Source organism: Macaca mulatta, chromosome 4, assembly GCF_049350105.2.
Source record: "Macaca mulatta isolate MMU2019108-1 chromosome 4, T2T-MMU8v2.0, whole genome shotgun sequence".
NCBI lineage: Eukaryota > Metazoa > Chordata > Mammalia > Primates > Cercopithecidae > Macaca > Macaca mulatta.
Genome location: NC_133409.1, coordinates 17,401,011 through 17,473,099, shown reverse-complemented (window position 1 = coordinate 17,473,099; position 72,089 = coordinate 17,401,011). Strand labels below are relative to the sequence as shown.

The window sequence follows — 72,089 nt, the reverse complement described above, 5'->3', positions numbered from 1 at the left end:
CAAAGAGATGTCTGTAACCCCATGTTTATCACAACCCTATTCACAATAGCCATGCTATGAAATCAACTTAGGTGTTCAACGAGAGATGAATGGACAAAGAAAATGTTGTGTATAGGCACAATGGAATACTATTCAGCCATAAAAAATTAATAAATACTGTCATTCACAGAAATTTGGATGGAACTAGGTGACATTACGTTAAGTGAAATTGACCACAATAGGAAAGTTAAACACTGCATGTTCTCACTCATATGTAGATACTGAAAACAGTTGTAAAAAGTAGAACAGAGGATAATAGGTAGAGACTGAAAACAGTAGAGAAAATGGGGGAATGGGGAGAGATTTGTTAAAGGATACAAAATTACAACTAAATAGGAGAAATAAGTGCTAGTGTTCTATACCACTGTAGGATGACTATAGTTATTGAATGTTCCCAACAAAAAGATAAATATGCTAATTACCCCATCTGATAACTATACATTTTATGTATCAAAACAGCACTATGTACCACATAAATACATACAATTATTGAATATCAATTTTAAAAAATTAAATTAAGCTTTAGAAAAGTACTTGGTGATACCACTTCATACTAAAAAGGCTCTTTTTAAAAAAGCAATGGGAAATAACAAGTGCTAGTAAAGATATGGAGAAATTAGAACACTCATACATTGCTAATGGTAATGTAGAATGGTACTGTTACGTTGAAAAGCAGTTCAGCAGTTCCTCAATAAATAAAACATAAAACTACCATATGACCTTGCAATTCTTCACCTACGTATATACCTGAAAGAACTCAAAACAGGTGTTCAAATAGGAACTTTTACATAAATGTTTATAGCAGCATTATTCACAGGAACCAAAAGGTGGAAATAATCCAAACATTCACAAAACAATAAATGGACAAACAAAATGTGGTATATCCACACAATGGAATATTATTTAGCTGTAAAAAGGAAATGAAGTACTGACACATGCTCCATGGATGAACATTGTACACATTATGTGAGGTGAAAGAAGCCAGACACAAAAGTTCATGTCATACGATTCCATTTATATAAAATGTTCAAAATAGGCAAATCCACAGAGAAGGAAAAGGCTAGTGATTGCCAGTGGCTTGGGGAAGGGAAAAATGAGAAGTCATTGATTAATGGGTATGGAGTTTCCATTTGTGGTGAAGAAAATGCTCTAAAACTAGATAGTGGTAATGGTTGTACAACAATTGTGAATGCGTTAAATGTCAATGAATTACACACTTTAAAAAGGCTACAAAGGTGAGTTTTACTTTATATAAATGTTACCACAATTTTTAAAAAAGCATTTGTAGTCAAAACAAAACAAACCAAAAGAAACATTCTGCTCAACAGGAATCATGGTAATTGTCTTGCCCAAAGTATCTTCCTTTAATATGGCAGAAATATTGGTATGAAAGACAGAGGAGTTGTAATCAGCAGGCGCAGGAGATTTAAAAAACAGCAAAAGCAGATGTGAAGCGGAGGAACCATAGAGGAGCCAAATTACAAGTAAGCAGAAACTTTGAGTCAACAAAAAGTACACCATAGAATAAAGCTGTGAGTAGAGGATGATAGTTAAGCAGAAGTCACAAAATCAGAGGGAACCCAGCAGAGAATTGAAGACCCAAGCAGGCCCCATAAAGCCTGGTTCCACAGAGAAGCCTTGACTCTTGAATGACTCTTCCTTCTGTTGTAGTCTCTAAATTGTGTCTGTAAGCATGGCCCCTGTACCTTTGGAATGACCTAGCTCTTTCATAGACTTTGTGAAACCCCATCTCCATTACTGCCACATCAGTAACTTCATAATAAATCCCCATTATCTGAGATACCATCAGGGTCTTATAACCAAATATCCTGAGTATGCACTACCTCTGTTTTTCAATGACTTTCACTTTGCCATCAACAATTAATTAGCAACTGCAATTGTAGGACAATTTTCCATTTTGTGGCATTTGGAAGCACAAAAATGAAGGGAAAGGTTTATAAGAGAAGGGAAATAATGGTAAAGAGCATGACTGATGAGGCTTCAGGGTTTGTGGTTGCAGGGGTCTCGTGGGTTTTGCAGTATATTTATGTGATTATGTTGTATCGAAATCCCATTAGGTGACTTTCTTTTCACAGTCAATTAATCCCTAGAAGTTGGTGCAAGTTGCCCCAAACAGTGAGAGAGCGGTCCAGGTTTTAAGTGGGTCCCGTGTTCCCAAATTAGAGTTCTGACAATCAATGAGGCCGCAAGAATCATCCTGATTTCTTTCAGACCAGCAGATTTGCTTGGAATCCCAGCTTACATAAATCAGTGATTGTTTTCTCAATCTATTTCCATTGGCCTTATGAGTAAAAGTCTTCACAGATTTACTCTTCACAGAGTCTAGCAGTAAATTGCTTGACAGTTCTAGTTTTCTGTGTGGTGAAATTAAATATTTTATTAAAATGTTTTTGCATAGATTCATATGTAAACTATGCAAGTCTCTTTCTCTGCTTCTTTGTTCTTTGTTTTTTTCTTCCCTCTTCTCTTTCTTTCTTTCCTTGGATTGGGTAGAGTAGGGTGGGTTGCAGGTGGTGAAAGGAGCAGACAGTCAAACGAGTCTTATTAATTAGTGTTTGTAAAAATCCCCTGTTCACTTGGCAGAGGGTGAGCTGTAGATCTCTTCATTCTCATTACAGACAGTACTCGAAACACATTCATCACAGTCGAAAGGAAGTGAAGAGACCCAGAAGGGAAGCAAGATACCGAGATGCTGCCAAGTATCCCAGAGTCCACGATGGAGTGGAGATGAAACAATAGACCCAGGTCATTCCTCCGCTGGAGGTTCTGAGGCAACCAGTAGTGCTCTGTAGATGAACATTCATGACAACTTGCCTTTCAACTGGAGGTGTGTGACAACCAGAAAAAAACCATCGAGCTAAAGCTTTTTTCTCCTAGAAGAGCAACTGACTCACAGCAGCATGTTGTTATGTGGACTTCGAGTCTGTGGACTAGTGGACCTTCACCTCCTTCAGGGTGTGGGGCTTTCCAGAGCTTCCAGTCCTCCAGTGAGAACCCTAACTCACATTCCTGCATTTGATGACTTTGAGTTAAATCAAGAAAAGCTTGGAAATTTGGACATAGTTGTTTACAAGTCACTCATATTATCTATGAAAGTCTAAAAATGTTGTAGTCCCTGAATTTAGTAGAACAACGTCTGTAGCGAGAGCAGAATCTTTCAGGGAAAGCTTACTCCTCATAATCTTCACTCCACATATTTCCCTGATATTGGACAACTAACTTTTTAAAAAGGTTTTTCTTGGGCTCCTTCAAAGCCATGACAAGTACCAAGGTATATCAAAGTTCAACATCTTTTCCATATCTTCCATAATCCCAGTCACCCTTTCTATCAGACACAAAGTGGGGACCTAGGAAATGCCTTAAAGCATCCTATCATCTACACCTATTTGGGGCACATGTCTGATAATACTCCTAAAGCTTAATTCTGAAAACCACCATCTCTCTACTAAACCATCAAGAACATCCCACACACAACACAGGGCAATGATATATCTTCATGTATTTCCTGAATCTAGGTTAATTAATCTACACTCAGCTTCATTTGGCCTAGTTTCTTCCACACCTTTACAACCCTGGTATTCACAGGGACTCTGAGAAACAGTTATAAATAATTCTTAGACTGTCAAATGATTTATCTCTTTACCAGCTCTGGAATGCTCCCTCTACAGTCTGGTGTACTGTAACTTTATTTGAAGTCTACCAGCTTTAACAGAGCTCGTATCCCACTCATGAAGGCAAAATATATGACTCCTAGCTCATAGCAACCCTTTTAATCTTTCTTTCTGTTCCCTGGGCACTGTGACGCTGCTAAAGTTAAAACTGCAATGGAAACAGAAAATACATCCTCATACATTTTTGTCCTCACACTCACCTTCTGTCTCATCCCTGAATGTTTCAAATTTCAATGATTTTAATGTGAGTTGAAATGAATAAGGCTCTAATGACTCTATCATCTACATTTATGTTAGACAAATATGCAATCGAATCTACATAAATATGCATGCATTTTTAATGCATTACCCTAAAGAGAATATCACAAAAGAGGAATTTTAAAATAATGTACCTAAATTCACAGCTATCTATCACACTTTACACATAGGTGAAATTACCTGAAATCACCATGCACGTATATTTGGAGTCAGAGAGTTTCTGAAATTTTGAAACAGAGAAAATTATAACAGTAGGGAATACTTCTGACTAGTCTCTATTAATGTTTTTGAAAACTTGCACTTACCAAAATGTTTTCTTGCTTTTCAAAATCAAGCATTAATTCTTAGGAGACTTTTAACTATTAATAAGACGTGTTTTAAACTTTGAATACTCAGAGTGCTAATCTACTTACTGACTATCATTACCAGCAATAAATCAGGTCTATGGTATCTGCACTGATACTCAAAGTAAATAATTCAATTTCCTCATCTTCAAATTGCAGAGAAGGATAACAGTATTAAATTATAAGTCTTGAATTGTTTGCACTGGCTTGAACAAGCTCAAATGCAAATTGTAATTCTTACATGTATTTTTAAACAAACAGAACATAAAAATCACTGTATGACAGCAAACCAACTGAAGAAATTCAAATTCAACTTGTGTCAATTCTTTTGCAAGGTATCAATAACTAGCTCTGACAAACTGTATGTGCTGAGGCAAGATGCAAACCTTCCCTTCCAATTTATGTAATTTTATTAAATCATTCATGTGCATACACCAATCATATTGTCAGAAATCACTTTAGTGACTGACTTAATGGCTATGCATCATGTTTCAAGGTGATTCTAATTCCAGGTTGGACATTTCACTACCATCAATATCCAAAATATTTACTACTGTCAATTATGTTAAAAGTATTTTTCATTCTAGCATCCTTAACTCTGTTGCTTATAGTTCTGGTTGTCAATACCGCAAGAAAGTTTTCCTGTCGAATGAATTGAAGTCAGCAAGTGCTCTCAAATTTCCTCTTTTATTTTTTTTTATTTTATTTATTTATTTATTTATTTATTTATTTTTATTATACTTTAAGTTCTAGGGTACATGTGCATAACGTGCAGGTTTGTTACATATGTATACTTGTGCCATGTTGGTGTGCTGCACCCATCAACTCGTCAGCACCCATCAACTCGTCATTTACATCAGGTATAACTCCCAATGCAGTCCCTCCCCCCTCCCCCCTCCCCATGATAGGCCCCGGTGTGTGATGTTCCCCTTCCCGAGTCCAAGTGATCTCATTGTTCAGTTCCCACCTATGAGTGAGAACATGCGGTGTTTGGTTTTCTGTTCTTGCGATAGTTTGCTGAGAATGATGGTTTCCAGCTGCATCCATGTCCCTATAAAGGACACAAACTCATCCTTTTTTTATGGCTGCATAGTATTCCATGGTGTGTATGTGCCACATTTTCTTAATCCAGTCTGTCACTGATGGACATTTGGGTTGATTCCAAGTCTTTGCTATTGTGAATATCATTAAAAAGTCAGGAAACAACAGGTGCTGGAGAGGATGTGGAGAAATAGGAACACTTTTACACTGTTGGTGGGACTGTAAACTAGTTCAACCATTATGGAAAACAGTATGGCGATTCCTCAAGGATCTAGAACTAGAAGTACCATATGACCCAGCCATCCCATTACTGGGTATATACCCAAAGGATTACGAATCACGCTGCTATAAAGACACATGCACACGTATGTTTACTGCGGCACTATTCAAAATTTCCTTTTTTAAAGTGAACTATCAGTTTTGTTGCTATAAGCTGGTATTTTCAGAGTGAAAAAGAGTGAAGGGTTTGAAATGACAAAATGTTTTCCTTTGCCTCTCATAGCTACACTTTAAGTTGATGTGTATAAGGAGCATAGCATTACCTGTAGTTTGAACTTAGAGAAAAAAAATGCTCTAAAACTTTTTTGAGGACATGCCACTGTCACCACAACTTCCCTCTCTAAGTGGTTCCCTTGGGAGATAACAGAGTCTTACCTGACCCCACTGCATGGCCTCGGTTGATTGGCTCAGGAATAAACACCTCATTCAAGCTGTGCCAAGTGAAGCTCTTCCCAGGGATATATTTGGACTGAAACTGGAAAAGTAAAACTGTCTTTTGTTTTGGTGGAAGATATAATATTGAAAACTCATGAACTCTTGGTGGTTCATATCCAGCCCTCTGTCGTGCAAACTAGAAATGATGACGGTGATATACAGAATAGCAGAGATGACACAGGTTATGTCCTGCTGTCATTGAAGTTCCTGGTCATGACTGCTTATGAGAACCAGATGCTTCTCAGCTTTACTGTTGAATTGTTCTATGGATTCTGACAGATAATTTTTAGTTTGATTATGGTTAGTTAGAACCAAAGAATCCAGACCGATATTTAAAATTATTATCTAGAAATTATTTTCTAGGTTTCTACAAGGATAGAACCTACAAATTTTGATGTGGCTGAATCCAAGTAAAATGTAAATGAGTAAATTTTTGAAGGCTGAGGTTTGGAATTCAAGAATTCCATATGAACATTTTTAGTACTATGTACACTTTTTGAAGGTGGTAAAGTGGTTGGTTAAACTACTGCCTGTCAGCTCTTGGGTTCAGATCAAGTAATCATGGAGACTTGAGTCTTAGGGAGCTTGATAGTAAAATGCTACCATGACGATCACAGGATGTTGGCCACTTCCTTCAGCATTCACAAAAATAAAGTATGGGAGAGACAAGTTGATTCATTGAAAACTGATGGAGAACAAAAAGACAGGTGGGATAGCTTTGTTATAAGACAATATTGACTCCATAACATGAAATTTCTGGAGATCAGATAATAATACAATTTGATGAATTGCAGCAAACTCTGTCTCACCCTGAAGTGTTTAGCTGACAGGCAGAATATTGGCTCCTAGAAATTGGAATAGGTGTATTCCAGAGGATCTAGAGTTATCAGTAATCACTGATTCCTTGCCTTTCCCAGAAAAAGGTGATAAAGCTTCCCATTAAAAAAATGTACTTGAGTTCTAGTTAAACATGACAAATTAAACCTAGGTACCTACTTCTTTGAGCCCCACTTAAGTGATTACTAAGAGAAATAAAAATATATAAACCCAAAGGCAAAAAGAATGAGATAGAAGACAAGTGAAAGGAAATATATTAATAAAATTTTCAAAGGTAGAAAGTGAAAAAAGCAGTAGTAACTAACTTTCTAAACAGAGTTGAGAAATGTTTAACTTAAGTGCTTGTAGATGTAAGATACTAACAGGAAATAAGCTAACATATCCCACTCACAAAAGGCTCAGGGTTGAAGATACCAGATAAATGTTAATGTAAAGTTAAACACATTTCAATTGATGGATTTATTGACAATATTTAAATAGAGTAGCTGGAAGTCCTGTGTCCCCTTCGTCCCCTTCTCAAAGAGAATAAGTAAACACCCCTTCAACAATTTCCCAAAAGAAAATAAAATATTTTTTTCTTTGAGGAAACCTAACCAGAGAGGGTCCAGACTAAAGGATGCACAACTATGGCAAAGTATAAGACCAAACTGGGGATTAATGAAAATGTACATACTGAACTATTGGATGCCAAGGCCTTTCATTGTTCCCAGAATTCTTCTCTGGAGAAACTGAACAGTTCTGGATGGAAGATATCTATGTACTGGTTTTCAGCATCCTGCCAAAAAAAAAGGGGAAGGTTTATCACGTTCACATCCTACAGTGAACTCCATCAGAAAAACATTCTGGTGCTTGATGCACACATTTATAATTTACAATCAACTTTTTAGTGACTCTTAATTATGAACAACCAGGGATCACCAGACATTTGAGAAAATCTTCTAGTGTCAAGATGCGCACCATATTAAACATAAGGGATGCAAAGGAAGGAGACAAACCAGAATCTTTTTTTATCCTGTAACTAATAACCTCAGAGAGATAAAGAAAGCAACAAATGCTTATGGAGCTCTTGCTACAGGTCAAGCAGTGTTCTAAGTGCTTTAAGTGTATTCACTCATTGAATAATCACAACAATCTATGATGAAAGCCTTATCCTATTTTACAGATGAGAAAATTTAGTAATTTGTCCTAGTTTGCACAGCCAGTAAATGACAGAGCTGGGATTTGAATTTAGGTGGTCTGGCTGCAGTTCTACCTCTTAACCACACACTACCATGCAATAACATAAGAAACTACTGTGTGTCAATAAAACAAGTTTCACCAATCAGAATAAGGCAGAGCTCTTGTAAATAGAAATAAGGTAAGCATTCTTTAAAATATAGTATAACAATCAAAAGATGATTTCAAGGAATCTCCCAGGAAGCTGAATAAAAATACAAATGGAAAATTTTAAAAGATAACAAAATGAAAGTCTCGGTATAAGAAGCACAGAACATCCTAAAAACCTGCAGAAAGCAAACAGAAGCCCATGTACTAAAGAATGGAAATTCAAATAGCACCACTTTTCTTTTTTTTTAATTAATGTATTTATTTTGTAAGTTTCAGGGTACATGTGCAGGTTTGTACAGGTTTGTTACACAGGTAAATGTGTGCCATGGTGGTTTGCTGCACCTGTCAACCCATCACCTAGGTACGAAGCCAAGCATGCATCAACTCTTTTCCCTAATGCTCTCCTCCCACTGCCCTTCCCGAACTGGCCCCAGTAAGTGTTGTTCCCCTCCCTGTGTCCATGTGTTCTCATTGTTCAGCTCCCACTTATAAGTGAGAACATGCAGTGTTTGATTTGCTGTTCCTGCATTAGTTTGCTGAGGATAATGGCTTCCAGCTTCATCCATGTCCCTGCAAAGGACACAATCTCGTTCTCTTTTATGGCTGCATAGTATTCTATGGTGTATGTGTACCACATTTTCTTTATCCAGTCTATCATTGACTGGCATTTGGGTTGATTCCATCTCTTTGCTATTGTGAACAGTGTTGCAATGAACATCCACGTGCATGTATCTTTATAATAGAATGATTTATATTCCTTTGGGTATATACCCAGTAATGGGATTGCTCAGTCAAATGGTATTTCCAGTTTTAAATCTTTGAGGAATCACCACGCTGTCTTTCACAATTTACATTCCCACCAACAGCGTGAAAGCATTCCTATTTCTCCGCAACCTCACCAGCATCTGTTGTTTCTTGGCTTTTTAATAATCGCCATTCTAAGTGCTGTGAGATGGTATCTCATTGTGGTTTTGATTTGCATTTCTCCCGTGATCAGTGATGTTGAGCTATTTTTCATATGTTTGTTGGCCACATGTATGTCTTTTTTTTTTTTTTTTTTTGAGAAGTGTCTGTTCATATCCTTTGCCCACTTTTTAATGGGTTTTTTTATTCATGTAAATTTGCTTAAGTTCCTTGTAGATTCTGGATATTAGACTTTTGTCAGATGAATAGATTGCAAAAATTTTCTCCCATTCTGTAGGTCCTCTGTTTGCTCTGATGATAGTTTCATTTGCTAAGCAAAAGCTCTTTAGTTTAATTAGATCCCATTTGTCAATTTTTGCTTTTGTTGCAATTGCTTTTGGCAATTTCATCATAAAGCTTTTGCCCATGCCTATGTCCTGAATGGTATTGCCTAGATTTTCTTCTAGGGTTTTATAGTTTTGGGTTTTACATTCAAGTCTTTAACCCATCTTGAGTTAATTTTTGTGTAAGGTGTAAGAAAGGGATCCAGTTTCAATTTTCTGCATATGGCTAGCCAATTCTCCCAGCACTATTTATTAAACAGGGAATCCTTTCCCCATTGCTTGTTTTTGTCAGGTTTGTCAAAGATCACATAGTGGTACATGTGCGGATTTATTTCTAAGTTCTCTATTAGGTTCCTTCGGTCTATGTGCCTGTTTTTGTAGCAGTGCCATGCTCTTTTGGTTACTGTGGTCTTGTAGTATAGTTTGAAGTCGGGTAGTGTGATGCCTCCAGCTTTATTCCTTTTGCTTAAGATTGTCTTGGCTATACAGGCTCTTTTTTGGTTCTATATGAATTTTAAAATAGTTTTTTTTCTAATTCTGTGAAGAATGCCAATGGTAGCTTAAAGGGAATAGCATTGAATCTATAAATTGCTTTGGACAATATGGCCATTTTCATGATATTGATTCTTCCTATCCATAAGCATGGAATGTTTTTCCATCTGCTTGTGTCCTCTCTGATTTCCTTGAGTCATGGTTCGTAATTCTCCTTAAAGAGGTCCTTCACTTCCCTTGTTAGCTGTATTCCTAGGTATTTTATTCTATTTGTAGCAATCATGAATGGGAGTTCATTCATGATTTGGCTCTCTACTTTTCTATTGTTGGTGTATAGGAATGCTTATGATTTTTGCACATTGATTTTGTATCCTGAGGCTTTGCTAAAGTGGTTTATCAGCTTAAGAAGCTTTTGGACTGAGACAATGGGGTTTTCTAGATATAGGATTATGTCATCTGCAAACAAAGCTGATTTGACTTCCTCTCTTCCTATTTGAATACCCTGGATTTCTTTCTCTTGCCTGATTGCCCTGGCCAGAACTTCCAACACTGTATTGAAGAAGAGAGTGAGAGAGGGAATCCTTGTCTTGTGCCAGTTTTCAAGGGGAATGCCTCCAGCTTTTGCCTATTCAGTAAGGTACTGGCTGTGGGTTTGTCATAAATGGTTCTTATTATTTTGATGTATGTTCCTTCAGTACCTAGTTTATTGAGAGTTTTTAACATGAATGGGTGTTGAATTTTATGGAAGGCCTTTTCTGTGTCTATTGAGATAACATCTGGTTTTTGTCTTTGGTTCTGTTATGTGATGAATTGCGTTTATTGATTTGTGTATGTTGAACCAGCCTTGCATCCCAGGGATGAAGTCAACTTGAACATGGTGAATAAGCTTTTTGATGTGCTGCTGGATTCGGTTTGCCAGTATTTTTATTGAGGATTTTCGCATTGATGTTCATCAGGGATACAGGCCTGAAGTTTTCTTTTTTTGTTGTGTCTCTGCCATGTTTTGGTATCAAGATGATAATTTCACCACTTTTCATGAGCAACACTGAATGCTAGAGCACAGAGCAGTAATACCATTCAACTTCCAAGTGAAAATTATTTTTAACCTAGCATTCTGACTCATCAGTGAAAAAGTTTGTATATTCATAATAATGCAAAAATATCAACCAAAATTTGAGTTATGATTGTATTGGTTGGCAGAAGAAGATAAAAAGGATGTCTTGTAAGAGTCAATGCCTCAGCCGCAATAAAAAATGTTATAAGTAAAGGCTAAATCAGGCAAATAAATCACGAAGGAGCCCCATAAGTAACTTTCGTAAATAAACAAATGTAAATCCCAGAAGAAAAGGCTAAAAGTTGAAAGTAGTTACCTCTGGAAGTGGAATTAAAGATGGAGAGAGAGAGGGAGGGGAAAGTCTTCTTAATATGAGCTTTTTGGTAATTCTTTGATTTGAAAACTGTGTGCTGACATTACTTTGATGAAAAAACAACTCGATAAAAACAAAAAATAAATTTTGTGAGTTGCATTCAACTAGGACTCTGAGTGACAACATTCTAAGGCATTCTATTCTCCCCACGCCAGCCTGTGGTTTTCTTTCCGTGTTCTGTGAATGGCACAGCCCACAAGCTTAGTGTTAAGAAAGGGAAACTCTAAGTGCGGAATACAGACTCAGAGGCTTGGCTGAACATGATTATTAGATAACTGAATCCCCCAAAATCAAGTTGACAAGGGATTCACTGGGCTATTAAACTGCACTGCCAAAGGGGGAATACAATAACAAATAAGTCTGTGATTGTTCAACAAGTCAGGCCATGCCCAGGTTTAAGTAGCCTCACCAGTGAGAAGGAAAAGTTTAAGCAACACGGAAGACTCAGCAAAAGAATTGTCCTTCCTCTCAGAGTGATGCATAGCATACTAGAAAATGAATGTGTTCTGGTAAGTGGACCCCAGGGAGGCTGCAGGATTGTGAAATTCAAAGATGTCCATGAGATTCTTAGGTCCTGCCATGTATCTCAGTAGTCTTCAAATTATTTTACATCTGTAGAATTTTGAAAAATTATGTACCTCTCACATACTAGCATTTAATATTTTTCATCAGAAATGTAAATTGTTGCAAATAACATAATCCCTGACATATTATAAATACTGATACCAAAATAAAGACATTGTTGTCTAATGTTTTCATCATAAATTTAAACAATTAGAAGTAATTTAATTGTTGGCATATTTCAAGTACTGACATTTTGATATCTTAAAATAAAACTGTTATATTACTCTTTTAAATGTATCCAATGGACTGAAAAAGCCATCAGGATTTTATATCTATCATCAGCCATTTAAAAAATACATGAACATGTCTATCTCTAACAGTCAAAATTTTTACATTCACTTTCTCCTTTATCTCATATTTGCAATCTACTTCCTCACATACTTTTTACTACTGTAATATAATTTATGCTTTAATACATGTATAGGTTTTTTTGGTCACACATTATATTTCTCTGTAGCCAAATTTCATATGTAGGTTAAAACATTAAAACATATTTTAATTTTATGATTGTAAGTTTCCAAGCATTAAAATAAATCTTAATGATATTTGTTATTAATAAAGCACACTTGGTTAAAATAATCCAATTGCACAATTCTGATAAACAATTATTAAACATAAAAATAAATTCAATACGTTTATGTACTTAGGTGATAGAATAAAACAGATCATTTAAATGTACAACCAGGACTAATAACCAATGTTTGCAGAAGAGCCTAAGGAGTCAACTTTTAGGTGTTACAAATGGCCCATCCAGCTGCAGCCATGCTTCTCAAAGTTTAATCACAAATGAAAATGCAGAATCTTACTTGACCCAGTAGTAGAGCCTGAGGTTCTATGTTCCTGGCAAGCTGCCAGGTGATTGATGCTGACATTGCTGGTCTAGGGATCATACTTTCAGTAACGAGAAGCAGTAGCAGTGAAGTAGTAGTTCTTAACCTAATCTGCACTTTGGAATCTCCTGGGAATCTTTAACGTGTCCCACCCACTTCCAGACATTCTGACATCTGATTGCACAGTCTGGACTGTGGCCTGGGCACAAGGGCAGATCATCGTGTAGTGTAGGAATTCACCACTGGGGTGAAGGAGCTAGTGCTAAATGCAGTGTGAATGTTTCCTCTTGGGCCTCCCTTTGACTGAGTCTCTTGCCCTGGAAGGCGTGCTACTCTAAAGAGAAATAGTGTAAATCTCCAGGAGCTATCTGAACAAATTGACTGTTGCAGGCAAGGCTGGTTCCATGGCTTTATAATCAGTGCAATTGTATAGGAAGTCATGTGCAGAAGAACCCTGCGCTTGGTATCATGCTCTGACTGTCACCATCTTTGGATTCTTAATGATACTATCTTTGAACTTTTTTGTAAGTGAAGTCTGAAAAGACGATGAAGCATAAGCAGAGGACTGCACACCGTTTGCATTTAGGGCATGCCTTGTTGCCCTATTTGCATATACATTCAAGAGTCCCATGAGTGTAAATTTCAGTGGACCAGCAATGCATGGGAGTCCAGCAACAAAGTGCAGGATGAATGTGTTATATCCACGACTGAGTAAACGGAACATTGATAGCCATATTTTCCATTCAACCCAGAACTCAGAAAGGAGGCAATGATGTTCTAGAACATTCATGACTAAGAAACTATCATATTTTTTCTTACTTGTATCACTTTCCTGTATTATTCAAGGACTTGCACTGAAAGTGATGACATAGAAGGAAAGGAAAAGAAAGAGAAAGACAGGGTAACCCATATTGCACACATATCAAGAAGTAAAATAAAAACATTTGAGTTATTTTAAGCAGGTTTTCCACTATTCTGGGAAGAACAAAATACATATGCATGTACAAAATTCAAATTATGTGATTTCCGCATACAAGCTAAATGCTTTTGTATTTGCATTTAAAATGGGCATTGTACATTGTAAAGATGAATGGTAAAATTTATGCTAATAATTTATTTCATTTAGGACATTAAATAGCAAATCCACCATGAGAAGATGAAAGAGAGGGCCCATGGAATACAGAAAAAAAGCTTTATATTTTAGAACCTTAAAAGCACTTTTTTTTTCCTGTTTTTCATTTAAGGGGACCAAAATTTTCGTTTTGCATTGGGTACCAGAAATTATACAGCCAACTCAGGTAGTAGATTAAAGACAGCATTGCTCCTGGTGACCAAGACTCAGTAGAGTTCCCATCTCCCACTCTCTCTTGTGCATCAGGGCCTGGTCTTCTCCCGTCAGTATTCCACATGCTAAGACTCTTAGAGCAGAGGTGGGAATTACTTATCCTTGGCTTATTGACTCCTCCAAGAAGTACCAGTCTAATTATCAAACATTGGATTGCTTTATCTCACTTAAGGAAACACAGATTAAATTCCAGTTTAGTGACAGAATTTAAAGTATTTTGGTGGCTCGATTATGTTAATCAGTTTTAAATTATCTCTACTTACTTAAAGCAGAAAATTCTAAACCAAAATATACTCAAAATCTGAATCCCAACAAATTCATTTTGACTCTTATTTTAGCTTTTCTTAAAAATGTGTATTTTGAAACTTTCCGATGCTGTTCTTTCTTTTATAATCCATGCTTTATATCTTTCCAATATATACATCAAGGGAATTTAATTAGAATTGCCACAGTTAAGTGTTTTCTCAAAATAATCTTGAACTAGACAATTTAAATAATGCTGTGGATTAAAATTATGTCAACAATTTACATTTCTTAATGAGACGTTTGTAATTTCCATTCTTAGGAAAGTACACTATACTGGCCTGTTAATATCTTGCAGAGTGCTTCCCCTTCATTCACCAGTCAGAGACCCTGCCTTGTTCCTAAATAGTCAAAAAAGTCATCTCTATGTGGCGCCTAATTCCTATTAGAAAATTAAACAGAGCTGGACACAGTGGCTCATGCCTGCAGTCCCAGTTACTTGAGAAGCTAAGGCAGGAGGATCACTTAAGCCCAGTGTGTGGAGGCTGCAGTGAGCTGTGATCGTGCCCCTGCACTCCAGCCTGGGCACAGAATGTATAAAAATAAAATAAAATACATAGGTAAAATTAAACAAAATAAAGCTTGTGGTAGGCCCTACATGATGGTAAACTAGAATTACACATTAAATCTCCATTCTGCTAATAGACAAGATCTGCCACACTAGAGAAGAATCCCTCTCTTCAGAAGCCCCACTAGCAACCAACATTTTACTCTCTACGAGCTTGAATTTTTAGGATCCACATATAAATGAAATTGTACAGTATTAGTCTTTCTGTATCTGGCTTATTTCACTTAGCAGAACATCCCCCAGGTTCATCCATGTTGCTGTATGGGGGATGTGGGGAAACGTTGGTCAAAAGGCACGAACTTTCAGGTATAATAGATAAGTTCTGCAAATGTGATGGTTAGCGTGGTGACTGATTAATATTGTGTTATTTACTTGAAATTTGCTAAAGGAGCAGATCTTCAGTGTCCTAACCACAAACACACCCCCAAAAAAGAGTATGCATGGTGATGAATGTGTTGATTCATTCAAACTATTCATTGAATAGTTTGATTGTGGAAATCATTACACAGTGTATAGCAGATAGGTATATCAAAGCATCACATTGCACATTCTGAGTATTTTTTTTTTTAATTTCTCAACTACGTCTCAATAAAGCTGGTGGAGAAAGAAAAAAAAAGCCTTCTAAAGAACAAAATGCCTTCTGAGTCCAAGGAGTGAAGTAACTCTGGTGTTGATTAAAAACTGTAATAGAGAATTCTTACAATTTGAGCAAAGCCTTCTTCTGGAGGTTGGCACCTTGAACCATTTCAGTTTTACTCCAGATATCTGCCAAGCCGCCTTTGTCTCTCCGCCATGAGATAGTCTGGGACTGTCTTGCTTTTCCTGACTCTAGAGCTAATAATGGCTTTGTACTAGAGAGCCCACTCTGCTTTTAGTAAAAGCCCATGCAAAGAATTGTGATCTGGGTGCTACCTGCAGGTGATCTCATTCCAGCCAAGCACTGGCAACAGATGCTTTTCCATCCTGCAGGTGGCCTTTTCACTCTCTTCATACGGAAGTAGACAAGACTGTCAGCAGAGTAGAAAAAGTTGCTTTTGTTACTGAATAAGAATTTTTCAAAATCACAAGTTCATGCAAATGTTTTCCATTTAGCACTGTTTGTCACTGTCCCCTCTCTTCCTTTTCTAATTAGATTCCTCAGAAAAAGTATTATCTCTGCCCAACTTTCATTGTCTAGGTTTTTTTATATGATGATTTATATTTTCTTCAAATTGCTTCAAATGTTTTCTGCACATTTCTTTAAGGTGTTATAGCAAATAATGAATGTTAATTTATTTGAGTCAATATGCATAAATATTGAAGCTTTCTGGATTCACTATCTCTAATCTACTCAATATATATATAATAGATTCGAGAAACTATTTCCAAAGTTATTTATCACCCAAGGTTTCATTTATTTGATATGATCTGATCATGTGAAAGCATTAAAAAGAAATATTCATAGTATGTGATACGGAGACTCCATAAATTTAACTACTTTATTTATTACTTATAGAATAATTTGGGATACAATCCATTCCATGTAACAATAGTACCGTTATTCAAATTAAAAAGCATTACATATTTTTTTAATTGTGCTGCCAGGTTTAATTCATTGGATATCCATATGGAAAACAAAACATATATCATTCTCAAACCACTAAAACACAGTTCTAAGTAGATTGCAAATATAATTGTAACTATTAAAGCAATAAAAGTTTTTGAAGAAAATGTTGGAGGATGTTTTCATGGCAGACAAGGAGTTCCAAACAGAGCTATAATAAAGAAAAGATTATAAATTGGACTGGACCAAAACAGAACTCTGTTCATCAAAAGACATTATTGAGAATGAAAAGGCAACCCACATAATGTAATATATTTGCAATATATTTACCCAATATAGAATTTGCATCCAAAATATACCAAGAATTGCAAACTAATAAGAAAAAGAAAACTTGATGGAACATGGAGAAAATGACTTAAGCACTTAAGGTGCACAATGTGATTAGGCATCATGACTATGCAAATTAAAAGCAAAATGCAAAGAAATAAACATCCAGTGTTGGCAAGAATGTAGAACAACCTAAACTCTCATATACTGATGGTGGGAGTGAAAATTGATGCAAACATGTTGGAAAACTATCTGGCAGTATTTACTAATGCTGAACATATGCCTATCTTATGACCCTATATACGCAAAAGATGTGTATACATATGTTCACCAAAAGATACAAAATGAACGTTCATAGGAGCACTTTTTATAATAGCCAAAATCTGGAATATACCCAAATGTCCGTCAAGAATGAAAAATAAATTGTGGTACATTCAGATAATAGAATACTATGTAGTTCTACTCCCCATTGATACTGTTCAGAAAGAGTATACACAACTATATACAATAACGTCCATAAACCTCATAAGCATAATCCCAAGTGAAGGAAGCCAGACACAAAAGAGCAAATACTGATTTCGTTTACTTCAGGCTCTTGATTGTTTTTTGATCTGGCTTTTTACATGGGTGTGCTCATTTTGGATAAAAGAAAAAAGCCAAAAACGTAATTTTTACACTTTGCTGAATGTGTGTTAGACTCAATTTAAACAACTAAAAATACTTAGCAGAATATTACGACACCTTGCTGTGTTAGATAACATCATCTCTATCTCTAAGAAGTTAGTGTGTGTGTTTATGTGTGTATTTGAGTAAAAAGCTGCCTTTGTGGCCGGGTGCGGTGGCTCCTGCCTATAACCCCACCACTTTGGAAGGCCCAGACGGGTGGCTCATGAGGTCAGGAGATTGAGACCATCCTCGCTAACACAGTGAAACCCTGTCTCTACTAAAAATACAAAAAATTAGCCGGACATGGTGGCGAACGCCTGTGGTCCCCGTTACTCGGGAGGCCGAGGCAGGAGAATGGCGTGAACCTAGGAGGCGGAGCTTGCAGTGAGCCGAGATCGCGCCACTGCACTCCAGCCTGGGTCACAGAGCGAGACTCCGTCTCAACCGCAACAACAACAAAAAAAGAGTTGCCTTTGTGGCTCCACAACAGAGCCATTATCCTCAATTAATATTGCTAGTTCAGGTGAATCAAATGTTTAAAGTACTTTCATCTGTTTTCCTTATAGCTGCAGGGTTGAGAGGCTAATTGCTTTGGAAGGATAAGTTATTTTATTTTTTAACTGTGCTTTACTTATTCTTGAATTCAAATTGAGTTAATTTACAACTAAGAATTGAATGCCATTTTAGGATATGAGTTTGCAAAATCAAATTTTCTTAAGTTTATAAGATTTTCAAATTTGAGAAATTTAACCCTGGCCTTAGATTTTTCACATCTGGGAGTTTTAACTATGAGTTAGCTAGTCCTGTCCATAGGAGCTGAATAATTTCACCATTGATCATTTTCTGTCAAGGTCTTCATACCACTGACCGCCTCCATTCTATACACATGCCTAAACCTCCTCCCAAAATAAATAAAACTAAGTCACAAACCCTGATCATCACTACAGTTTCTGGAATTTTCTGAAAGCAAAGAGAGACATTTGACTCTGACGAAAGTGAGGGCCCCTGAGGAAATAAGGCGCATTGATGGTCCCAGGACCAACACTTGGTCATGATTCCCAAAGCCTGAGCAGTCCTGGTTAAGTTATCTAAACTCTATGAGTTATATCACTTGTATAACCATTTCCTCATTGGTGTACTGGTGATAATAATTCTCACTTTGCAACAGAACTATGAGAAGTTAAACTAAGTTGACAAACCATCTGGCCTTGAATAAATGCTGCACAATTAGTGCCTGTTATTTATCCATGTATCCATCTGGAGGTTTCTCAAGGCAGCAACTATGTATTGTTCATTTTATCCTCAATGACTGGCTAAATCCCTAGCAATTGTTAAGTGCTCAATAAATAGTTAAAATGAGTATGTTAATAAGTTAAAGAATTCTTTTAAAATATGTTATTGATGGCTTTCAAATATTCCATTTTACCTATGACCTGATTGGTTCTGAAAAGCTAGGTGGACCTGTCCTGTTTTCCTGGAATTCTCTGCCAGAGCACACAGACCAAAACCAAGATACCCACATTCTGAGTTCAGAGAGTCATCTGCTGTGAGGCCTGTTTGCCATCCTATGAGGCTTTTGGAGAAGTGAGAAGTGAAACCAGCTGGACTTCCTTGGTAGAGTGGGGACTTGGAGAACTTTTCTTACAAGAGGTTTGTAAAACGCACCAATCAGCACTCTGTAGCTAGTTGGAGGTTTGTAAAATGCACCAATCAGTGCTCTGTAAAAACACACCAATCAGTGCTCTGTAGCTAGCTAGAGGTTTGTAAAATGGACCAATCAGCATTCTGCAAAATGGACCAATCAGCAGGACATGGGTGGGAACAATTAAGGGAATAAAAGCTAGCCATCCCAGCCAGCAGCAGCAACCCACTCAGGTCCCCTTCCACGCTGTGGAAGCTTTGTTCTTCTGCTCTTCACAATAAATCTGGTTGCTGCTCACTCTTTGGATCCGTGCCACCTTTAAGAGCTGTAACACTCACTGCAAAGGTCCACAGCTTCATTCTTGAAGTCAGTGAGACCACGAACCCACCGGAAGGAACCAACTCTGGACACAGAAGGACCATTTCAGCAGAATCTATATTAATATAAAACTACCAGAGGACTAGAGAAGGGATGCAAGTTTGCCACAGGTTGGGAGAATAAAGATGCATAATTTGTGGAGTAGCAAACCATCCATTCCTCCTCAATGGGGGAACCAGCCCCCAATGTTTCATCGTAGGTTCTTTTCTATTTTCCCTAAGTGTTGGCCGGTCTGAGAAATAAAGGGAAAGAGTACAAAAGAGAGAAATTTTAAAGCTGGGTGTCCAGGGAAGACATCACATGTCGGCAGGTTCCGTGATGCCCCCTGAGCTGCAAAACCAGCAAGTTTTTATTAGCGATTTTCCAAGGGGAGGTAGTGTACGAATAGGGTGTGGGTCACAGAGATCACATGGTTCAAAGGCAATAAAATGTCACAAGGCAGAAAATCAGAGTGAGATCACAAGGTCAGGGCGAAACTAGAATTGCTAATGAAGGTCCATGTCCCACTGGGCATACATTTTCATTGATAAACATGTTAGCAGGAAACAGGGTTCAAAAGCAGAGAACTGGTCTGACTAGAATTTGCCAGACTGGCATTTCCTAATCCTAGCAAGCCTGGGGGCGCTGCAGGAGACTAGGGCGTGTTTCCTCCCTTATCTGCAACTGCATAATGCAGACACTTCTAGAGCGGCCATTTTAGAGGCCTCCTCCTGGGAATGCATACTTTTCCCAGGGCTGGTAATTATTAATATTCCTTACTGGGGAAAGAATTCAGTGATATTTCTCTTACTAATATTTTCTTAGAAATGAAAAAAATATTTCTCTTATTTTCAGCAATAAGAGAAATACGGCTCTGTCATGCCTGGCTCCCAGGCAGTCAGACCCAATGGTTATCTCCCTTGTTCCCTGAACATCGCTAGTATCCTGTTCTTTTTTCAAGGTGCCCAGATTTCATATTGTTAAAAACACATGCTTTACGAACAATTTGTGCAATTAACACAATCATCACAGTGTCCTGAGGTGACATACATCCTCAGCTTACAAAGATGACGGGATTAAGAGATTAAAGTAAAGACAGGCGTAGGTAATTATAAGAGTATTGATTGGGGAAGTGATAAATATCCATGAAATCTTCACAATTTATGTTTAGAGATTGCAGTAAAAACAGATGTAAGAAATTATAAAAGTATTAATTTGGGGAACTAATAAATGTCCATGAAATCTTCACAATTTATGTTCTGCCATGGCTTCAGCAGGTCCCTCTGTTCGGGGTCCCTGACTTCCCGCAACACCTCCTCTTCTATCTTTTGGGATAGGGCCATTCTATCAAAACCCCTGCCCAATTCCTGTGATACTGGAGGCACCTAAGCCACTGTGCTCAAGATTTTCAATTATCTTTCGTGTAAAAATGCTGAACCTCTGTTCTCACACAATGCCTGTTTCCCCAAGTCTGATGGTGGAAGCATAAAGAAATGGGCGGAAGAGTGGCCTTGGTACAGAGAGAGAACCTAGTTGGACTGTGTTACCATTTGATGTGTAAGCATCTGTGGATTTCCTACAGATGATCGAGCAAACCCTGTAGCAGGTGGTAGGGATTCAGCCACTCATTGTACTGGCCCCTTCAAGAGAGCCACTTCTGGGTGAGGCAATCCTAGCAGCAACAAGATAATCTGGATAACTTGTTGTAGGGGCTACAGGTGAGAAAAACACAAGCTCAGTTGCTGGTCCTTTACCACGGCCTCTGAAGGGACTGCGCCCTCCAATGAGCCAAACATACACCCCACCACTCAGGACAGCCTGCTGCTGTGAGGAAACCGACAATCCCATCTGGACTCATTGATGAACAATAGGAAGAAAAAACCTGCAGGTATGTGTGAAGCCTCCCTCCCCCACTTTCCTCCTCTCAACACCAGGAGGGCAAGTGCAGGAAAGGAGGTGAGTGAGAGAATAACTATCCCAATGTCCACAGTTCCCAGCTGCTAGAGCTTTAAGTCCACCTGTATTCGTGGGAAGAGGAACAGAGAATGCATAAGGTTAGGTCTAATATTTGAAATTCACCTCTCTTAATAACTAAAAGTGTTTGAAAAATTACATAAATGACTTGAGTTGTCAGTAAGGGAGTCAAAGACCCCACAGGGAAACAAGGTTTGATGCAGTATAACAGTAACACTAAAATAATAAAATAAAAAATAATGGTAGTAAATCCAAAACAAGTCCATGTGGATGGCTGATCATTTATATAAACCATTTTCTAACTTTCACTCACCTTTCTAGCCTGCAGTTTTTGGACTCATGCAAATAAGACAGCTTTGTGGCAGGATCTTAGGAAATTTTATATCACATGGTGAGCTTCACACCATGCAGTTAGAATAATTCATAGGCAGCACAAACCTGAACCAAGACGATTTTATCAGGTGCACTTCTGCAAATTCCTCCTGTCCTTGGATGCTCTCTGACCCTTCCAGTCCTTTCTCTAATCTCTTCTGCAGTGGACTGGGCTGAACCCTGCAAATTCCATTTCCCACTGCCTTGTAGTTGGGTTCAGGCAGTGGGAACACTGGCAGAATCTTTGAGGGTGCAAAAAAGAAGAGGCCAGGGCATTTCTTCACCTACCTCTCTGTTTTGGAGGCATCCTTGGAAGTGGCTGGACATCCTCCAGGACTTCCAGATTCCTCTGGACAGCCTCTCCCTCTGTGCTCCCAGCCCCTCTGGACTCTGGCCATACTACTTCCTTCGTCCCCCTTTCCTCCGTTCTAAAGCTGGTAGGAAATTCCTGCTGTGGATAATAATGGGGCTGCCTCTTTTTTGCCTTCCTGACATTTTGGATCTTGCATCACTGCTGTAACTAGTTCCCCATATTGGATGTCTTCTATTGAACTACTTGGCATGAGCTGTTGTCTTGGACAAGCATTGACAAATATTCCCTCTTAATCCCATCCCTCCTCTACCACTGTGTGGTGACACTCAGATGAATGCCAAATACACACACCTCATTTCAAGATATGCCATATTTATTGATTAATCTTTAACCTATTGTATTAAAGACAGTGAGAAATACATTAAGTGTCTATTACCAATCTCAAGTTTTCAAAAGAAAAGTGATAGCCATCAAGAGTAAAAGGGAACATCAAAGTAAGTTTCTCAATCATTGGGAAAAATGGGCAGAACACTGCACTCCCCACAGTTCAAGAATGGATGTGTTCATGGAGTCAGTGTATTCTTCCATATTAGAGCACAAATCCTTGGAAAATAGGCCACAAAACCAGGTAAATTTTGATTGGAAAAAGAATTGGATTTCTTTCACTACTTAATTCTAGGTGCCGGATATACAGCTACGCATGAAACAAACAAAATCCCTGATCTCCTGGAGTTTAGTCTCAAGGAAGAGACACTAAAGAAGTAAACAGATCAACAATATTATTTCAACAAATTGCAAGTGCCATAAAGAAAGATGAAGTAGGAAAAGGAGAAGCATAGTGGCTGGGAAAGGATGTTTATTGATGGTGTCATGGAAGGCTCCTGAAAGGTGAGAAGATAGCAGAGTCTGACTGATGAGGGAAAGTCAGGACAAGAAGAGCATCCCCAGCAGAGGAAGGAGCAGGAATGGAAGCCCCTGCTGCAAGAATGCAGAGTGCGACTGGGGAGTCCTGCCCTGGCTCCAGCACGTGCCCTGAAGAGCCTGCATTTTGTAGCGCATTCAGATTTATATACCAGTGCAATTATATTTCAGTCATTGTTGGCCCACCTCTCAATTTTTCCAAAAGACATACAGACTCCTCAAAAATAACTATCACTGAACTTTTCTCAATAAATTCATTTATAAATGGTTGCAAACCTCCACATTATTGACCTCGGGTCAGCTGGTGTTCCTCTCAGTGATAATCCCTAGAGCAGTTGCTTCCAAGTCACCTGGGGTTGGGGTTCTTGTTTAAAATGCCACTTTCTCATCCCCCTCTCAGAACTTCTGAATCCGAACCCCTGGGCTTGAGGCCTAGACATCTGTGACAGTCTTTCCACGTAACATTTATGCACACTAAGTCTGAGAGTCATTGGGCTGTATACCTCCATGCCTTTATGCCACAAAATTTAGCATTAAGTGGTTAGTGAAGCTGCAGCTTGCCAACAAGTATATACAATTTCACAGTGTAAATTGACCCCCTCCACCAAAAAAGAGTCCCATTAAATGAAAAGCAATCAGTCAGTATGGAAATGCCCAAACAAAACCAAAATGCATAATTTAATTTGTGATTCTGATTTCAAAGGGCCAGTTTATTTAATTCCATTTGGAACTTTGTCAACATTACTAGGTATCCCCCTGTGTGTGTTTCTCCCTCTCACCCTGGAGAAGATTGAGCCAACTTTTACTGTGGTCTAGCAAGATTTTAACTTCTGTGTCTCTGGGGCAACTAGTGAGCTTCTACGTGTCTTTGATTAAAAAGAATGTCTGGCTATCTCGATTTCTCAGTATACTCCCTCTTTAGTGCCCTTTCCCAGTGCATTCCTGGCAAAGTCACAGAAAATCACTTTCAGACTAACGTTTCTTTAAAAGTTATTACCTCTAATTTATATAAAGCACTTGATTGTCTAAAAATACTATATAATTTTATGTTTAACCTTATAGCATAGAGTTCTGTTTGCTTTAAGAGAAAACCAAATAAATTACAAAGTGTATATAGTCAAAAACTTTTCTAATAAATCAAATTCACATAGATACTTGTTTGGAGGTTTGGAGCAAGTAACCATTATTTCAAAAATAACAAATTGCTTGCAAACCCATCAGAAAGGTCAGACAAGAACAAAGTAAAAAGGCCTTTACTAGTTTCAAAATATAAATAAGCATACATTGCAAATCAAACAATTCAAATTATGTATATGGGGTTTATTATTTCTAACAATTGATACTATTTTTGTTACCTTTGGAGCACACTTTTAACCTATTTCATATATATTACATCTGTCTGAATTTTAAAAAATTGATAGTTGCACATTGTCAAAAGAAACATTACTTCAAAAATTTAAAAAGTAGAAAAGAATAATCTCTGTTAGTAATGGCTTTTAGGATATTAGGTAGCCCTACTGCCACTTTTAGCCATCACACTTTCTATCTCATTCCATGGAAATGTTGCCCTTCCACAGTCTTCCAGAAGTTAATTGACTGGGGTTGGTGAGGACAAAATCATAGGATTTCAAGAGCAAAATTTCTTGCTGTTTTTCAGAACTTGGCCAATTCTCTGTATGCCAAGTGACTTTAGTCTAATGAAAATTAAAATAATTTTTCTAATTTCACAATCACAGGTTGGGTTTTTTTTTTTTACATTTTTATATTTCCATGTCATGACACCCAGATGCTCCAATTTTCTTTTCTGTGAGAGTGTCTCTCCAAATTCCCTGTCAAACTTTGCCCTATTCTTCCTACACTCTGCAAAGGGCAGTAGAGTGAAGCAGCAAGGACTCTAACACATTCTACGTACACACTCCCCTCTTCCAACCATTGTTGTCTTCTGGTCCTGTGGTTAGTCCTTCATACTCCTCGTGTTACCACAAAGACGGCAACCAATAAGCTACAGATTAAAGGGTGCCAAGGATGTGTAACGTTACTCCCCATTAACTAACCCAGTTGCAACCTGTGTTGCACAGCGGCCTATGCTAGTCCTTAAAATGTTCACTAGAGGGTGCACTATTTCTTTCCAAATTATTGAAGATGACTCCTAAATTAAACAGTAATATTAAACGCAATCTATTCAAATGTTCCACTATATTAAGTTGTCAACATTAGATTTCAAGAAAAATAATAGCCAGAAAAGTCATATTTAGTGGGTCTACTGGACAAAAATGGAAGTAGCAGCAACTATCTACCGTTAGTCCAGTGTCAGGATAATTTCTTCATCTGGAATTCTCAACCTTAGGATGAATGTGACTGGCACCATATGCACTATGGTTTGTCTGTGCTTTCTGTGTGCGCACACACACACATACATATACACACATGCACACACACACTGCCTACTACAGCCAAGGTTCTTGGAGAAAAGATGGAGGGGAAGAGATGCACCTCAGGATAGTAGCCAGACAGAATAACTATGACATGCTGTGCAAAAACCAAAGAAGCTTGGCCCTTTTTATAGTAGCGCTCGTCTCTTTGCTGCTATATCAGAGGAGGGTAGTTCTTTCCATGAGCTTGTTAACTCAAAGGCAGGCTTCCTTGTCAATGAAGAATCAGTAGGGGAAGCTGTTAACTCTCAGCTTATGGCCAACGCAAAAGTGGAGGTTTTAACATCAGATCAGAGTCACCTGTTACCCCATATAAACTTTCATAAGGAGAGCGGGAAAGGGCAAATCTAAAGCTGGACATCTGAGATTATTGATATTCATTATTAAGTAAATGAACAAAAACTTTTTCCCAATAGCAACTTTAGTATAATCCTCACAATATCACTCATTCCATATATTTTCTTCAACTGAAAATGCACACTTGTGTTTAATACAGTTGTCTTTCCATAGCCTCTCAGCACACTCCAAGACACCTGTTTTTTTGTTGTTGCTAGAGTGTATGCGTGTGTGTGTGTGTGTGTGTGTGTGTGTGTGTGTGTGTGTGTGTATGAAACCTAGGCTCTTGTTTAAACTCAACCTGTTTCACATTGTGGTAATAGTTGACTTTCATTTGTCACCACTTGTTCATTCTTATAAGGCTGACCTCTTTTCACCTCTTAACACTACCCCAGAAATTTCTGAAAGTATCATCATCACTCCCATTCAGCTAAGATGTTCCAGAACTATCTTGTTCTTCCTGCCCAAGTTAAGCAGTTGCTCCCCTCAAGGGAGAGCTGGTTCATTTTGGGGAATGATAGTACATAGCCCTGAAATCTGGGTGCTTGTCTGCATTTTATATCATTCTACACCACTACTGGCAATAAACTGCCTCATATTAGAAACCATGTGTTTTTAGTAACATAAGAGTAGACTTTCAAATTCAGTCCTTCAGCTGTCGATGTGGAGTAACTGGTGCTCACCAGGATTGGGTCATGATGGTGAGTGTTTATTGCAAAGCATGTTGACCTCCAGTGCACATTGATGCCACTGCTCTCCTGGGTGACAGCAAAGTGGGCTGAAATTCAGAAAATGGTTCCCCTAATATGGCACAAGCCCATAACGTGACCACAGCTACACATAGCCAAATGCAGGCTTATTTTTTGTTGGTTTTTTTACATTATCAAGTACAGCATTTAAAAGAAATTATTAACACACTCTGGCAAAATGGGCCTTGGCTGTTAGTCTCTGTTAACAAAGAAGCTATTCAATAAGGTGAAGTCCATTAGATTCACTGTTCTTGCTAATACTGCCCTATGGAATGTAATACATATTCTCTACAGATGACTAATGTATGGAAGGGTCCTGTGTTTGCTTCGACTTTCCTTTGTCCTAAGTAAGAACTTTTATTGAAGTTCTCTTAATTTTTTTCCACCTGTTATACATCAGTGATGAATGTAGTAACTAACCTTATTTCACCTATGGTTTACAGACAAGCCCTTTTCTTTCAAAAAGAAAATACCTTTTTTAAAGCTGTTTTGAAATTATTTCTCTTACTTCATCCCAAAGAGTCTGTTTTTGAAGGTGGTCTCAAGTTATTTAGCTATTCTAAAATAGAACATTCTTAGCATTTTAACCAAGCAAGGTCATGACTGGAAAAGCTGCTACTTTCTGACAAGGGTCAATAGGAGTCAGAATTAATTGGCACATTTTCAGTGGGGTAAATTGAAAACTTTAATCAGGGACTGAAAGTTCGATCATTTCCAATAGTAGAACGGTCAAGGGGGAAAAGAGGTGTGCTCTTCATAGGCCTCTTAACTGAATTATTCATGATGGGAGAAGATATTATACTCTTATAAAAGTTTCCCTGTGGACTTCATTTAGAATTATTTCCTTTCATCTATTTGGATATTCAGGGGGAGTCCTGCCTAGGGTGAATACTGACTTCAGTGCCTATAAAATTTCTGAATGACTCTGTTTTTGGGATTCTAAGCCCAGGCAACTTAACAACATAGCAACAGCTTTTAGGATAAACAAATTCACCCAATTAGGCTTATGAAACTGGTCCATGCCCATGAGGTCACCTACTCTTGAGACCCCCCCGCCCAAACAAAGTTTTCACACCTCTGTAGAGCAGAGGCCTTAATACAAATGTTTACAGAAACCAGAGACCAATAAACATGGCTTCCATTGACCGGTGATAGACAATGGGGAGGGGAGCTGCAAAGCATTGCTCCACATCTGTCTCACCTCCTGGTTTCCACCGTACCAGACCTTAGGTGGTCAAATCTTCCTATTTCTCAAGAGAAGCTGGTGGATTTATAAGTTCACTTATTGTAGGCATGTCAGATGGGTAGAATGGGATTAATCATGCCATCAGTTCATGACACATTATCTGTTTCTTATTTTATTTTATTTTTATCTCCATCCTGTACAATCCAATTTCTCTTCCCCACTGACCTAAAGTATTTCATATTTGTACCTTCAACTCACCTTCCATATGTTTATTTATATGTGTGTGAATGTCTTTAAAATATGAACATTACTATTTGTGTACATGTAATTTACATAAATAGTGCTAGACTACAAAAAATATGTTATCGAGATCTGTCCATGTGGCTAAATATCTACTTTGTTCATTTCTTGCGACTGCTGTATTATCTAAATTTAGCCTAATTATCCCCTGGTTCTTTGCTCGCACAACTAATTCTGTGATAAACATTCTTATAAATATCTCTGGTGCACACTTGTAAGAATTTCTATAGTGTTTAGGGTCTACAGAGTAATGAATCAATTCCACTAAGTACTGCTTAATTGCTTTCCAAGGTGACCATACCAGTCCATATCTCCCAGCAGTACCCAGGTTTCCCATCTCCACACAGTCCCACCAGCATTTGATATGCAATGTTCTAATTTTTTGCACTTCAGTAATCAGTATCTCAGAGTTTTAACCTGTATTTTGTTGACTAAAATGAAGTTTAACAATTCATCTTTGCATGTCATTTTTTAGCCATTAGGGTATGTCTTAAATCATAATCCTTGACTTTTTATTTTTTTCTTATTTATAAAATTTTATTTTATTATGCTAAATATTAATTCTTTGTTGGTGATAAATACACTATAGATCTTCTCTCAAACTGTCACTTATCGTAAGTTTTGTTTTCGTTTTCTCCAAGTGAAACCCCATTCCTAAATTTTGTTTGTGGTGTTTTCGATTGTCCTTTATTAAGCACTGACTGGAAAGCTAAAATGCCACCTTTCCAGACTCTAGAAAGTGAAGGTAGCCAGGTAACAGCTCATTTTGATGTAATGAAATATATTAATTTTTCTCTTTATAGTTTATACTTGAAGGATTTATTATTTATTTATGGTCCAAGGTCACTCTATCTGATGGATTTATTTTAGAATCCTTGTACATGCCCAATCACAAAGAAAAGTTTCTGTATTTTCTTCTACTAGCTTTACAGTTTTAGCTTTCAATTTTAATTTTTTAAATCTACCTACTTATCTAACTTAATTTTTCCTCCTATTCCATGCTTTATATTCTGTCCAAGTCTCTCATTTCTTCCAGCATGATCACACCCTGCTCCTGAGCTGTGGTAGTCATGAGCAGGCAGGCAGGGCTTTGCCCAGGGTGGCCTGCCACTTGCATAGCTTTTGGTTGGTGTGCTGTTCTGTTTATTTAATAAATGGGCAGGTTGGAAGCATTGCACAAAAGTTCTGAGATTTTACTGCCTTTTTTGTTTTGTTGGTGGATTTTTGTTTATACATATATATATATATATATATATATATATATATATATTTCAAGTTGAAGAAATGCCTTTTTGTTTGTTTGTTTAAAGAAAGTTGTTGGTCAGACTTCATAAGTGAATTTCAAGCAGTGAAGATTCTGTGGTGCCTGAGATGCTAAGGCACCACATAGAGTGAGCTCTATCGTGTGAAGAATTTGGTAAGCAAGATAAAGTCCATGGTGTTGGTCCCTAAAATGTGGGTGACCGTATGTTTTTATAAAACTCCACTCTACTGCCTTTTAGAGGTGATATGGTTTGGCTGTGTCCCCACCCAAATCTCATCTTGAATTGTAGCTTCCATAATCCCCACATGTCATGGAAGGGACTCAGTGGGAGGTAACTGAATCAAGGGACAGTTTTCCCACGCTGTTCTTGTGAAAGTAAGTCTCAGGAGATCTGATGGTTTTATAAAGGGCAGTTCCCCTGCACACGCTCTCTCACCTACCACCATATAAGATGTGCCTTTGGTCCTCCTTTGCCTTCCACCATGATTGTGAGGCCTCCCCAGCCATGTGGAACTAAACCTCTTTTTCTTTATAAATTACCCAGTCAGTCTTTGATATGATTTTATTAACAGCATGAGAACAGACTAATACAACAGGCCTCCCCATTTTCTATCCTCTTTAGAAAGAGAACTGTTTTTCCAAACAGGAAATAAGGCCAAGCACCAAAGCAGTGACATCAAAGCCTTTGCCATCTAATTCTTTTCCACCTAACAAGAACTAGCACAGTTGGTTTGGGCCTGGGTTGCCAGTGTCCGAGTTAAAACTACAGGCCGCTCAGCCTTGCAAACCTCCCACAGTCTCTTTTCCTTGTCGGCATAATTATAGGTAGCCCAAGCCACTTTTTTCAGCTTCTCTGAGGATGGGAATCCAGGTCTTCCTGAGAAAGGCCCTAGTATAGTATCAACTCCATAAATCCACTAAGATGGTGAGTGTCAAAATCAACTTGCCAGCTAATGTTTGTACGAAGTCTCAGCTCACCGTCATTCAGGGTAAAGTGCCAGTACTGCCAGAGAATCTGCCCCAGCAAGATTTTTCTCAAGAGCCAGACTCCATAAGCCCTGGCAGGCAGAAGCAGATTCTCGGCCTGTCTGAAGAGCAGTGAATTGCAGAAGGGAAGCCTTTCTGGTGCATCCTCCTTATGGCAGCCATAGCCCGGCCCTCAGGAGGAGCAGTGACAGTGGGTGCCCAGAAATGTCTGTCCCCTTGATGGAAACTAGGTCTCATTTGAATTTACGGTGTGTGCTAGGAAATTATGTATTTATTTACAAGAAAAAGTTTTAACTCAGCCAAGGTGGGAAATGCCATCCCTGTCCCTTCCAAAGCACAAAAGAATTAGGCAGTTTAAATCGTGAGTCTCAGTGCTGGTGTTCAAAACATTAAAAAGAAAATATTTAGGAGGGAAAAAAGAAATGATACAGTTGTTGGGGTCCGTGCCGGGGGTGGTGGAGAATGAAAGAACACACAAAAGACAAAGACACACAGAGAACATGGCGGCCGCGCTCAGAGCCTCCGCCTCACTTTATTTATACTCCATAAACCCCACGTCAGCAGAAAGAATGCAATGCAAAACAAACTTTCTTTTCCCAGATGTAACCTTCTACTCAGTTCTTTGTTTCTATGCTCTTCTTTATCTGCCCGCCTTCTTGGCGCCTAGGGGAGTTCATTAAAAGTTCAATTGGAGATACTGTCCTTGAGCCCTATCTATTGTCAGCATACTGTTTTCAAAGGCCCCTGCATACAGTGACTGGGATTTGCTTCAAAATAACTTTGAGGGTGTGCGCCTAATCTCAGCTGGTCCACCCGAGACCCCCTGAGCACCAACCCTAGTCCCCTGCGCAGCCCCTTATTCGCTCCAACAAGATGAAAGAAACAATCATGAACCAGGAAAAACTCGCCAAACTGCAGGCACAAGTGCCATGGTGGGAAAGGAACTGCTCGCAGAAAGAAGAAGGTGGTTCATAGAACAGCCACAGGAGATGATAAAAAACTTCAGTTCTCCTTAAAGAAGTTAGGGGTAAACAATATCTCCGGTATTGAAGAGGTGAATATGTTTACAAACCAAGGAACAGTGATCCACTTTAACAACCCTAAAGTTCAGGCATCTCTGGCAGCGAACGCTTTCACCATTACAGGCCATGCTGAGACGAAGCAGCTGACAGAAATGCTACCCAGCATCTTAAACCAGCTTGGTGCAGATAGTCTGACTAGTTTAAGGAGACTGGCCGAAGCTCTGCCCAAACAATTTGTGGATGGAAAAGCACCACTTGCTACTGGAGAGGATGATGATGATGAAGTTCCAGATCTTGTGGAGAATTTTGATGAGGCTTCCAAGAATGAGGCAAACTGAATTGAGTCAACTTCTGAAGACAAAACTTGAAGAAGTTACTGGGAGCTGCTATTTTATATTATGACTGCTTTTTAAGAAATTTTTGTTTATGGATCTGATAAAATCTAGATCTCTAATACTTTTAAGCCCAAGCCCCTTGGACACTGCAGCTCATTTCAGTTTTTGCTTATACACAATTCATTCTTTGCAGCTAATTAAGCCGAAGAAGCATGGGAATCAAGTTTGAAACAAAGGTTAATAAAGTTCTTTGCCTAGTATACAAAAAAATAATAATAATAATAACTTTGAGGCCACATGTTTATAATGATTGAGGTTGAGTTATAGATGCATTCGGTTGTTTATATGCTCTATTATGTGTATGTTTAAAACTTTACATAATTAAAATCTACCTTACATAATTAAAATTCTACCAGGAGAAAGTATTGATTTTTTCTATTATTTGCTGAAAAGAGCCCAGATGCTTTTTCTAAATTTCAGAAATCCATATAAAACATACGGTTTTCCAGCTTCCCATTCTCAAAATTGTTATAAGTTCGGTCTGTTTGGTACTTCTTTCTCACCATTCCAAGAGATGGTAACATGTTTTCTGGGCTTATGAACTTTAACCAGAAGGCTTTGCTCACACCTGAAGATATATTTAGATACAGTATCAAGAAGCAAACCGAGGTGGAAATTCTTTGAATGTCACCAATGTGCACCTTGAGTGGGGAATGAGGGGGAGGCTCCACAAGAAGGGGAGGGTTTGATTGCCGATAAGAAAATGAGGACTAGAAATAAGGAATCTCAAATTTTTCGGGGCAGTGCTGATGAAGACATGGCTAGCAGTCAGTTATTTATCATCACTACAGAGATCAGTCATTTTTTATTTTATTAATACATAATATTTCACATATTTATGGGGTACATATGTCTGTTACATGCTTAGAATGTGTAATGATCAAGCCAGGGTATTTGGGGTATCCATCACTTGAGCGTTTATCAGTTGCCTGTATTGGTATCATTTCAGGTACTCTCTTCTAATTATGTTGAAATATATTTAATATGGCTGCCAAGTATAGTCACCCTCGTCTGCTATCAAACATTAGAACTTATTCTATCTAACTGTATATTTACACCGTAACCAACCTCTCTCCATTTCCCTTCCCCTCCACCAACCCTTCCCAGTCTCTCTTATCTATTGCTCTATTCTCTATGTCCATCAGATTAAGTTTTTTAGTTCCCTCATATGAGTAAGAACATGCAGTCTTTGTCTTTCTGTGTCTGGCTTGTTTTCCTTAACATAACAACCTTCATTTGCATCAATGTTGCTGCAAATCACATTTATTTCATTCTTTTTATGGTCAAACAATATTTCATTGTGTACACATACCACATTTTCATATTTTCTTTATCCATTCATTCATTGATGGACATTTAGGTTGATTTCATATTTTTACTGTTTTGATTAGGTCTACAGTAGACATGCAAGTGCAGCTATCCCTTTGATATACTGATTTCTCTTCCTTTGGGTAGATACCTAGTAATGACGTAGCTGGATCGTGTATGGTAGTTCTATGTTTAGATTTTTGAGAAATCTTCATACTGTTTTTCATAATGGTTGTACTAATTTACATTTGTACCATCAGTGTGTAAGAGTTCTCTTTTCTCTGCATATTGCTTGCATGTTATTTTTTGTCTTTTTAATCATAGGCATTCTAACTGGGGTGAGACAATATCTCATTGTAATTTCAATTTGCATTTCCCTGATGGTTAGTGATGCTGAGTATTTTTTCATATACCTCTTGACCATTTGTATGTCTTTTTTTTTTTTTTTTTTTTTTTTTTTGAGACAGAGTCTCACTCTGTTACTCAGGCTGGATTACAGTGGCACCATTATGGCCCACTGCAGCCTCGACTTCCAAGGCTAACATGATCCTCCTGCCTCAGTCTCCCAAGTAGCTGGGACTACAGGTGTTCACCACCATGCCCAGCTAATTTTTTTTCTTAATTTTTGGTAGAGACAGGGTCTCTCTATGTTGCCCAGGCTGGTCTTGAACTCCTGGGCTTAAGCAATACTTCTGCTTCAGCTTCCCAAAGTGCTGGAATTACAAGCATAAACCACCATTCCTGGCCTTGTATGTCTTCTTTTGAGAAATGTCTATTCAAATCTTTTGCCTGTTTTTAATGGGATATCTCTCTTTTTAGAGATCAGTGTTTTTAAAATCAGATCCCTTGGTTTAACATCAGAGTGTTGTCCCCCAACTTCATTAATTACATTTATCACCACAAATCAGTGTCACTTTATATAACATTTAAATATATCATTCCAGAAAACTTAAGAAAATAACCAGTTTGTGTTGAGGTTGTTATAAGAAGAGTCCTATTGATCCTTATGCAAAGCATTAATGTTTCTGCAAGGAGAGTATGGGGGCAAGGGAGGAAGTTAGAGACTCTTCCTTTGTAGATTCAGTAAGAATAAATAGATGACTTTATTAGTTAAGCTGATTTTGACTGGAATGAAAGAAGCCTCTTATTGGACTGGCTTAAACAAGAAGTGGAGTTTAGAGGAAGGGACACTACAGTGTCTCAGGGCAGAGCCAAAGAACAAAGGAAGCCAGGACACTGTTGGGCCCCAGGCCTTTTAGAACCTGGGATATGAAATATCACAGTTAGTCTCCCACCACCACAGCCTCTCACAAAATGCTGACTTTTTTTTCTCCCTTGATATCAGCCTTCTCCACATGATGGAAATCATAGATGCTGTCTGTACCAAGATTTGCAACCTGCAAACTCACCCAATGCTGGAGGAATGTTGGGTGTCTCGAAGGAATGAATCAGCAGTCTGTAACAATGTTGTACAGAAATGTTGTTACCTCTGAGAGAACTGTTTCCCCTCTAAGGTTTTCAGTGTATGAACTCATACGTTCTCTAAGTAATGATCATTTGATCTCCTCTTTTCAATAGTTAGTTTTATTGCTAGCCTATAAATCAGTGTCATGCTAGTAAATGTCTAACAACTGATTCTCAAAAATTAAGAGAAAAGAGAAGGAAGAAAAAGAAAAAAGGCTTTAATTGTAATATTTGCCTGTTTGCCAGTATAAATACCTCCAACACCACCAATGTGAAGCTGCAACATGACGTCACTGAATGCAGAGATGGGGCCCAGTCAACAGTCCAGAGCCCATACAAACAGGATCCCACAGTGCTGCTTATAATTTGTTTAGCCTCTAGAGAGCAATGTTAAATAGCAGTGATAGCAGCAAGCAGCCTTTCCTTCATCCTGATGCTTTAGTACCCAGCTGCAAATAACTTGCTCCCTGTGTGCTCCATTTGATTACATGTTAGTGGGTTCCTGGAGCTCTGTATCTGGACTTAGAAAGAGGGAATGTCGGTCGTCAGCAAAGCCTGAGTCTTGTCCCCTCATTCTCTTCCCCAGACAGCATGAACTTCACCACTCGGTCCGTCTTCTCCACCAACTACAGGTCCCTGGGCTCTGTCCAGGTGCCCAGCTACGTGCCCAGCTGGTCAGCATCGCGGCCAGTGTCTATGCAGGTGCCCGGGGTTCTGGTTCCCGGAACTCCCTGTCCTGCTCCACCAGCTTCGGGGCCTCTTGGGGTCCAGGGGCCTGGCTTAGGGGATGGTCTGGAATCTGGCAGGAATGGGAAGCATCCAGAACAAAGAGACCATGCAAAGCCTGAACAACCACCTGGCCTCCTACCTGAATAGAATAAGGAGCCTGGAGACCAAGAACCGGAATCTGGAGAGCAAAATCCGGGAGCACCTGGAGAAGAAGGGACCGCAGGTCAGAGACTGGAGCCATTACTTCAAGACCATCGAGGACCTGAGGGCTCAGAACTTAGCATATACTGTGGACAATGCCTGCATCATTCTGCAGATAGACAATGCCTTTCTTGCTGCTGATGACTTCAGAGTCAAGTATGAGACAGAGCTGACCATGTGCCCGTCTGTGGAGAGCGACGTCCATGGGCTCCGCAAAGTCAATGATGACACCAATGTCACTTGGCTGCAGCTGGAGACAGAGATCAAGGCTATCAAGGAGGAGTTGCTCTTCATGAAGAAGAACCATGAATAGAAAGTAAAAGGCCTACAAGCCCAGATTGCCAGTTCTGGGTTGACTGTGGAGGTAGATGCCCCCAAATCTCAGGACCACTCCAAGATCACGGCAGACATCCGGGCCCAATATGACGAGCTGTCTCGGAAGAGCCCAGAGGAGCTGGACAAGTACTGGTCTCAGCAGATTGAGGAGAGCACCACAGTGGTCCCCACTCAGTCCACCGAGGTTGGAGCTGCTGAGATGATGCTCACATTGCTGAGACATACAGTCCAGTCCTTGGAGATCGACCTGGACTCCATGAGAAATCTGAAGGCCAGCTTGGATAACAACCTGAGGGAGGTGGAGGCCCACTATGCCTTGCAGATGGTGCAGCTCAACAGGATCCTGCTGCACCTGAGGTCAGAGCTGGCACAGACCTGGGCAGAGGGACAGCACCAGGCCCAGGAGTATGATGCCCTGCTGGACATCAAAGTCAAGCTGGAGGCTGAGATCGCCACCTACCACAGCCTGCTGGAATATGGCAAGGACTTCAATCTTGGTGATGCCCTGCACAGCAGCACCTCCATGTAAACCATCCAAAAGACCAACACCCACTGGATAGTGGATGGCAAAGTGGTGTTTGAGACCAACGACACCAAAGTTCTGAGACTTTAAGCCAGCAGAAGCAGGGGACCCTTTAGGGAGCAGGAGGCCAATAAAAAGTCCAGAGGATAAAAAAAGAAAGAAAGAAGGAGTGTGTCATTGTCAATTACAGATGCTGACCAAGGACTGGGGAGGAGAAAAGAAAACTGCTAAGCACAGCAGTGCCCCACATCTGCCCCATGGTGGAGACCATGCTCTCTGAGCGAACTGTTGAGATCCACAGTCTATTTTTACCTTTTCTAGGCTATAGACTACTTAGGGAGTTAGGAGACTTAATAATTAGGCAACTTATTTAAACTCCCTTTGCCTCAGTTTCCTAATAATTTAAACAGGGGTATTAGAATATATACCTCGTATGACTTTTATGAGGTTTAAATTAAATAAGTCGTGTTAGGCAACAAATCCAATGCCTCACACACAGTAAATGCTCAATAAATGTTTTAATAGCCATTTTAGTTATTTGTCTTTTTCTCTTAAATACTGTCAACCATAATATTGGTTTAATATGGTCTATATTACATTTTAAAAATGTCCTTCTTGTCCTTGTTTTCTAAGTTCTTTTTGAAAAATAAAGAATGTTTTGTCATTTGCCTTTTGGGGATTTATTACTCAGTTTTTCTTATAGATCTAAGAAGAAAGAACATTCAGTAACTCAATATAAGCCAATAAACTTCCACCTCATGTCTCTCCCTCACATGCCCTTTCTCCATGAGTCCTGGCCTCTTTCCAGCTGGGCTGACTCCCCCATCCAGCCATGCTCATCAACAGTTTTCTTCCTGGCTACTCCTCCCACTCTCTCAGTTACAGCCCCCCGCACCAGCCCTCCACAGAAGCACCCTTTCAGCCAATACAAAATACCTTGATCACAATAGTCTGCCTCAATTTATGGCTGAAAAAAAAAAAACAAAAATTTAAGCATAAGCTCCTAAAACATTGTGTTACACAAAGTGGGAAGGGGTGTTATTTAAAAACACAACTAACTGAAGTAGCTTTTTCCTGGCAAGAAAATAGAAAAAGAGACTTAATTCACTCTATGTAAAAAGTAAGAATCTGAGTTTTGGGGGAGGAAGTTAAGTTTGTCGAGTTGCCTGGGAGCAGCCCAGGAAGGAAAGGAAGCTGTCCAGAGGGACAGACAGGTGGCAGAGACAAAAGCAATGACTGCGGGCAGGGGTTCCATCTGGAATCATGGTTAGAATGGTTATGAGATTTTTTTAAAACCTGAGTATTTAACATCCAGAAATGAGTATTTAATATGCAATACATATCCCATCATCCTGAAAACCTGACAAGACCTGCCAAGTTCACAGCATTATATGTTTAGAGTACTTTCTAGAGAGAAGAGAAGATATTCGGTGGGGTCTTACTGTTGCCTTCTCCTGCTGATCCAAACAAACGGATGCAAAAGAACTGACTGTATAGGGAGGTAACCAACAGTAACATCAAAAAAATGTCATTTTCCTCAATTCAGCATCTAGGAAATTCCCACATGATGGAGGTATATTAGTTAGAGTTCTCCAGAGACAGAACCAATAGGATATATTAATACATATATATAGGTAGATAGGTATATGAGAGAGGATTTATTAAGGGAATTGATTGGCTCATGCAATTACAGAGCCTGAGAAGTCCCATGATAGGCTGTCTGCAAGCTGGAGAACCAGGAGAGCCAGTAGCATGGCTGTCCAAGGCTGAAGGCCTCACAACCAGGGAAGTTCATGGTGTAACTCTCAGTCTGAGGCTGAAGGCCTGACAGCCCAGGGGACTGCTGGTGCCAGTTCCCAAGTTCAAAGGCCTAAGACCCTGGAGTTCTGATGTCCATGGACAGGAGAAAAGAGACATCCCAGTTCCAGAATATCCTTTTTGGAAAAACGAATTCACCTTTCCTCTGCCTTTTTGTCCTATCTAGGCACCCTGCTGATTGGATGGTGCCCACCCACAATGAGGGTGGATCTTCCCCAGTCAGTTCCCGGATTCGCACACAAACATACTTTGACAGACACAACCAGAAATGGTGTTTAACAAGCTATCCAGTCAGTTAACATTTGAAAGTAACCATCATAGGAAGTAAGGGCTAGCAGAAGGTCTGGCCTGTGGACCAGAACTGGTGTCCTTAGAGGACCAGCCATTCTTCCAGTTTCCGTGAATGAATGCCCAGCAGATTCCCAGAGCCTATTCTCTCCTGCTTCTGCCTCTCAGCAATGGCAGCCGGAGGTGAAGGGGGAGCATCCAGGACAGAGAATACATGGGTGAATATCTTGGGATCATCAATTAGACATGAAATTTCAGAGGCTTTGGAACCAAAGCAACTCTATCTTGCATAGGGGCTGGGTAAAATGAGGCTGAGACCTATGGGGTTGCATTCCAAGGAGGTTGGGCATTCTTAGTCACAGGGTAAGATAGGAGGTCAGCCCAAAATACAGTTCCCAAAGACCTTGCTGGTAAATCAGTTTGCTATAAGGAAGCCGGCCAAACCCCACCAAAATGAAAATGGTGATGAAAGTCACCGTTGGTCGTGCTCAATGCTCATTATATGCTAATTATAATATATTAGCATGCTAAAAGACACTCCCACCAGCACCATGACAGTTTACAAATGCCATGGCAAGGTCAGGGAGTCATCCTATATGGTCTAAAATGGGGGGAACCCTCAGTTCTGGGAATTGCCCACCCCTTTCCTGGAAAACTCACGAATAATCCATCTCTTGTTTAGCACATAATCAAGAAAATACCATCAAAATGGCCAACCAGGAGCTCTCAAGGCTGCTCTACCTATGGAGTAAACTTTTTTTTTTTTTTTTTTTGAGACAAGTCTCGCTCTGTCGCCCAGGCTGGAGTGCAGTGGCGCGATCTCGGCTCACTGCAAGCTCTGCCTCCCGGGTTCACGCCGTTCTCCTGCCTCAGCCTCCGGAGTAGCTGGGACTACAGGTACCCGCCACCACGCCCGGCTAACTTCTTTGTATTTTTAGTAGAGACGGAGTTTCACCGTGTTAGCCAGGATGGTCTCAATCTCCTGACCTCGTGATCCGCCTGCCTCGGCCTCCCAAAGTGCTGGGATCACAGGCGTGAGCCACCGTGCCCGGCCCCCATTCTTTATTCCTTTACTTTCTTAATAAACTTGCTTTCACTTTACTCTATGGACTTGCCTCAAATTCTTTCTTGCACGAGGTCCAAGAACCCTCTCTTAGAGTCTGGATGGAGATCCGTTTCCAGTAACAGAAAGATTTTTCCACAGTGGACACACCTTAGGTCGTTAGCGAGGGCAAAGAGGGAGGTAGTGGTGACAGCATTGTGGGTCACATCACTTGGAACCTCTGGATTAGATCACACCTATTCAGACTTCCCTCTAGCAGGGTACAGTTCCATTTGATGAGAAATGATGCCTTCATGAGCCCTGAATTCATCCACATTAATCGCTTGGTTACTGCCTGACTCACTGAATAGGGAAAGCCTATCGCTTCCTGTTGTCTCATCTATCCCATGATGCATTTGAAGCAAAATTGTGCCAACGTGAGAAAATATGGGGATTCAAAAAATTATCCGGACAAATGTAATGAGTCACCTTGTTTTTGAAACTCTGCCTAGTTTGTGAAGGTCAGATGCTATTAGTTTATCATTTCTGCCAGCATTATCAAAAAAGGAAGAAAAGAAGAATAAAGCTCAAATGGTTGCTCAGTGATTATGAGACGCAAAAGCAGATCTGTTTAAATATATGTAGTAGTCATTGCTGAGGTTTATTTACTTAATCTTCATCAATTTGTAACATTAAGGAGGTATAACCTGCAGACTGGGCACGGTGGCTCACGCCAGTAATCCCAGCACTTTGGGAGGCCCAGGCGGGCAGATCACTTGAGGTCAGGAGTTTGAGACCAGCCTGGCCAACATGGCAAACCCCTGTCTCTACAAAAATACAAAAATTAACTGGGTGTGGTGGTGCGCACCTGTAATCCCATCTGATTGGGAGGCTGAGGCAAGAGAATTGCTTGAACCTGGGAGGTGGAGGTTGCAGTGAGCTGAGATCACATCACTGCACTCCAGCCTGGGCGACAGAGTGAGAAAGACTCTGTCTCAAAATAAACAAACAAAAAATCATTTTTACTATACCCGATAACAATGCTTGAAAAACAAAATTATTTCTTTTTTGAAAGATCGAGGGTTTGAGGTCAATCTGATTTTACTGTTATTTTGTAGTAATTAGATCTTCTAGAAGTCCTTTGATGACAGCTATGATGTCATGCATTTTGGAGTGAGAGGTTAATGACTTCCTGGAAAAACTTAAGGGAAAATGTATGCTTATGAATCTGATTGAGAATTGTTTGCACAGAATTGACTAAGTTGATAAATATAACACAAAAAGTATTATCTGAGTCCTGAAAAAAGACTGTTTGAAGTCAATCTCCTCAAGCGAAAACAATGTGCAAAATAATGTATATGCAGTACTAAATGTATATATAGGTGAAATACATGCATATATATACACATATAGAATACCTTTGGAAGAATCCTCAAGCAATTGGTAACAGGAGTCATTTTCGGGAAGAATGAATAAATGGGGAGTGTCAGGAAATAGTTTCATTATGTGGCATTTTAAATATTGGACCCCATGCATTTATTAGCTGGTTAAAAAAGTCTGAAGCCTTTCTGTGGGTACACAGAGGGGCCCATACGGCGTTGTTCTGGATCCCCCTCGTAACTTAAAGGGAAACTTTCACAATGTCCGGAGCCCTTGATGTCCTGCAAACGAAGGAGGAGGATGTCCTTGCAGCAGGAACCCACTTAGGTGGCACCAATCTTGACTTCCAGATGGAACAGTACATCTGTAAAAGTAAAAGTGATGGCATCTACAACATAAATCTGAAGAGGACCTGGGAGAAGCTTCTGCTGACAGCTCACGCCACTGTTGCCATTGAAAACGCTGCAGATGTCAGTGTTATATCCTCCAGGAATACCGGCCAGAGGGCCGTGCTGAAGTTTGCTGCTGCTACTGGAGTCACTCCAATTGTTGGCCGCTTCATTCCTGGAACCTTCACTAACCAGATCCAGGCAGCTTTCTGGAAGCCATGGCTTCTTGTGGTTACTGACCCCAGGGCTGACCACCAGCCTCTCACAGAGGCATCTTATGTTAACTTACCTACCACTGCTCTGTAACACAGATTCTCCTCTGCGCTATGTGGACATTGCCATCCCATGCAACAACAAGGGAGCTCACTCAGTGGATTTGATGCGGTGGATGCCGGCTCAGGAAGTTCTGTGCATGCGTGGCACCATTTCCCGTGAACACCCGTGGGAGGTCATGCCTGATCTCTACTTCTACAGAGATCCTGAAGAGATTAAAAAAGAGCTGGCTGCTGCTGAAGAGGCTCTGACCAAGGAGGAATTTCAGGGTGAATGGACTGCTTCAGCTGCTGAGTTCGCTGCTACGCAGCCCGAGGTTGCAGACTGGTCTGAAGGCGTGCAGGTACCCTCTGTGACTATTCAGCAGTTCCCTACTGAAAACTGGAGTGCTCAGCCTGCCATGGAAGACTGGTCTGAGCTTCCAGTCTCAGGCCATTGAATGGGTAAAAACAACCACTGAATGGTCTTAAGTTGCCCTTGCATGGGCTCTTAAGCAATATAGAAATAAGGTTAATGGAAAATAAATACCAGTTTCTAAAAAAAAAAAGGCTGAAGCACAAAAAAATCACAAAATATGCATATAGCACATGAATGATTATAAGTATTTATGAAAAATAAAGTTTAAAGAGGGAGAACATTTTTATAGGAAAATAATAAAAATTTTATTTGAAATGTCATCTTAAACAATTAAAAACTAATTAAAATTAGTTTAACTTTAGCTACAACAAAGGTTAGCTGATCATTGCAACTGAGCACAACTCCTTCAACTGAACAAAGACTGAATCAAGTAATTTTTCTAACATAATTGGATAAAACCTCCAATCCTAATTTGTGGTTAACTTTAGTGGCAAAACCATAAACAGGATGCTTTTGGCATGAATGTTTCCATTTTTCCAAAGCCCTCTCTTAGTCTTTGATACTTAAATCATTCTCCTAGGAAGAAATACAGATTCATTTCACCTTGCTATTGATTTGGAAGGTTGTCCACAAACCTAAGCAATTGCTCCCTAATGCAATTTCTTAAAAAGGAATGTCTTCACTTGTTGAGGGAGAACATTTACAGCTAGATAATCTGCCCACACTAAGAGACCACAGGTTCAGTAAAGAGTGGATCTGGTCACTAATCCCAGAAATTACTCCCTCATTACTGAGGAAACTTATAAAGAAAATAGAAACAATCTTCAGGCAATGCTACTTCAGAACCAAGTGAGGAGGCCATAGAACTGGGATGTTGCTTAAGTAACATGTCTCAGAAAGTGACAAATACTTGATACCTGTTAATGTGAATTTTTCACATTTTCACCTGGATGCAAATCTGAAAGTTGAAGTTTAAGATCATTTGTGCCCTTAAAGCAACATCTCGTCATTTTGCTTCCTACGAAAAGAGCAGAGCCTTTGTCTCCAGTCAGTTTCCTTTTTTTTTTTTTTTTTTTTTAAGTGTACTGTATTTCTGTCGTTATGTCTTTGGGGAATCACCACTTTGGCTTCCACAATGGTTGAACTAATTTACACCCCCACCAACAGTATATAAGCATTCCTTTTTCTCCACAACCTCACCAGCATCCGTTACTTTTTGATATTTTAATAATAGCCATTCTGACTGGTGTGAGATGGTATGTCATTGTGGTTTTGATTTGCATTTCTCTAATAATCATTGATGTTGAGCTTATTTTCATCTGCTTGTTGGCCACATGTATGTCTTCTCTAGAAAAACTTCTGTTAGTGTCCTTTGCCACTTTCTAATGGTTGTTTGGTTTTTTCTTGTACACTTAAGTTCCTTATAGATACTGTATATTAGACCTTTGTCAGATGCATAGCTTGCAAAACTTTGCTCTCATTCTTTAGGTTGCCTGTTCACTCTGTTGATAGTTTCTTTTGCTATGCAGAAGCTCTTTAGTTTAATTTGATCCCATTTGTCCATTTTTGCTTTTGTTGCAATTGCTTCTCATCATCTTTATCATGAACTCTTTGTCCATGCCTATGTCCTGAATGGTATTGCCTAGATTGTCTTCCAAGGTTTTTATAGTTTGGGGTTTTACATTTAAATCTTTCATCTATATTGTGTTGATTTTTGTATGTGATGTAAGGAACGGGTCTGGTTTCAATCTTCTGCATATGGCTAGCCAGTTATCCCAGTACAGTTTATTGAAAAAGGAATCCTTTCTCCATTGCTTGTTTTTGTCAGGTTTGTCAAAGATCGAATAGTTGTGGGTATGTGGTCTTGTTTCTGGGTTCTCTAATCTGTTTCATTGGTCTATATGTCTGTTTTTGTACCAGTACCATGCTGTTTTGGTAGTGACACAAACTATACTACTGTAGCCTTGTAGTGTAGTTTGAAGTGGGGTGTTGTGATGTCTCCAGCTTTGTTCTTTTTGCTTAGCCTTGGCTAAAAAATAGCCTCGGCTATTCAGGTTCTTTTTGGGTTCCATATAAATTTCAAAATAGTTTTGTCTAGTTCTGTGAGGAGTCTCAGTGGTAGTTTAATGGGAATAGCATTGAATCTGTGAATTGCTTTGGACAGTACGGCCATTTTAACAATATTGATTCTTCCTTTTCATGAGCATGGAATGTTTTTCCATTTGTTTGTGTCATCTCTGACTTCTTTAAACAGTGGTTTGTAGTTCTCATAGAGATCTTTCACCTCCCTTAATTAGCTGTATTCCTAGGTATTTTATTCTTTTTGTGGCCATTGTGAATGGGAGTTCATTCCTGATTTGGCTGTCAGCTTGACTCTTGTTAGTATACAAGAATGCAAGTGATTTTTGTACATTTATTTTGTATCCTGAAACTTTGTCCAGTGTTAGGGAAGGGCAATGAGTCCCCTGAAATAAAGTTGTAGAGATCAAACGAGAATAAGAAGCGGAAAATGGCTATCTCCTACTCCCAGTGAAGTTGGAAAGGGAAGGGAAAAAATAACTCGCACTGGCTGTTTAATTTTTAATTTTTTTTTTAATTTTTCTTCCTCCTCAGACATTATCAGCAATTACCCAAAATAGCTTGAAATAATGAAAAAGATATTGTCTATCCACAAAACCTAATATCTACTTTACTTAAAATCTAATATTTCTCTACTTGTTATTTACTATAAGACGAAGTCATAGTATTGTCTAATTACCACAGGTGTTTGACTGACATACAACTATCCCCATCTAGAGACCAGAAAACTGAGGCTTAGAGTACTTAATAACATCCCCAAAGACCCCAGTTACCTAGCTACAAATTCTTCAAAATTTACCCCAAAAATCCAAAAATTGTTTTGCTACAAAGTCTACAAAATCTACTTTAAAAATTTACCAAGTCTTTGCACTGTAGCACATTATTCCTTCCTCAGTCATGCTGACCTTTCTCAGGCGAAAATTCTCTTTCACCTCTTAGAAAGCTTCTAAGAAGGGCTGATTTTCTCATGGGCAGATGGTCAGGACGTTGCCACTCTCCCCTTCTCCCAAGAGCTCAAGACAGAAGAATGGACGCAAAGGCTCCAAAGAGAAGAAAGAATCATGGGTATAGATGTGGGCATTATTGTCAACATCGAAAAACTGGATTTCTTCAAAGTCAACATCCAGGAAAATTCCCACATGACGAAGGCTAGGGCTTGCAGGAATTCTCTCCAGGTCGGTGTTAGCATGGATTGCTCCTGCCTCCATGCTAATGATCCAGAAGCCATGCTCAGGGGATAAATCACTGCTGTTTCTGTCAGCCGACTCCTTGCAGACGCCCAGGGACCATGACTTCACCTCTCCCACTGTAACCTCCCAGTAATGTCGGCCGGAGGAGAAGCAGGGAGTACCCAGGACACAGGTCAGCCTAGGATCTTTTGTCAGGTCGTGGTGGATCTTCCCACGCTGAGCGCTTCTTAGATCACTGGAGAAGACAAGGAGGGAGCTGGCAGTGGCTGCATCCAGGGTCACATCTTCCCGAAAACGCTGGAGCTCCTCCCTCACGTGCAGAGTTTGCACCAGTCGGTTATCATGCTGCTTGGCGATAAGTGCTATGGCTCTCACTTGCCATTCTTCCAAAGGAGGTGCCTTCACCACATCTCGACACAAGGGGCACATCGCTCTAAAATCATGGTTTTCTAGGATCCAATTCTGGATGCAATCAAAGCAGAAAATGTGTGCACAAGAGAGAGAAATGGGACAGGAGAAAAAATCCAGGCAAACTGGACAGGACAACTCTGCTTGCAGGTTTTGGGCCATGGTACTTAAGGGTTACTCCTTAGCCGTGAAGTAGACTGAAATGATCCTTTATTGGCTTCTGGAAGCACTTGGGAGCTCTTCAATACTCTAAATCCAAGATTAAATAACATAAATTAATAAATAAGTTATTGGCATAAATGAATTATATTATGTAATAAATAACAATAAATTTATTAACTAAGAAATTAAGAATAACAAAAATTAAATATTATTTCTGTAGCTTGTGTATGAAAGTGACACTAAATTGCTAGAGAATCACAAGAATGTAGTCATGGTGATAAAAATGATTTCAAAACTCTCCATACTCTAGATAATCACAAGACAGGAATAGGGCAGTGGAAACTGTCTTTTCAGACAGTGCAGCTTACCTAGTCTGAAGACTTCCAGGTGATGTGTTGGTTGCTCTGGCCAAAGTTTCTTCTAGTGGGGGCTGAATTCAAGTGGGTCTTTAATAGAATCTCAGTATAGTCTCCACTCAGTATTTCTTTGTAGATCACCTGCAGTTCAGGAAAAAGAATTTTCGTGTCTAAATTCAATCATGAAAATAAAGCCAATTCTACATTAATCGTCACAGAAAAGTGACTCTAAGGAACCCTCAGAATTTCCAGGAAAATTACATGTGAGTAAAGCCAGCAAAATCCACTGCAAAATGAGATGCCCAATCAAGTTTAAGGACAAAGTGTTATTAGATGAAATGCTTTAAAGCACCCTAATAAAACTAATTAAGGCTTGAATTAATGTGAATAAAAATATAATTGTCATAAACTTCTCCAAAAAATCATGCCAATACAAACCAAAAAGATGTTCCAGACAAGGAAGATGCCCTCCAGTTACCCCAACTGCTCCCAAAGCTTGAGAGCCTCTGGTGCTCCCAGAGGACTTCTCACCATGACTGTCATTCTTTGAGTGAGCTGTCTCTGACATGCTGGGCACAGCATATTGGACCTGGCTAGACCCATGACCCAAAGACAGCCTCACAAAGCTAGACAGCACCTTCGAGACGATATGAACAGAGGACTATTCTCCAATAAGAGCTTACACTGAGCAGTAACTAGCAGAACTTCTTACCAAGAACCCACAAATCACACATTCAGTGGTGACGGTAGTAACAGAATGAGGGACAGAAAGAGGAGCAGCATCAACATTACCAGAGAGAGGAAGTGAACACCACTGAGGTCAGCCTGAGTTACTAGAACTGTCCTACATCCCAGAATATAATCTCTAATCTCTTTCCAACAAATACTTATTGAGACCCTTCTGTGCTCTTGGCCTCAACTGGACTCTGGAAACACAAACGTGTGTAATAGACAGGGTATCTGCCCACATAAAACTTTGTCTTCCAAGTCCTGATCAGCATTCCAATCTGATGGTGCCTGGCTGGCAGACAGAGATTACCTCTTTCTTAAATTCTGTTATCTTTTTCAATTTAATGGGAAATTTAACATGGTGCTGGAAATCTAATTGTCTAACCCACCTTGGAATGTATCTAAGAAAACAATTTTACAAAAAAAGAAAAAAATGCTACACTTATTAACAAGTTGTTCATTGCAGTGTTAACTACCATCCCAAATGATCAGGAACAATCGAATTATCTAACAATAATAAAATTATTCAGTTAATTATGACACAACTACTAAAAGTGGTCAAGTGTATGTAAGTGAAAACCCGAAGCAAAGTCCTTTTTTTGTCGTTGTTTTTGTTTTTGTTGAGACAGAGTCTTGCTCTGTCCCCCAGGCTGGGGTGCAGTGGCACGATCTCGGCCCACTGCAAGCTCTGCCTCCCGTGTTCAAGCAATTCTCCTTCCTCGGCCTCCGGCTGAGTTTTGTATTTTTAGTAGAGATGGGGTTTCACCATGTTGGCCAGGCTGGTCTCCTGACCTCGTGATCCACCCACCTCAGCCTCCCAAAGTGCAGGCACGAGCCACGGCGCCCCGCCAAAAACCCAGAATTCTTTAAGAAATATTCTGAAAATAAAAAGAAACTATTTTAAAACAGCAAATCCAGTGTAGTTGAAAACACACAAAAATACAAGTTCACGGCCGGGTGCGGTGGCTCACGCCTGTAATCCCAGCACTTTGGGAGGCCGAGGCGGGCAGATCACGAGGTCAGGAGATCAAGATCATCCTGGCTAACATGGTGGAACCCCGTCTCTACTAAAAAATACAAAAAATTAGCTGGGCGCGGTTGTGGGCGCCTGTAGTCCCAGCTACTCGGGAGGCTGAGGCAGGAGAATGGCGTGAACCCGGGAGGCGGAGCTTGCAGTGAGCCGAGATCGCGCCACTTTACTCCAGCCTGGGCGACAGAGCGAGACTCCGTCTCAAGAAAAAAAAAAAAAAATACAAGTTCATGCAAAGAGCGACCTGAGGTTCATATGTAAAAATTTAAACGGCAATGTTATAGTTAAAGGTGAAGAAAGTTCCCTGGCACAGGAAAAAACTAGTTTTTTCTCCTCTAAAATAAATAGTTAAAGGTATTCGAAAACACCAGTTTGTAGCCAAAGAGAGAATAGGACATTGGAAATAGCTTAAACAGAAGGCGTAACTTACCTTGACTTGGAGACTTCCAGCAGAAGTCTGAAAGTTCCGAAGCCGGCACCTCTACCTCTACAGACCTCTGCTCCTCTCTGAGTTTCAGCGCCGAGACACCGGCATTTTTATACGGCCTGGAAAACATTCTCCAACCAACCAGAGTCAGAGGCTCCGCCCCAAAGGTTGTACCACCCTAATCTGAGTAAACTCATCAACCCACCCTTCCGTTTCTGACGACATTAAAACACGCTTAAAATTTTATAGTAAAACAATTCAAAATTTCTTAATAACTCTCTGAATTAAAGTGAATCTACTGCCATCTGCTCTTGTTTCTAATTTCAGAACTCAGCTTTAAAAAGCAAAATGTGTTGGAGATCAAATACAGAAATTCACTGTTGAAACCTAATCACCTCATGGCTAATGTGATTATTGGTGTTCCTATTCCTGATATAATCATGAGTGGACAGGATCTACAACAGTTTTCATGTCCTTTGATTCAACAATTCTACTTTTAGGGGTACTTACTGGACAGGATAAGAAAGATGGCAGCCAGGCAAGGCTATTGTCCTGTAATTATTAATAATTCCATTTTTTACTCTCAAAAGTGTTCTTGGATGAACAGTAAATTTTATGGTGTCTGTATTCAAAGCAGAAGGAGCAGTAAAAGTCACAATAGAGGAAAGCTAAGACACAAACTTCAAAAAAGGTATTTGGAGGGTGAATGAAGTCCCATTGCAGAGAGGATCGCTGGAATATACGTTTTCCCCGAGATAACCTGCATTCTAAATAACCTCTCCTTTCTCAGGCTTCCTGTTCTGCAAGGCCGAACACACAGCTTACACAGCTTTTACTTCATTTTTACCTGGTGCTATCTCCATTTCTGTGAGTTAAATACTTGCAGGAGCGGGTCTCAAGCTTTTTTTTTTTTTTTTTTTTTTTTTTTTTTTGGTGACACAATCTTGCTCTGTCTCCCAGGTTGGAGTGCAGTGGCTTGATCTTGGCTCACTGCAACCTCCAACTCTCAGGTTCAAGTGATTCTCGTGCCTCAGCCTCCCCAGTAGCTGGGACTACAGGAGGCCGAGGTGGGCAGATCACATAAGGTTAGGAGCTCAAACTTTTTAAATTGTAATCTCAGGACCCTTTAAACTCTTTTTAAAAATCATTCAGCAAAAATATCCTTTATTTCTTCCATTTTTATTTTTATTTTAATCTCAAGAATCCTTACACTCTCTTTTTTAATTATTCAAAAATATCATTTTTTCTTTCATTTTATTTTGAAATAATTTTAGACACAGAAAATTTGTAGGAATAGTATAAACAGATGTATTCTTTACCCAGAATTACCATTTATTTTTTAATTGTCTGATGTATGTATACACTGTGAAATGATTAAATTAAACCAATTAACATATCTGTCACTTCACATACTTATCATTTTATCATAAGAGTATTCAAAATCTATTCTCTTAGCAATTTTTAGGTATGCTATACATTATCATTAATTATATCCACCATGATGTACAATGGATCTCCAAAGTATATTCCTTCTGTCTGCCTGAAAATTTTGTACCCTTTAACCAACATCTCCCCCATTTCAGTCTTCTTTCTATCCCAGTACCTGGTAGCCACAATTCTACTCCGTGCTTCCATGAGTTCAATTTTTTTATGTTTTTTTCCATTCCACATATAGGTGAAATCATGCAGTATTTGCTTTCGGTGCCAGCTTATTTCACTCAACATAATGTCCTCCAGGTTCCATAGTGTTGAAAATGATAGCATTTCTTACGACTCGATAGTATTCCATCGTGCACATGTACCATGTTTTCTTTATGTATTCATCCATTGAGGAATATCCTGATTCTTTATGCATTCATCATTGATGAATATAGGTTGATTCCATATCTTGGTTATTGTGAATAATGCTGTTATGAACATAGGAGAGCAGATATCTTTTCAATGTACTGATTTTCTTTTCTTTGGTTATATATCCAGAAGTAGAATTGCTAGATCACATGGTAGCTCTATTTTTAGTTTTTTGAAGAGCCCCCATACTAGTTTTCATAATAGCTGTGCTAATTTACATTCCCACCAATGGTGTACAAGGTTTCTCTTTTCTTCATATCTTTGCCAGCATTTGTTATCTTTTCTCTTTCTTATTTTTATTTTTATTTTTTTTCTCATGCCTGTAATCCCAGCACTTTGGGAGGCCAAGGTGGGTGAATCTCAAGGTCAGGAGTTCAAGACCAGCCTGGCCAAGATGCCAAAATCCCATCTCTACTAAAAATACAAAAATTAGCCAGGTGTGGTGGCGGGCACCTGTAATTCCAGCTACTCATGAGGCTGAGGCAGAGAATTGCTTGAACCTGGGAGGTGGAGGTTGCAGTGAGCCAAGGTCACTCCACTGCACTCCAACCTGGGCGACAGAGCGAGACTCCGTCTCAAAAAAAAAAAAAAAAATTATTCTTACAGGCGTAAGGTGCTATCATTTGCACTCTTATACATAAATGAGAACTCCAAAAAGCTTTTTGTTCGTATGAATTATATTTCTTCATATTTACAATATTAGAAATTCAAACTGAGAATTTTTTAAAGCTCTATTTCACTAATTAAAATAAAATCATTACGTTAACATAAATAATATAGTTTTATTTAAACAAATAACTATTTTCTAAAACAAAAACACTTACTTAGAAGAGTTCCATTGTTTTGAATGTTTGCAAAACTGTAATTTTTGCTTAATAAAAGACATCTGGATTCTTACATCTACTTTTGCTGAACCTGTTGTCATATGTTGCTTTGATTTAAATATGTGGAAAAAAATGGGGCTTCCCACAGATGTTTAGTTGGAAAAGGGAGGATTCTGCAGATTCCCTAAAAGTGTCTCAGGGACCTCCAGGACCTCTCTAACCTATTCACAGATCATTGCTCTACTACAAATTCTATAACTCTAAGTGACAGCAGCAAATCTTAGTTCCTTCATAACCAAAAACTCTAATGATGCATCCAGCCATCTTTTGGTTTGGCTTCTGCCATCTCAAAACTAATACATATGATATGGCTAAATATGGAACATTTTCTCTCCTTTTTCCAATAATGATGAGGTTTTTTCACTTTTTCATTTAATTTATTTAACTGCAGTTATGATTCCAAATCAGGTTTTTCACTATCACTGAATAACAGCTACTAGGTCCTCAACAGATGTTTGATAATAACAAAAAAGCATCATTTCTTATTGATTTTTACATTTTTCAGCCAGCTCTGACTGTGACCTGACCATACACTAACTTCATGCTACTAAGCTTTTGTCTGCCAGGAGAAATAATTTTTTTTAACAGAAATACTCGCTTTGATTCCCAGATTCTCCATTACTACAGGAATACTGAATTCAGAGAGAAGCATCATTTTTTAAAATTTTCAAGTGCTGGAAATATTGGAAGCCACTTATCTGTGATATCTTAATACTCTCATGACAACATATCAAAAATGTGCATGAAAATTTTTTTAATTTTTAGAATAATTTTTAATTATCATTAATGCTTCCATGAGTTAAGATTAAATCACAAATTAATTTTGCTTCCATAGCGTCCTGATTAAAAAAGAAATCAACTTTCACACACGCTAATTAGATAAGATGAAGCCACTAGTGGGGAGGAGGGAATAATCAGATCTGTCAGGAATCTAAGATACTTACAAGCGGATGATATGTTTGCTCAAAACACAGTTTGCATTTTTCAAAAGGCAGCAGCTGTAGTGGGGCAGCTTTTCACAATTATTTCCATTCCCTGGTGTGGGACAGGTGCTGGCTTGCAACCTCCTCTCTCTAACCCAGGTCCTCTCCTCTCTACTGCCTGGTTATACATTAAAAGGAACCCTTCCGTCTATCTCAAAGAAGATAGCTGGCACCTCTCTGAATTATTAATGCCATCAAAGCCTACTAATGGAGTTCCCTGGCTCTTCTCTTCAAAAAGAGCTGGTTTTTGCAGATTTGGTGAATTTCATGAAGAGAATATTTTTGGCACTTAGGATATGTAGAATGCTCCACTTCCACACTTGTTTTAGAGGACAGACTATAGTAAAAACCAGAGATGAGATGATTAGACTCCATAATTACATATTTGATAACAAGTAGTTCCTACTATAGTTCTATTAATGAACTCCCTTATTTTTGTTCCTCTAAATTTTTGTCAAACATATTGAGAAAAAAAAATTGAATAATGTTCATGCATTTTATGCACATGGTGTGCTCATAGCTGTATGAGAACCGACAACAGATTTCCACATCTACAGCACGTTATCTGCAAGAATAATTTGCTCTCACCTGAGTCCCTATGTAAATTTCAACCACTGTAAGCATAAATGAGTGGAATAAATGAGTAGTGCTCAGTTACCCAAGTGGGCCCACCCTTCTTTCACTGGTAGGTCCCAGACCCCAAGCAGGGGCCAGAGGGGGGCACTGTGAATCCAAGGGAATTTCAGGAGTGCAGAATACGGACACACAAGCGACCATGCCACTTGAGCTCTTTACATTTGTGGTTTCTAGAGCCAAATACAAGTGTCAGATTATGCATACATTCTCTCCTCTAGTTTAGGGCTTTCAGAACATTTTTGTGTGAGTGAGGAAATGTGAATCAAAATAAGCTTCCTTTCCACCCAGTTCTCTGGCGTTCGATGTGTTATCAAATGCATACTATGAATCTCTCAAAATGGCTGGAGCGCCACCCCCACTCTGGGATGCCAGATACATCAAGGCAAGCTGTCTACAGTCAGTCCCACCTGGGAGCATCAGCCCCTGGGGGTCGGGAGCCCTGGACGCAAACAGAGATCCAGGCTCATGGTAACTTCCTCCTCCAACCGGTTGATCCTCATTGGTGGTTGCCCATTACTCTCCAAATAAGAACCCAAATCCCTAACAGGTTCTCCTGGCCCTGGCCTTGCTCCTTTCCAGCCTCATCTTCTGAAATTCAGATACAAAGCCTCCTTTCACTCCTTTCTGGTGCCCTTCTTAATCCAGGATAGGTGAATTCTCTCTGATTGGAACCATCCCCAGCCAGCCACCCGACTAACACCTACTCATCTTTCAGATATATCTGGGGCATTAGTTCCACAGAAAAGTGTTCCCAGAGCCTCCAAACTAGGTGAGAAATTCCTATGATGTCCTCTCATAGATCCCTCATCTTCCTCCATGTAAGTTATCAGAATGTTAGTTACTATTTATTCATCACTTGAGTAATCTGAGGCTCCCTCACGTTAATATGTAACACCTATTGAGCATGTTATATGTGCCAGCTGTTTATTCAAGTACTTCATATGTTTTTTATTATTAAATCCTCTTAGCTCCATGAGGTCAGTGCTATTATCATCTTAATCTCTTGGATAATGAATTTAAGACTCGTGCCACCCCCAAGTTAGTAACACGTTGATGTGTTACTAACACCTGTCTGGATTGCTTACCTCTGGCCATCTTTCACATGAGACAGAAATAAACTTCTATCTTGTTTAAAACAGTGTATGTTATAATTTTTCTATTTTGTGCATTCAATTCCATCAAAGTTTAATTGAAACAGGTGCTAACCTAATCCTTTTAACTTCTTGCAACTATGAATCTATGCTATTTTGACAGTCATAGCAACTTATCAGACTTCATCCATGAACCTGGAAATCCAGAATCCCAAATCTCATCTTTGTTTTCTACTATATCTTTTTTTTTTTTTTTTTTTTTTTTTTTTTTTTTTTTTTTTTTTTGACAGGTCCACTCTGTTGCCCAGGCTGGAGTGCAGTGGTGCAATCTCAGCTCACTGCAACCTCGATCTCCCGGGCTCAAGAGATCCTCCACCTCAGCCTCCCGAGTAGCTGGGGCCACAGTTGTGTGCCACCACATCCAGCTAGTTTTTCTTTATTTTCTGTAGAGACAGAGTCTTACCCAGGCTGGTCTAAAATTCCTAGGCTCAAGCAATTCTCTCACCGCAGCTTCTCAAGGTACTGAGATTATAGGCATGAGCCACCATGCCTGGTTCGTATCTTGTATTTTACTGATACTTTACATCCTAACTGAAGAAACAGATATGATTCATTAGAACTGCTATACTTTTTTTTTTTTCAAGACAGAGTTTAACTCTGTCACCTAGGCTGGAGTGCAGTGGCACAATCTCAGCTCACTGTTACCACTGCCTCTCAGGTTCAAGTGATTCTCGTGCCTCAGCCTCCAAAACAGCTGGGACTACAGGCATGTGCCACCACACCCAGCTAATTTTTGTATTTTTAGTAGGGACAGGATTTCACCATATTGGCCAGGCTGGTCTCAAACTCCTGGCCTCAAGCAATCTGCCTGCCTCGTCCTTCCAAAATGCTGAGATTACAGCATGATGATCTACTGTGCCTGATCTTTTGCTATACTTTTAAATGTCCTTGTCAGTACTTCTCTGCCTGACTAACTCTTCAGCTTTTTAAAAATTCTATTAGTGAGTTCCTTAGCATGGTATTATTGCAAAACAAGAAAAGATAGTAACTAATTAGCAGAGCCAGCACAGTCCTGTGAACTTAGTAGAGAGAGTCAAATCTTTCAACTATGCAGTGAAATCTTTCAATTAACTATCATGTAAACACAACACATCATCTTAGTAGCATGCTGCCTATTGTCAGGATGTTAGGCAAAATAAACTAATCAAAATAAATATTCTTCAGAAGTTACAGGAAAGCCAGCAACATCCAAGAGCACATGAACATCTATTGAGTGTTTACTATCTTTGAGGTACTCTGCTAAGTAGTAAGATCCTCTCCAGAAAAAAATCATGGAATGACACAGCCGATGCCCTTTATGTTATAGCATGATGAAGGGAGATAAGACTAGTATATGAGAAGGGAAATAATGTTGTGAAGTAGTCAAGACTGTCTATAGTATGTTGCAATGGACTGCTGGTTACATATATACCTTTTTAATCACATCTACATATAAATAACAAAGGAGATTGTATTTTGACTTGTTTCAGACATTCTCTTTCCAGAACCTCCATACAAGTAGTGTTTATTTCTTAAAATCATCAAAGACCTTTCAAACCAGTGTTAATGAACCTATCCTACATGAATGGAATGGATTCAAGATAATTGCTATAGCTTTATTTTTCTAACCAAGCCTTTCTCCCACACTAACACAACTCCAATTACCCATCACCCTAACTGTCCTATGGGAAGTGTCCAACAAGTATTACGCATTGATAATTTGCAATGAGTTTATTTCTTCATGTATTATTACCACAAATAATACACTACTATACCCCTGTATCCCATGTCCCTACAATATTTGAGGCAATTTCCTAAGTAATAGATATAAAATAGATGAGCACGCTAAGTATAGTTCCTGAACTTGCAGACTAGTGGGGGTTAGAGACAAGTAAACTAGCAAATGTAACATGTTCTGTAAATGTTATAGTAGGGAAAGCACATCATGCTATAGAGTAGATGAAAGAGTGCTTTGCGAAAGCTTGAAAGGGTCAGGATAAGTATTAAGAGAAAATGGAATCAACCGGGTGCGGTGGCTCACATCTGTAATTCCAGCACTTTGGGAGGCTGAGGCAGGTGGATTGCCTGAGATCAGGAGTTTGAGACCAGCCTGGCTAACATGGTGAAACCCCATCTCTACTAAAAATACAAAAATTAGCCAGACATGGTAGCGCACACCTGAAGTCCCAGCTACTCAGGAGACTGAGGCAGGAGAATCACTTGAACCCAGGAGGTGGAGGTTGCAGTGAATCAAGATCGGGCCACTGCACTCCAGCGTGGGCAACACAGCAAGACTCTGTCTCAAAAAAAAACAACAAAGAGAGAGAGGGAGAAAAAATGGAATCCAGGTAGAGGCCTAATGGTTGAGAAGAAAGAGTCAGAGCTAGGGAAGTAAGCCATAGAAGAGTTTTTTGGTTTTTTAAGCAAGAAAAAACATGGCCAAATGAGCATTCAAAGGATATAATTCAGTTTCAGCATGGGAAGTGGATTGCAAAGGAGCAAGACTGAAGTCAAGGAGATCAGTTAGAAGGCTGTTGCAGAGATCCAAGTAAAAGATGATGGTGGCCTGATAGAAGGAAACAGCAGAAGAAACTGGTGGAAAAAAAATTTCAATAGTTCCCCAATATATTTAGGAGCCAGAATCAACAGGATTTAGTCATTCTTTGGAGGAAGAAAAAGAAATCAAGAATGAATATGAGATTTCTGGCCTAGACACAGATATGGATGCTGAATCAGTGGGATAAGCAGGAAGAACAATATGTGGGGAAAACAAAACGTGAAATGTTGGTCTCATGGAAGTGCCAGTGAGACATGTCAGTGTTTATAGATGTGAGGGCCTACAATTCTGAAGGTCAGGCAAGGGATCTAGGCTACAGACAAGGACTTGGGAGTGATCAGCATGGAAGTGAAATGGCAACTGGGAGCCAGAAAAGTGGTTGAGACAGCCCAGGAAAACTGTGCAGAGTGAGAAAGGAGGGCCTAGAGTAAGAGCCCTGAGAAACACCGGCATTTAAAGCAAGGGGAAAGGCAATCACCAAAAGCCTGTGTCTCAGACACTGAGGAAGGAGAACCCTGCAATCAACAACCCAAGTTTGGAATTCCAAGACCTCTAGTCAAATGGTGGCAACTCTGAAAATGCCCAGTGGTTCAGCCTAACTGGGCCAGCCTTGGGTGCCAGCAGAATGAGTCAGGCCAGGAAAAGCCAAAGCTGGGAATTCCAAGAGACCACGGAATTGGACAGAACTCTGAAATCTAAACGAACAAGAGGTCTGGAAAGATAAATACAGTGGAGCACATTAGTCCAAGTAGGAAAGTCTAGGCAGGCTAAACACTGTAAAATAGAGATCAGAGCAAAGCCCCCAATCTGAAGACACAAATCCAGCCAGGAGAGAAGGCTTGAGAAAATGTGTGTGAGTGTGTGTCTATTGAAATGATTAAATCTCAGTGTAATTAAGTGCTGTACATGATTTGTAAACAACATATCTCCTTTCCTCTGAGACCTCTTCTTCTAGGAAAATTCTCTTTTTAAAAATATCTGTTACTGGTGCTAAGTAAGGTCTCCTTTGCTAATGTTTAATAATAACTATCAATGTATAAATGGTTTATTATAATAAGAAAGTAATTTTAATATTCAGCAAAATGACCCCAGTCGCCTATACCTTCTATAATTAAAAAAAAAAAGTTTAAATATATTTTAAGGCTATAGAGGAATTACTACTAAATTTTGGGGAAAATATTATGCAGAAATATTTAAATGATTTAAAATATCCAACAGAGTCACCTAATTAAATGTGGTCTTTGAGATTACATGGGAGTACTCATGTGGGTACTCATGGGGGTCCACCTATGATGCTGAAAAACCACCAAGTCCTGGTATATCCAACATGTGCTTATGAAATGTCCAGAGTGATTATCTGTAGGTTATCCAGAGTGATCTTGTTTTAATAAAATTAATAGAATATGAAGCACAAGGAGGTTAGCATATCATATAAGTGAAAGATTATTTTATGCATTTAAGTAGAGTTTTGAAGCACAGACATTTTTCAGACTTAAAGAAGCTTAACATTCTTTGGTGCCAAAGTAGCCCAAATAACTGCAGTTGATTGAATCAGCAAAACCAAGTTTATGCAGAAAAAAGCATTTCCTAGGAAGACAACCTCTCTCTCTGACGAGGCTGGAAAAACAGCATCCATGCCCAGAGATTCAACCTCCTCCCAGTCAGTTGCCCATCCAAGGCTGAGACAGTCGGGAATCTCATACTTCTGTGTTGCACACTGCCATCTACTGTGTCTCTGCAGCAAGTGGAGCCCCAGACTTTATTTATGATCCCAGACCTTGATGGTGGGCAGGAAACCAATCAATGAGCATCACTTTCTTTCCTTTCACTTGTGGCAGGTTTTATGAATATCAGGAAAAGATGCAAATCAGAGATGTGCACATATGCAGTTCATTTCATGGAGATCCATGGGATGATGATTTTAGGAATGGGGGCTAAAAGTAGACAAGAAATTTCCTCACTGAGGAAAACCAGTTTATAAAATCTGTAATCAATTTCTTGGCATCAGGGAGAACAGACAAAAAGACATTCTGGTTTTTTTTAAATCAAACCCCAAAGCAAAAAACTCTAATTGAGATGACTAAATTATGTATATGTGGAAGAAAAGAAAGCATTCATGTAGATCTGTTTCACTTATAAAAGAAACACTTGTTTCTTTTATAACGTAACATTCTTCTAGTATGATTAGGCATCAGTTTTTTTAAAGGTCAACAGCCTACATTTGGTCTATATGCTCCTATTTTTAATCCTTATACCTAACTTCCTGCCATTTCTCTGCAACAGTAAGACCAAAGAAAGCAGACTGTGCATAACACTGAACTGTCACACACAGGCTTGTTAGCTGAGCTCTTTAGCAGTTCTGATAGATCAGAGGGGAGGGAGAGATTTTGATAGGATTTTATTATGGATTTAATTCACCAAATCACCCATACTACTAACTGAATACTGGGTGGGTTTCAATGTAATAGGTGTTTATAAACTGTTCCTAGTACATGGTTTGCACATAGTCCTAGTAGCTAATTCTGGTGACCTCTTGTAAGGCCAAGTTTGCTAGGAGTTAGCCAGCTGCGGAAAAACACTGTGCATTAAAAGAGAGCTTAAAGCACCCCAATTCCAAACACATTTGTTCCTAATATGATAAACACGGTCTTGTAAAAATTACTCTAATGAGAATAACAAGTTGAGATGATCCCTTGAGCAAGGAAGTAAGAATTCAGTCCCGCCGGGCGCGGTGGCTCAAGCCTGTAATCCCAGCACTTTGGGAGGCCGAGACGGGCGGATCACAAGGTCAGGAGATCGAGACCATCCTGGCTGACACAGTGAAACCCCGTCTCTACTAAAAATACAAAAACTTAGCCGGGCGAGGTGGCAGGCGCCTGTAGTCCCAGCTACTCGGGAGGCTGAGGCAGGAGAATGGCGTGAACCCGGGAGGCGGAGCTTGCAGTGAGCTGAGATCCGGCCACTGCACTCCAGCCTGGGTGACAGAGCGAGACTCCGTCTCAAAAAAAAAAAAGAATTCAGTCCCTAGAAAACAAAAGCCTCTAAAAAGACGTAGGAGTTCTGGCAGCGTAGTGGGGAGAAAGCAAGGGCATTGAAAGAAAAGGAAGAAGGAACTCCTGCTATACTATTTGATTCTGGTTTGTTCTTACCCACTTGCCCCTCAATTTAAAAGCTAAGAAGGCTCCATTACAATTTTTTAAATTGACTAAGTCAAGGGAAGGGTAGTTTTGTTGTTGTTTTTTAGCAGCCGGTTTTACTTAAAGACCTTTGCAAGAATAACTTGGTTTTCAGCCTTCACAGCTCTGCAGATCTTTCAGAGGCAGTCTGAATTCCTTTTCAAGGAAAGTTAATGGTTGCAAAGCCATGGCTGTCCCTTAGGTAAGGGAGAACACAGCAAAAAGTCTGCATTTCAGCTGTTCTAGTGATTCATTTCCCCTCCAGACTGATCTGACATTTTAGTACAATCCAGCTCCTGTAGAGTTAGAGGAGGCTTCAAACCTCTAACTGTGACCACCCACAGCTCTCATTACTCAAGGGACTAAACGAAATCACTGATTTTTCTCCTCTTCAAAGTGAGATGGGTTTGTAGAAGAGGAAAGTGTTTTATTCTTTCTCATACTTCAAAATATTTATTTATCTCATTTTTCTAAACAGTTTCTAGGATGGGCAAGGCCAAGCACAATGTGATTTGGGCCCTCATTTTAAACTTCCTCTGCCAGCGTCATACTCATACAAGTTCATCCAGAAATTCTCCAATCCTTCTGTTTTTCCTTCCTTTCTGTATGTGCTTGCCCAGAGAACTCCCCACATCTCCCACCACCTTGGCCATTATCCCAGGCTAAGCCACTATTATCTCTAGCCCAACTGCCACAGCAGCCTCCTAAAGGGTGGCTCCGTATCCACTGTGTCCCCTTTTCAGCCTCAGACCCTTTACTCTCGGCCCCCTGGTTAAAACTCTTTAGTGGATCCCCATTGTCCCTGAGATAAAGACTGAAATCCTCACACAAGCCTACAAGGCCAAGTTTTGCTCAGTGTCTGGGTGTGTCTATCTCTCTGATCTGGGCTCCCACTACACTCCCCCTTTATTCTCCATACACAATCCTTCCTTCAATTCTATGACATGCGACACCCTGCCCCCCACAGTTCCTGAGTGTGTTCTGATAAAATGCTCCCTTGTCCTGGAGGGCATCTCCCTCCCTTCATCACCTAGTTTATTTCTCCCTATCCTTTAAATATTACTTCTCCTGAAAGCATTCTCTGAGCACAGACCTAGATATCTTCCTTTGATAAACTATCTCCTGGAACTTCACTCTTTCCCTTTGGAGTAATTCTTTTGGTATAAAATTACTATTGTGTTTTATATTTATCAAATAATCAAATTTTTTAATGTGATTATTGGTTTACAATCTGTCTCCTTTAATAGACTATGACTTACATGAGGGGAAAAACAGTTTCTACTCACCATTATATCCTGAGCACCTAGCCAGGGTCAGCTTCATGGATGTGTGAGCTACACAGTTACATAGAAGAGCTTGCAAGGGTTGTATGCCTTGTTTAATGCTCTGCTGTCACCATCTTAAAATTCTTAATTTTGGAACAAGGAACTTCATATTTTGATTTTGAACTGAGACCTGCAAATTATGTAGTCTATCTTGCAACTAGAATAGGACTTGATATACTGAAGGCACTCAATAAATATATCTTCAGTGAATGATTATCTACAGAATAATTAATACACAGATGACTATGCAGCCAATTTTGCACATGAAATTCACAAAGTTGTATCTTTGTGAATTTCATGTGCAAAAGTAAGTCCCTTCAAAATATTCCTGTCTCTTACTAACTTACACCTGAAATCCTCATAACATGGTTAAAATGTTTTATTAACTATTAGAGGGAGACTACAACTTCTGATCTCCCTAAGTGAAAAAACAAAACTTAAGTTCGCTGAGGTATATAGCTCTGTTATTGTGATTTTCGTTAAGATAAGACTTGTGGAGGAAAGAGGGAAAGAACAGTGGCCCAGTCCTGTACTGAACATTATCAAAAGGCTGAAAGTGCTGAAGTCAGACCTCATCTACTTTCTGGTTTTACATGGAACCTACTCTATCACTTGTCAACCATGTTCTACCACTAAATTCCTTGATTAGGTCAATGTCAGACATGGGTTTTATTAATTCATATAGTGAAATTTGGTTTCTAGGAGGCTTTTCCTAGATGTGTGATCTAAGACAAATTATTTAACCTCTGAAACTTAGTTTTCTCATCTGTGAATTAGGGAAAATAGAGCCTAACTTATAGTACTGTGAGGATTAGAGATAATATGTGTAAAGCACTTATCATTCTGGCATGTAGTCGCAACTCAAATCATCACAATGGTAATACTAAAAAGAGGCAGAAGTCACCAGTGGGGTTTATATGTATACCACATGTGTATACATATACATATGTGTGTGTATATATATATATGTATAAACATGAGAGAATCTAATTCCTTGTCATTTTTCTCACCATGGTGATTTCATGCCTGGCTTCATAAAGCAGTATCGGTAAGAGATTGAAACCAAAGGTCTCCAAACTCTGAAGCTTGTATCAGTCTGATTATGGAAGTATTTAGAGACGTCAGCTTTTGGGATAACCATTCATCATCCAGCCAGCCACCATTCTGTGCTACAATAATTTTCAAGGCCTTCCTATATACCACAAACGCTGATGGGTGCTAAAGGTATAAAATGAATGTCACTAACTTTGACTCAAGAAATTCACTCTAGGCTGGTAACCCAATTAACCCTAATAGAGTAGGTAGTTGCCTGACTCTGGATGTTGGGGGAGGAGGGAGATGAACACTTGAATCATGAGGAAAGAACCTCTAATTGTGCTGAAGTCATGGGTAAGGAACCCATTGTTTACAACTCCCATGTGGAATATTCCATACACTACATAGGAGGAATTAACACATATGTCTTCTATTTCCTGCTGGGTCACATTCTCCTTACAAACCAGGAGGCCACGTTCTACTCCTCCCTGTCTCCCCTGCATTGCCCCACACAATGCCCAGCATAGCATTACTAAAGTTTCCATTGGAATGACTTGAATTACAGAATGCTTTTGAGAAAAAAAATTGAAACTTCAAGTACAAGTGGAACGAAAGAGTAAGTAATAGACAGAGAGGTGAATCTTTCAATGATATAAAAGAATTGGGGCCAAATTTTTAGGTTACTGATCTTGCCAAAGAACTGCTGAATACAAGACTTTTACACCCATGTGCTGACTGCCAGATGTTCAAAAACAATGACCCAACAAAAGAATAAAATGGTCAAATTTGCAATGAGGATTCTTTTTTTTAAAAAAAAAAAAAAAAAAGTAAATTTCCTCCAAACTACTTGTGATATTGTTAAAAGAAGCCCCAAAGGACTTACTTTAAAATCATGTTCAAAAACTCCCATATGTGAGCAGGTCCAAGACCCTGGGCTATGTGACCTATTAAAACACAAAGATTCTCCACTGGCTCACATAACCATGGACGTTTTTTCAAATGTATGAATCAAGGCTTTAGTGTGACTAGATAGTGAGGGAATTTTTTCTGAATAACCTCCCTATAATCACGGGTCATCACATTTTACAATGCAATTATTGTGGAACATATCATAACATACTTGAGATTCTAGAAATGGGAATGGGAGGGAATAGAAGGGACACAGTTACTCAAGAAAATGCAAATGCCATTTTGCTTGCAAATTAAATTTAAAATCTAATGAAGTGGGTGTAGAAAATGATTGAAAAATTAATTGAGAGAAACAAATTTGGAATACATTTGTAAGGAACATCTGTAAGAAATTCTGCTGTGACACACCTCTTCAGAGAATCAAGTGCTTCCTGTTAGCTAAAACTTGAATGGAAGCCAGGCTAACGATAGATCTTTAGAACATGTCAGAATAGTCCAATTTATACTCTGAAGCCAATTGGTGAACTCATAGTCTTCCCTGGACTTGAACAAGCAACAGGGAATTTTTCCAATGCAAACTCCAAATAAATATTTAGGCCAAAATTTGTTTGTTTGTTTGTTTGTTTAACATTTGCCTCCTTTTCTTTCTGTCTATCTCTGCCTCTCATTGATGATAACTTTTAAAAATAAGCTGGACATGTCAAGACATTTTGTTTTTAAATACTTCAGCATGTAGCGCCTAAGAACAAAGGCATTCTCCTTTACAATCACACTATCACAATCAAGAACTAAGCTCCAAGTTTCTACATTCTCTTTGCTTGCCATGTCTCTTAAATCTCATTTACTTTAGAACAGCCACCACTACCACCACTTTTTTTTTTTTTTTTTAAAGTTTTCTGGGACACTGACATTGTGATGAGTCCATGTCACTCTACATGTAGAATTCGCCCTCCACCACCACCAATCTGTTTTTGGCTGACTGTGGGTCAGACTTTTGGGAAATCGATCACACTAGTGTTTACTGTTCATCTGTATCTTTGAATGAGAGATAATTGTTTTTTAAAAAAAAAAAAAGATTAAATGAGTTGGCCTTGTTAGATATTAAAAGTATCAAAGAGAGGAAGAGGTAAGGAACTGTTGATTTGTTTTAGTGCCAGATTCTTCAGATTAGATTCAGATGGTATATTCATGAGGTGTGTGTGAATCTTGAAATTTCTGAGCGTGTTTTTCAATGATTCATCAAGCCTTTAGAGATTTACTCAAAAACTCCCTTTTCTTCCTCCACTGAGAGATTTTTGAACTTGAGAATTTAGAAAGTGATTGTTCATTATCCAAATCCTTTTAGGAGAAAAAAAAGAGTGGGTGGCACTCTAAAGGAAGAATTTTAGTTGCTGGGATAAGAGGCAAAATTTATGACTTTCCCACTGATTCCTCAGCCAATATTGCCCCTCCCCAGTACCCACTTCTCCAGAGATTAAAACATGCTTGAATTGGAGTAGGCATTTCCTTCCTTCTGTTCAGTGCCAGTTCTCAGAGGAAAACATTCATTTTGCTCTTTGATTCCTGTAGCCCAGAGACAGCAATGAAAGGACCTGCTGCTTCCTGGAGTATAAGGATTTCATCTGGGGGGCTGCAGGGCAGGAAAGAGAGTTTAAAGGGTGTGTGCATCAGCGTGGGTGTGAATGATTTCCCCCAGGGCCAGTGAGCTGGCCTGGAGCCCAGAGTATGCCATTCATCCACCTTAAATTGCACCACACAGCAGAGATGCTTGAGGGAGAAGTCACTCAATGGCAGTGCCACTTGTTGCCAGTTTTCATTGTGTCTCTTTGATATGGGGTGTCCTAGAAACTGATGCAGTTTTCTACTTCTTCCCAAATGGGTAGTAAAAGATGCATGGTGCAGTGGGTCAATAAACTGTAAATGAAATAAACCAAAATGAGAATAATGAAGCCAAGAGTTGAATCTCCTCTCATGGTACTGTGGTCCTACAAATGTAAAAATGCTTGAGTCTTTCATCGTAAGTCCTATTTCTAAGCAATGAGGAGATGGTAAAAATAAACAATCTCTTGATACAGATATAGAATCTATTCAGATATCTGATGCTCAAAATGTAGACCCAACTTGATCCATATTGATCTGAGAATGTTTACTTCTACCATTCAGCCTCAGGTTATAAGAAAAATAAACATGAAATCAAGCATGTAAATAAATCTGGCTGTACTCCTTTCATCTTGAAATCAGTGTCTTTGACTGTTTCTAATTAAGGAAATACGATTTGAAAGCACTGGGGTTTTGTGAAGTTTTTGTTGTTGTTGTTATTATTTGACACAAGGAGAAAATTTTGGTCAAACCACATGATGGATTTGTCCAAATGTTGCAGGAAGTCAGGGATCCCGAACGGAGGGACAGGCTGAAGCCATGGCAAAAGAACATAAATTGTGAAGATTTCATGGATATTTATTAGTTCCCCAAATTAATATTTTTATAATTTCTTATGCTTGTCTTTACTGCAGTCTCTGAACATAAATTGTGAAGATTTTATGGACCTTTATCACTTCCCCAATTGATACTCTTATAATTTCCTATGCCTGTCTTTAATCTCTTAATCCCATCATCTTCATAAACTGAGGATGTATGTCACCTCAGGATCCTGTGATGATTGCATTATCTGCACAAATTGTTTGTAGAGCATGTGTGTTTGAACAATATGAAATCTGGGCATCCAAAGGAACAGATGGCTGTGATTTTCAGGGAACAAGGGAGATAACCATTGGGTCTGACTGCCTGTGGGGCCAGACAGAACAGAGTCACATTTCTCTTCTTACAAAAGCTAATAGGAGAAATATCACTGAATTCTTTTTCTCAGCAAGGAACAGCGCTGAGAAAGAGAATGCATTCCCAGGGGTAGGTCTCTAAAATGGCTGCTCTGGGAGTGTCTGTCTTATGCAGTTGCAGATAAGGGATGAAACACACCCTAGTCTCCTGCAATACCCCCAGGCTTGCTAGGATTAGGAAATTCTAGCCTGGAGAATTCTAGTCAGACTGGTTCTTTGCTCTTGAACCCTGTTTCCTGCTAAGATGTTTATTAATGACAATGTGTGCCCAACAGGACATGGACCTCCATTAGCAATTCTAGTTTCACCCTGACCTTGTGATCACTCTCTGACCTTCTGCCTTGTGATCTTTTATTGCCCTATGAAACATACTGATCTCTGTGACCCACACCCTATTCGTACACTCCCTCCCCTTGGAAAGTCATTAATAAAAACTTGCTGGTTTTGCAGCTCAGGGGGATTCACGGAACCTGCTGACATGTGATGTCTCCCCCAGACACGCAGTTTTTAAATTTCTCTCTTTTGTACTCTTTCCCTTTATTTCTCAGACCAGCCCACACCTAGGGAAAATAGAAAATCTACGTTTTCTACGTTGAAACATTGGGGGCTGGTTCCCCCGATATCCAAACCTACAGTGGCCAACTGTCCCAATTCGCCTGGGACCAAGGAGTTTCCCAAGACAAGGACAGTGCTGAAACCAGGACAGATATGGAAAAACTACCATAATTGGTCACCCTAGCAAGCCTAAAATGTACCTATCACTTAAAACATGAATCCATTGCCTAGTTGTTATAATTGTAAACTTACCTCAGAATTGGTGAAATGGAAGAGATGTATTATTTATTGGACTTATACTGCAGAAAGCTCTGTATAAATATGAATGTCCATGAATGCAGATGACAGGATTTAACATGATGTGCTTATGGAAAAGACTAATACCCATGTCCTTTCCAGGAGCTGTTTTGTGATGTTTCCTTCTAAGAAAAGTTAAAGTAGATTTGTTTCTTCTTGACTTCTTCCTTTATGCTGAGAGCAATAACCATCCCAAAGTCTATAACCCCACTGGGTCAGGCTTTCTAATGAGTGACCACAGAAAAAACAACAGACACAGAAAGGAAGTTTCCTCTAGAGAAATTTTCTGCCAGTAAAATATTGATCTCTTTTGCCCTTGAGTCCCACAGGAAATTTTTGATAGCTATTCTACAGTAAAGAACTTCCTATTCACAAAACATATACACCATTAACCTAGTTAGAATAAGAATCTGCACTTCAGCCAGAGCTTAGTATCCATTGTGAGGTTGGGTCCGTGAGGAAAATGTTCAATAGGAATTGGAAATATTGACAGCTATTCAATAATTTACATGAGAGCCAAACAAGTCATAGAGGAAAATATCAAAGCAAAACTACTTATAACCTGTTAATAAGGATATACTGTGTCTTCTTCATTAAAAGTTTAAATAGGACTTTTGCTTCTTGCAGAAATTACTAAGTACCCTAATTAACCTTCATCTAGAGCTCACATAGTATATGATACTTTACTTATAAGGAAAATTTATTAAACAATTTGAGAAGCAGAAGAGAACCAAAATTTATTAACATGCATCATTATTAAGGTCTAAGAGTCGATGGAAAAGGAAATGACAACAAAATTTGATGCTAAACATGATTGGAAGTGGTAGTAGAACAGCAGGTACTTATCCAAGAGTAGTTTGAATCTGGGGAGTACAAACACATTGGTTGCCTAGTGGTTTGAGTGCAAAGAACGAGGACAAAGAGATTAGACCACAAGGGTAATGAGAAAACATACTACTGTGATATAGAGTAGTGGCAAGGATGGGCTGTGAAATCCGATGGCCCTGGATTTGAATCCTGGCTCCATTCCACACAACTTGACCTTGGGTAAGTTACTTAAAGATGTAAGCTTCTGTTTCCACTTATTAAAATGGGGATAAGTTGCCTCAAGACACTGAGACAGGAGCATTGCTTGAGCCCAGGCATTCCAGGCTGCAGTAAGCTACGATCACACCACTGCACTCCAGCCTGGGAGACAGAGCGAGCCTGTCTCAAATAAAATAAAATAAAATAAAATAAAATAAAATAAAATAAAATAAAATAAAATATAAAATAAAATAAAATATAAAATAAAATAAAATAGGAATGCTATGTGGTTGTAGCAGATGAAAGTGCTGTTTGTGTATTAAGTTAAAATGGGTAAATATTAGCAATTTCATATGCTTCAACCTAAATTGCACCTACCCCTAAGGTTGTTACAAGAATTCAGTGAAATAAGGGAACCAGTTCACCTAGAGATTAAGAACATAGTCTCTGGGCTGCCATCCACCTGGCAATGGAGTCCCGTCTGTCTAGACCGTCCCAGATCTTGCTGCCCGCCCAGTGACCAAAGTCCTTCAGGTCTGGAGGTCGCGGTGTCACAGGCTCCGCGATATGTTGATGTTGGCTGAGCAGCGGCAGAAGCAGAAGTGAGCTGTGAATATTCAAAACACTGCCTGGAGTAATGCTGATTCTAAGTTTGGCCAGAGGATACTAGAGAAGATGGAGTGGTCTAAAGGAAGGGGTTTAGGGGTTCAGGAGCAAGGAGGCCCAGATCATATTAAAGTTCAAGTTAAAAATAACCACCTGGGACTTCAAGCTACAAACAATAATGAAGCCAACTGGATTGCCCATCAAGATGATTTTAACCGGCTTCTGGCAGAACTTGCCAGAGGCAGGTAACAACAGACTCCTTAGACAACAAGAAAAAGAAATCTTTTAGTTTTGAGGAAAAGTCCAAAATCATCAAAAACTGTGTTCATCATAGGAAATTTACAAAAGAAAAGGATCTATCATCTCGGAGCAAAACAGATCTTGACTGCATTTTGGGGAAAAGACAGAGTAAGAAGACTCCCAGGGGTGATTCCAGTCCCTCCACTCCAGACAGAACGAAACCACGATGACAACCCATGCTTTCACCATCCAGGAGTGTGTTGCCAAGCGAATGGCAGCACTGAAGAATAAGCCCCAGGTCGCAGCTCCAGGGTCTGACATTTCCAAGACCCAAGTGAAATGAAAAAGGGGAAAGAAAAGAAACAAAGAGGCAACAGGTAAAAATGGGGAGAGTTATCCCCTCACCCAGTCTAAGGCCAAGCGGCCTAAAGAGGGAAAGCCTAAGAGAGAGAAGGTCCAGGAGCCGGCATCCAAGGAGAAAAGAGCACGGGCAGAGGGACAGCGCAGAGGCCCCTGCTGGGACGAGAGTTCTGAGGCCTCTGCTCAGGGTGCAAGGAATTGTGTGCAGCCACCCAATGGCCAGGATTTCACCCTAAAGCCCAAAAAAACAAGAGGAAAAACAAAGCTGCAAAGCCGGTAGAGGTAGCAGTGGACGCTACGCTGAAAGAAAAAACAAAGAAAGAGAAGAAAGGTTCTACATGAATTCTCTCCAACCAGGACCTTCTGACCACTCAGCTGTCAGGGTGTTGCCGGAGCAGACACCTCTGGCCTGAAGTCAGAGCAGAGTTCACCCCAGAGAGCTGGGGCACATCTTGTGACATGCCCATGGGTGGCCGAGTCTTGCCCTCTCACCATGTTTCTCCCCAAATTATGTTCCCAGGAGGGCTTTTTTTTTTTTAATGTTCTGAATCATGGCTCTCACAAACAAATACATTTTTGTAAACTCTGAAAAATACCATAGTCTCTTGAGCCATGCAGCTTTCTTTTTAATGCTGAATCCACCAACATCTAGTTGTGTGATGCTGGGCAAATGACTTACTCTCCCTCTGCTTCCCTTTCCTCTGGCATATAACAAGGTTATTAACAGCACCTGTTTTGTTGGCTTGTTGTGTTGGGATCAGTGGTTTGCAGACAATTAACCACGCAACAAATGTTAACAATATTAAACATCTTTGAGTACTAAGGCAGTTGGTCTAAAGTGAGCCTGGAAATAACTGATAAGCAATACAGTGTTCTATTGGCTCTTGTATAGTTTTGTCTTTATGTACATATCTAATTATTAGGTTAGTTCAAAAGTAATGATAGTTTTGCCATTAACTGATGGCAAAAAACCATAATTACTTTTGCACCAAACTAATATCTACCTATCTGATTATCTAAGTGATAACTTAATCATGACATTTGATCATATAGGTAAATAATGTTGTGTGTATTTATATACATATACACATATATGGTATATGTATGCAGATAAATGTACATCTCCTTATTGGTGTTCCATCAAAAGTTAAGCCATCTAATAATAAAGTTGACTTATGAAGTTTAATCTTTCATTTCACGCTGATACATAAAATTATAATTGATGTTCAGACCCAAAAAATTAGAAAACCAAAATACTCATTATTTAGTGAGTTTAAAAAAATGTACTAAGCAATAGCTTAACATTCTGCAGGATTAATGACCTTCAGAAGACTCTATAAACTTCTGATCAAAATAGTTAAGTAGAGATTTGGGGGGAAATGTGCAACAGAAATCTGAAATATTGACATAGGTTTTTTATTTTTTAGGATAACCAAATAAGAAATAGCAAAAATATCACATCAAAATTGTAAGATTTTAAAAATTCATGTATCATAATTTCATGAGGATTTTGATGGTCCTTTGCTCTAATTTATAATGGGCTCCACCCATAAGTTTGAAATCAACCTTATTTGGTTCAGGTATATTTTATTATCGTATTTATATTTAGAAGCCAGTAAATCCCTGGTGATTGCATTAATTTATCAGAAATAAAGGTTGAACTTACCTATTTTTTAACCTAATCATGACTTGCTTTAAATGTATAATCCCAAAATTCAGGTGCTTTTGAGATTCTTTGTGGTGTTGAATTTTCATTTTGGTTGTAATAACTTTATTTTAAAAATCTCTGGTAGTCATCAAAACTGGATGTCCAGTTATTTTAAGTTTAAGATACTCTAAAATCCCTCAAAATGTCCCTCAATAACTAAAAATTTTAATTGGTTCTTTCATGACAAATTCAGAAAGGCACCTTTCTTTTATTTTTCCAGAAGCTCCTATAATATTTACAGTTGGAAAAGCCTAAAGCATGACGGAATATTGGTTTGCTGTTATTGTAAAACTGCAAATTGGAAACCTGATGTTTCATTTCTGATTGCTGTTTTATATAATTATCTCATAATGATTAAGTTTTCTTTCTGAAAGGAAAAGAACACATTGTTTTTCCTGCATTATCTGATTTAATCATCCAAATAACAATGTGAAATATTATCAAACCCGTTTTAAAAGATGACGAAATTGGAGTGCAGAGGAATTTATTAAGAACCTATGGAAGTACAGACTTTTGGGATTATACAATTAAAGCAAGTCATGATTAGGTTAAAAAATAGGTAAGTTCAACCTTTATTTCTGACAAATTAACACAATCACCAGGGACTTACTGGCTTCTAAATATAAATACAATAATAAAATATCTAATATCTATTATTACATAATAAAATATCTAATAAAATAAGAGATGATCTGGGCCAGGTATGGTGGCTCACATCTGTAATCCCAGCATTTTGGGGGGCTGAGGTGGGCGGATCACCTAAGGTCAGAAGTTCGAGACCAGCCTGGCCATCATGGTGAAATCCCTTCTCTATTAAAAATTTAAAAAAAAAAAATAGCTGGGTGTGGTGGCATGTGCCTGTAGTCCCAGCTACTTGGGAGGCTGAGGCAGGAAAATCGCTTGAACCCAGGAGGCAGAGGTTGCAGTGAACCGAGATCGTGCCACTGCATCCCAGTCTGGGTGACAGAGTGAGACTCTATCTCAAAAAAAAAAAAAAAATTATCCAGGCATGGTGGTGCATGCCTGTATCCCCAGCTACTTAAGAGGCCGAGGTGGGAGGATCACTTGAGCCCAGGAGCTCAAGGCTGCAGTGAGCTGTGATCAGGCCACTGCTTCTCCAGCCTGGGCAACAGAGCAAGACCTTGTCTCAAAAAACGAAAGGAAAAAAAGAGACAATCTGACTCAAAACCCTTCACTCATAATGACCACCCAATCAGCCTTCAGTGAACTTTTCCATGATGGCAGAGGAAGGGGAGCCTGTGTGCAAGAGAAGCGCAACCAGGTTGGGATGGAGACTACCAAAAGAAGTACATAACATCAGAAAAAGCAAAGAACGCCATGTTTTAAAGAAGAGGGATTGGTCACCTTAGCCAAGTGCCACACACAGACCCATGAAAGCATGGACTACAAAAGGCCAAACACATCTTGATGAAAAGGGAATTTTAGTGACCTTAGTGAAAGCAGTTAAGAATGGTGGAGTCAAAAGCCAGGCACCTGTATAAGGTAAGAAAGCAGAGTCAGGGGTACAGTCCACTCCTTTGGAAATTTTGAGTTCTCAAAAAGAGAACAGAGACTTGATGGTATTTAGAAGGACAAATAGCACCAAAGCCAGTTTCCC

General features: G+C 39.3%; 1 protein-coding gene and 4 pseudogenes across 1 annotated transcript; 4 read left to right on the top strand and 1 right to left on the bottom strand.

Annotated features, from left to right (window-relative positions):
• Nucleotides 1–31,246: 31,246 nt before the first annotated feature.
• On the top strand, nucleotides 31,247–32,083 carry LOC695096 (transcription factor BTF3 pseudogene; annotated as a pseudogene).
• Nucleotides 32,084–35,236: 3,153 nt separating this feature from the next.
• Nucleotides 35,237–36,524, top strand: LOC694741 (keratin, type I cytoskeletal 18 pseudogene; annotated as a pseudogene).
• Nucleotides 36,525–41,177: 4,653 nt separating this feature from the next.
• LOC694864 (small ribosomal subunit protein uS2 pseudogene) lies at nucleotides 41,178–42,094 on the top strand (annotated as a pseudogene).
• Nucleotides 42,095–44,558: 2,464 nt separating this feature from the next.
• RFPL4B (ret finger protein like 4B) lies at nucleotides 44,559–45,907 on the bottom strand. Its single transcript, XM_028846917.2, has one exon. The coding sequence runs from the start codon at nucleotides 45,818–45,820 to the stop codon at nucleotides 45,026–45,028; it is 795 nt and encodes a 264-aa protein (XP_028702750.1). The 5' UTR covers nucleotides 45,821–45,907; the 3' UTR covers nucleotides 44,559–45,025.
• A 22,217-nt stretch (nucleotides 45,908–68,124) lies between these two features.
• LOC696435 (PIN2/TERF1-interacting telomerase inhibitor 1-like) lies at nucleotides 68,125–68,721 on the top strand (annotated as a pseudogene).
• Nucleotides 68,722–72,089: the final 3,368 nt, after the last annotated feature.

Bases quoted from the DNA above. Each gene is read 5' to 3' on its own strand.
- RFPL4B (XM_028846917.2), bottom strand. From the start codon at position 45,820: ATGGCCCAAAACCTGCAAGCAGAGTTGTCCTGTCCAGTTTGCCTGGAT.